Source organism: Physeter macrocephalus, chromosome 6, assembly GCF_002837175.3.
Source record: "Physeter macrocephalus isolate SW-GA chromosome 6, ASM283717v5, whole genome shotgun sequence".
Classification (NCBI taxonomy): Eukaryota; Metazoa; Chordata; class Mammalia; order Artiodactyla; family Physeteridae; genus Physeter; species Physeter macrocephalus.
This window is the reverse complement of record NC_041219.1, coordinates 78,247,126-78,319,214: the sequence shown is the minus strand read 5'-3', so window position 1 is coordinate 78,319,214 and position 72,089 is coordinate 78,247,126. Positions and strand designations below refer to the sequence as shown.

General features: G+C 40.4%; 1 protein-coding gene across 8 annotated transcripts; it reads right to left on the bottom strand.

Annotated features, from left to right (window-relative positions):
* Nucleotides 1-35,398: 35,398 nt before the first annotated feature.
* On the bottom strand, nucleotides 35,399-68,272 carry RESF1 (retroelement silencing factor 1). 8 transcript variants are annotated; one of them, XM_007116735.4, is made up of 6 exons: nucleotides 68,185-68,272; nucleotides 66,760-66,854; nucleotides 62,251-62,383; nucleotides 40,448-45,437; nucleotides 39,096-39,179; nucleotides 35,399-36,113 (listed from the first exon to the last, which is right to left on the bottom strand). In XM_007116735.4, the coding sequence occupies exons 3-6, from the start codon at nucleotides 62,251-62,253 to the stop codon at nucleotides 35,947-35,949; spliced, it is 5,244 nt and encodes a 1,747-aa protein (XP_007116797.2). In that variant the 5' UTR covers nucleotides 62,254-62,383; nucleotides 66,760-66,854; nucleotides 68,185-68,272; the 3' UTR covers nucleotides 35,399-35,946. The 8 variants fall into 8 exon arrangements, 7 of the variants coding, with proteins under 7 accessions (XP_007116797.2, XP_028346972.1, XP_028346975.1 ...); XM_028491171.2 differs by lacking the exon at nucleotides 62,251-62,383 and adding an exon at nucleotides 49,999-50,082; XM_028491174.2 differs by lacking the exon at nucleotides 62,251-62,383 and adding an exon at nucleotides 49,999-50,082 and having other exon boundaries at nucleotides 41,417-45,437.
* Between the last annotated feature and the right edge of the window lie 3,817 nt (nucleotides 68,273-72,089).

Below are 72,089 nucleotides of genomic sequence, written 5' to 3'. Positions count from 1 at the left end.
CCAACCCCCCAAAAATGGTACATCCAGACAATGGGATATTATTCAATGCTTTAAAGAAAAAAAAAAAAAGATCAACCAAGTCATAAAAAGACATGCGGGAACCTTAAAAGTATATCATTAAGTGAAAGAAGCCAACCTGAAAAGCCTACATCCCTACTGTATGATTCCAACTATGACATTCTGGAAAAGGCAATGAAAATTCTACGTATGATACTGTAACGATGGATACGTGTCATTATACCTTTGTCCAAATCCACAGAATGTACAACACCAAGAGTGAACCCTAAGGTAAACTGTGGACTTTGGGTTATTATGATATATCACTGCAGGTTCATCAGTTGTAACAAATGTACCACTCTGGTGGGGATGTTGGCAACGGGAGAGCCTATGCATGTGTGGGCAGAGGGCACATGGGAACTCTCCGTACCTTCCTATCAATTTTGCTGTGAACTTAAATCTACTAAAAAATAAAGTCTTGGAGTGACATCAGCATCATGGTGGCATGACACCCTCCTTTTTCTCTCCCCTTCAATCTACAATCAGTACAACATTCATAACTCAACAAAGGTTCCTCTGACCAACACACCAGGACACTGGAGAGTTCCACACATCCGCACATCAAAAGGTGGGTGGACTGGAACACACAGTGAAGGCAGAACCAGGGGAAGAGTGGAGGCAGTGCCTGCGATCCTAGCCCCCCAACCACAGTGACTGACCCTGCAGACTCAGAGAACCTGGTAGCAGCAGGGAAGGGGGAGCACAAGACACCAGCCCCCTGGCCATGACAGCACCTGTCGCCACAGGAAACTCAGTGGCAGCAGCAGGGCCTGGGTCCCTCTCCCTCCAGATGCAAAGGTGCCTGCAACTCTGGCCCCCTTGCCTGCAACAGCAGTGACTGTGAACCTGACAACCCCCATGTGGCAGAGATGCCTATGACCCAGCTCCCCCCACTTCTCCTTCTCCGCATTGGCAGAACCTGTGACCCAGGTGACCCTACGTGTGGCAGAGGCACCCAGTATCCCAGTGCCGCATGTGGTGACGCTAGCAACAGCAGCAGCACTGACAGCAGTAAGGCACCAGTGATGCTTGGGGCACAAGTAGTGAAGACAAGGTGCCTGCGATACCTCTAGCAGAGGCAGTGGAGGGTGGAAAATGCTGATTCTCAAATATAGCCAGAAGCAGCTCAGGTTAAGAAAAACCAAAAACTTATGCTATAGCACCGCTTACTGAAAAACAAAAGAAAGGCCTCTAATTATTAACCTATGTATTGTTAGTGTTATGTAAAAAAAGCTTTACCTAAAGAAGAAAGGTATTCACTACTTCAAAGGTGCCAGCAGAGAAACAAGTCATCAAGCACCATGAAAAACCACAGTAACAGAGTATCACACAAAAAAGAGACAATTTGCCAGAAACAAACTTAAACTCTATCAGTTAGATCCCAATAGAATACTGGGATCTAACTGATAGAGAGTTCAATATAGCTATCATGAAGAAACTTGATGAGCTACAGAAAATTCAAAAAGGCAGTTCAATGAGCTTAGGAATAAAATTAATAAACAGAAACAACACTTTATAAAAAAAAGTTGAAACTCTACAAAGAGCTGAACAGAAATGCTAGAGCTGGGATGAAGAATGCATTAGAAAGCACTGGAAATATAGCAGACCATATGGCAGAGAGAATTAGTGAGCTTGAAGACAGAAATTGAGAAATGATACAGGTAGAAGAGGAGAGAGAACTAAGGTCTAAAAAATAATGAAGGGGACTTCCCTCGTGGCGCAGTGGTTAAGAATCAGCCTGCCAATTCAGGGTACACGGGTTTGAGCCCTGTTCCGGGAAGATTCCACATGCCATGGAGCAACTAAGCCCATATGCCACAACTATGGAATCTGCACGCTGGAGCCCGCAAGCCACAACTACTTACCCCTCGTGCCACAACTACTGAAGCCTGTGCACCTGGAGCTGGTGCTCCGCAGCAAGAGAAACCACCGCAACAAGAAGCCCACACACCACAACAGAGTAGCCCTCGCTCGCTGCAACTAGAGAAAGCCCACGTGCAGCAATGAAGACCCAATACAGCCAAAAATAAATAAATAAAATAAATAAATTTATTTTAAAAAATAATGAAGAAATGTTATGAGAAATATCCAACTCTATTAGGAAAGGCAACATAAGGATAATGGGTATTCCGGAAGGAAAAGAGAGGGAGAAGGTTGCAGAGTTTATTTAAAGAAATAATTGCTGAGAACTTCCCAAACCTGCTGAAGGAACCAGATATACAAGTCCACTAAGCTAAGAGAACACCTAATTACCCCAATGCAAAAAGACCTCCTCAAAGAAACATTCTAGTAAAACTATCAAAAGTCAACGATAAAGAAAGAATTTTAAAGGAAACCAAGGGAAAAAAGATGGTAACCTACAAAAAAAGCCAAAAAGCAAACTAACAAACAAAACATTAGGCTGTCAGCAGATTTCTCAGCAGAAACTACATGCCAGGAGTAGAATAACACACTCAAAGCACTGAAAGATAGGGACTTCCCTGGTGGTCCAGTGGTTGGGACTCTGTGCTCCCAATGCTGGGGGCCCGGATTCGATCCCTGGTCAGGGAACTAGATCCTGCTAGCCTCAACTAAGAGCCTGAATGCCACAACTAAAGATCCCGCGTGCCACAACCAAGACCTGGTGAAGCTAAATAAATAAATGAATAAATAAACTTTTTTTTTTTTGCGGTACACGGGCCTCTCACCACTGTGGCCTCTCCCACTGTGGAGCACAGGCTCTGGATGTGCAGGCCCAGCAGCCATGGCTCAAAGGCTCAGCCGCTCCGTGGCATGTGGGATCTTCCCGGACCGGGGCAGGAACCCACGTCCCCTGCATCGGCAGGCGGACTCTCAACCACTGCGCCACCAGGGAAGCCCTAAATAAACATTTTTTTTTTAAAAATTGAAAGGTAAAAACTGTCAGCAAAGAATACTCTATCCAGGGTTTCCCTGGTGGTGCAGTGGTTAAGAATCCACCTGCCAATGCAAGGGACATGGGTTCAAGCCCTGGTCCGGGAAGATCCTACATGCTGTGGAGTAACTAAGCCTGTGCGCCACAACTACTGAGCCTGTGCTCTAGAGCCCATGAGCCAAAACTATTGAGCCCATGAGGCACAACTACTGAAGCCTGTGTACCTAGAGTCCATGCTCCGCAACAAGAGAAGCCACCGCAATGAGAAGCCCACACACCGCACGAAGAGTAGTCCCTGCTCGCTGCAACTAGAGAAAGCCCACACGCAGCAACAAAGACCCAACACAGCCAAAATAAATAAATAAAATAAATTTATTAAAAAAAAATACTCTATCCAGCAAAGTTATCCTTCAGATAAGGAGAAATAAAGGCTTTCTCAGACAAACAAAAGCTGAGGGAGTTCATCAACACTAGTTGTGCCTTACAAGAAATGTTGAAAAGAGCTCTTCCACCTGAAAGAAAAAGGCAAAAGTACACAAAACTTTGAGTAAGGTGATAAAGGGAGTCAGAATCAGAAAATTGGAACTCCATATCAGTATAGGTTGTTAAATAATTATAGCATAAAGTTTAAAGGGGAAAAAAAGCAGTAAAAATAACTATAGCTACTTCAATTTGTTAACAAACTCACAACATAAAACGGGATAATTTGAGACAACAATAACATAAAAGGGGAAGAGAAAAAGGACAGAACTCATATAGGCAAATGAAGATAACATGCTATCAACAGAAAAAGGACTATTTTACCTATGAGATATTTGATACAAACCTCATGGTAACTACAAAACTTAAGTCTAGGGCAGAGACACAAAATATAAAAAGAGGAAACTGAGAAAAACATCATAGAAAACCATGAAAATAAAATGGCAGACAGAAATACACACAAAAAAAGAAACAACAGAGATACAGAGCAACCAGAAAATAAAAGATAAAATGGCAGTACTAAGTTTTCATTTATCAATAACCACCTTAAATGTAAACTGATTGAATTCATGAATCAAAAGACACAAAGTGGCTGATGAATTAAAAAAAACAAGACCCAATTCTACGCTGCCTCCAGAAGACTCATCTCAGCTCTAAGGACAAAAATAGGCTCAAAAGTGAAGGGATAAAAGATGATACTCCAAGCAAATAGCAGCCAAATAAAGCAGATGTAGCCATACTCATATCAGACAAAATAGATTTCAAGCCAAAAAAGGCAACAAGAGACCAAGATGGATGTCATATAACGATAAAAGGGACAACTCATCAAGAAGACATAACGATTATTCATATATATGTGCACCTAACATAGGAGCACAAAAAGATATAAAGCAATTATTAACAGATCTAAAGGAAGAAACTGACAGCAACACAATAATAGAGGAGGTCTTTGATACTCTACTTACATCAAAGGATAGATCATTCAGACAGAAAGTCAACAAGGAAACAGTGGCCTTAGATAAAACATGAGATTAGATGGACTTAATAGAATTATAGAGAACATTCCAACCAAAAGCATCAGAATACAAGTTCTTCTCAAGTGCATATGGAAAATTCCCAAGGATAGACCATAAGTTGGAAAACAAAACAAGTCTCAATAAATTTAAGAAGATTGAAATCATATCAAGCATCTTTTCCTACCACAGTGGTTTGAAACTAGAAATCAGCTACAAGAAGAAAGCTGGAAAAATCACAAATATGTGGACACTAAACAACATGTTACTGAACAACTATTTTTTTTTTTTTTTTTTTGCGGTATGGGGGCCTCTCACTGTTGTGGCCTCTCCCGCTGTGGAGCACAGGCTCCGGATACGCAGGCTCAGCGGCCATGGCTCACGGGCCCAGCCGCTCTGCGGCATGTGTGATCCTCCCGGACCGGGGCACGAACCCGTGTCCCCTGCATCGGCAGGTGGACTCCCAACCACTGCGCCACCAGGGAAGCCCCTGAACAACTACTGAGTCAACATAGAACCCAAAGGAGAAATAAAAAATATCTGAAGACAAATGAAAATGAAAACATGACATACCAAAATCTAAGGAATGCAACAAAAGTGGTACTACAAGGAGAGTTTATAGCAATACAGGCCTATCTCAAGAAATAAGAAAAAATTCAAATAAACACTCTAACCTTACACCTAAAAGAACTAGAAAAAGAAGAGCAAACAAGGCCCAGAGTTAGTAGACAGAAGAAAATACAAAGATCAGAGCAGAAATAAATAAAACAGAAACTAAAAAGACAATTAAAAAAAATCAATGAAACTAAGAGCTGGTTCTTTGAAAAGATAAATAAGATTGACAAACTTTTAGTTAGACTCACTAACAAAAAAAAAGAGAGAGAATGTTCCAATAAATAAAGTGAGAAATAAAAGAGGAGGAATTGCAACTGATATCACAGAAATAAAAAGAATTACAAGAGAATACCATGAACATCTATATGACAACAAATTGGACAAGCTAGAAAAATGGATAAATTCTTAGACTCATACAACCTTCCAAGACTGAATCATGAAGAAATAGAAAATCTGAACAGGCCAATCACTAGTAAAGAGATTGAAACAATAATCAAAAATCTTCCAAAAAACAAAGCCCAGGACCAGACAGCTTCACAGGTGAATTCTCCCCCAAATTCAAAAAAGATATAAACCTATCCTTCTCAAACTCTTCTAAAAAATTGAAGAAGAGGGAACACTTCCAAACTCATTTTACAAGGCCAACATTACCCTGATACCAAAAGCAAGCAAGGACAACAAGAAAATTACAGGCCAATATCCCTGATGAACATGGATTCAAAAATCCTCAACAAATTATTAGCAAACTGAGTATAACAATACACCAGAAGGTTTATATACTATGATCAAGTGGTATTTATTCCAGGGATGCAAGAATGGTTCAATATTCGCAAATCAATGTGATACACCACATTAACAAAATGAAGGATAAAAATTATATTATTATCTCAATAGATGCAGAAAAAGCATTTGACAAATTAAACCTGTTTTTCAAAGATTTCAATCTGATTCATGCACTATAAAGCCACTCGCCCTCACAATGGCCTGTAAGCCCAACTTCAGGAGGAGTTAAAGAATCTAGGATTTAGAGTCAGGGAGTAGTGATTTCATCCTGCCCTTCTAATCAGCTGAGAGTCAGGTTGTGCCTGTTAAGACACTGAGATACAGAATTCAAAGATGTAGTTTCTGCCTTGAAATCAAACACTAGCTGGAACCGGGCAAAGAAAGATTACAGAAAAACACTTTACATCCAACAAGCATTCAATGAGCACCTACAATGTGCCAGGCATTATTCTTCACAGCATGGAATCATGGTCTAAAGTACAGACTCTGGAATCAGCCTCCCTGAGTTCAAATCCCAGCTCTGCCATTTACTAGCTGTGTGACCTTGGACAATGTATTTTACCTCTTGGTGCTTCACTTTCCTAATCTATAAAAGGGCGATAACAGGAATTCCCTGGCAGTCCTGTGGTTAGGACTCTGCACTTTCACTGTCGAGGGCGCAGGTTCCAGCCCTGGACAGGGAACTAAGAACCTGCAAGCTGAGTGGTGCAAATATAAAAAAAAATTTTTTAATAAAATAAAAATAATAAACGGGCGATGATAATAGTACCTAACTCAGAGCATTATTATTACAACAAAATGAATGCCTAATTGTAAAGCACTTAAGGCAATGCCTTGCACATTGGAAATTATATATAAGTTTTTGTTAAATAAATAAAAATAGGCACTGGGAAGCAAAGCTGTAGCTATAATTAATTTGTCTTAAAATTTGTCAGGACCTTGGCATGGAAAAAAAAAATAAGTTATTTTATTTTATCATTATTTTTTTAATAAACAACTCTTTTTAAAATTAATTAATTTATTTTGGCTATGCTGGGTCTTAGCTGCAGCATGCAGGATCTTCAGTTGCGGCATGAGGACTTCTTAGGTGTGGCATGCAGACTCTTGGTTGTGGCATGCAAACTCGTAGTTGCAGCACGCATGGGGGATCTAGTTCCCCGACCAGGGATCGAACCCAGGCCCCCTGCATTGGGAGCGTGATGTCTTACCCACTGGACCACCAGGGAAGTCCCATGTTATTTTATTTAACACTTTCCTATGTTGAGAGGGTGATTATGAAGAAAAACAGTAGTTTAAAAGTCAGTTTTATAAATTCATTCATCTGCTCCACAAATATCCATGGAGTCCTGCTCTGAGACAGGCACTGTCCTGTACAGTAAACAAAGTGCTTCAAAGAACTTAGAGCCCAGTGGGAAAGACAACATGGAACAAACATGCAAATAGCCATAAACTTACAACTGAAATTTGTGCCAGGAGGGACAAGGCAGAGTCCAAAGAAAATTATAAAAGAAAGACTTAACCTAGAATAGGAAGCCTGGGGATGAGTCCTAGCAAGCGCTATTTAAGCTGAAATCTAAAAGATGAGGCTTAGAGGAGAAAAAAGGAATGTAGAAGGGAAAGGGGGAAATGTTCCAGGAAAGGGCACTGCAAATGTGAAGGCCTTGAATGTTAGAGGAATTTGGGGGTGCTCAAAGAAAGGAGGGAAGCTTGGGCGTTGGGAAACAGTGAGAGAAGAGCACGCTGAGACATGAAAACTGACACTTAGGCAGGAGCCACAGGATGCAGCGCCTTTTACCTGTAGTAAGGATGTTTGGAGCAATAGAAAGGCATTAGAAATGATGCACAGAGCGCTGACATGATCATATTTGCACTCCAAAACATTGCTCTGAAGATATGAAGATTCAAAGTGTAACAAACCTACCATATTCTATTTTCTATAAATTTTCACATTAAGTTAAAGTAACTAGGAATATTGTAGATGTAACAGCAGAGGTAAAAGTAATTGTTCAGCTTCTCCATCCAAAGATGCAAGTCCTAATCTTTTTTAAAATTAATTAATTTTTAGCTGCATTGGGTCTTCATTGCTGCGCACGGGCTTTCTCTCTAATTGCAGCGAAAGGGGATACTCTTCCTTGTGGTGTGCGGGCTTCTCATTGCAGTGGCTTTTCTTTGTTGCAGAGCATGAGCTCTAGGCACATGGACTTCAGTAGTTGTGGCACACAGGCTCAGTAGTTGTGGCGCACGGGCTTAGCTGCCCTGTGGCATGTGGGATCTTCCCAGACCAGGGCTCGAACCCATGTCCCCTGCACTGGCAAGCGGATTCCTCACCACTGTGCCACAAGGGAAGCCCTGCAAGTCCTAATCTTGATTAAATATATTTACTTGTTATATTGAGAGCATACTAATAATTATATGGCAAAATAAGAATTTGACCTTCAGAATGTTAACAAATTTGTATTATTTTGGTTGGCTCAAAATGCCAAGCAAGTGTTATCATTTTATTTTTTTGTATAAATTTATATATTTTATTTTATTTATTTTATTTTTGGCTGCGTTGGATCTTGGTTGCCGCAGGCGGGCTTTTCTTCAGTTGCGGCGAGCAGGGGCTACTCTTCATTGCAGTGCGCAGGCTTCTCATTGTGGTGGCTTCTCTTGCTGTGGAGCACAGGCTCTTAGGTGCATGGCTTCAGTAGTTGTGGCACACGGGCTCAGTAGTTGTGGTTCATGGGTTCTAGAGTGCAGGCTCAGCAGTTGTGGCGCATGGGCTTAGTTGCTCTGCAGCATGTGGGATCTTCCAGGACCAGGGCTTGAACCCGTGTCTCCTGCATTGGCAGGAGGATTCTTAACCACTGCGCCTCCAGGGAAGCCCCTCGTTTTATTTTCTTATTTCTTATTTTTTTGGCCTCAACACTTGCGGGATCTTAGTTACCCAACCGGGGATTGAACCCTGGCCCTCAGCAGTGAAAGTGTGGAGTTCTAACCACTGGACTGCCAGGGAATTCCCCAAGTGTTGTCATTTTAATCTGATTTAGATAAGTGAGCAGTAGGAAGAAATGAAAGTAGGATATAAAAGTAGGAATAATTATAGATTCTATATTTGACAGAGAATTTTATTTACCTAAAAATTGTGAAAAAAATGCCAAGTCATTTTACTTTCAAAATTTTCTCAACTTCCGATAAGACCACCAAAGAAATCTACTCAGTCAAGCTGAGTTTACTAATTTTACTGCAGCAGAGGAGAGGCCACCTTGACTTAACTGTGACTCAGGAGTGAGGGTGCAGATTAGGGTAGGACTACTGAGGATCAAGAGCTTGAAGGCCTAGAGTTGTGGTTTAAAGATGGTTCTTCAAGGCAGAGACTTGTTTGGAACTGGGCAAAGTTTATGACAGCAAAGTGAAGATGTCTGAGTAGTTTTTGATAAACAAACTGGTGTCAGAGAAGCAAGCTCTTTGTCCAGAGTGAGCAAGCTGTTATTTTAATAGGATAGCTATTTCTGTGGATGATCTGCCCAGATACACTGCTTGGTCGACATGTCCTAAGGTAAGCAGTGAAGTTATTAATTCTTTGCAGTCATACCTTCCTAGATAAGAATTTCATGGAACAAAGAATTAAGGCAAGTAGTCTCTATTTTCACTTTCCTTTCAAAAATTCTCCTTTTAAAATCCAGGGACTTCCTGGCGGTCCAGTGGTTAAGACTCTGTGCTTCCAATGCAGGGGGCGCAGGTTCAATCCCTAGGCAGGGAGCTAAGATCCCACATGCTGTGTGGCACAGTCAATAAATAAATAAAATCCACTAATACAAGAGATCAACGGGATGCGGTTCAGAAAAATAACTGCAGCAAGTATAATAAAGGATTAATATCTTAATATATAAAGAATATTAATATTAAATATATATGCTGCTACATGTTGTTCACATAATCTTTAAATGTGAAGACTCAAATAGGTTAAAATTAAAAGCATGAAAAAAGTTATACCATGCAAATACTAGTCATAAGAAAGCTGGATTGGCTGTGTATATCAGACAGGCAGACTTCACAACAAGGAATATTAGCAGAGAGACAGATATATTTCATATGGTAAAAGGATGAATTCATCAAGAAGACATAACAGTCCTAATACATATGCACTTAATAATAGAGTTTCAGGACTTCCCTGGTGGCGCAGTGGTTAAGAATCCCCCTGCCAATGCAGGGGACACGGGTTTGAGCCCTGGTCTGGGAAGATCCCACATGCTGCGGAGCAACTAAGCCCGTGCACCACAACTACTGAGCCTGCGCTCTAGAGCCTGTGACCCACAACTACTGAGCCCGCGTGCCGCAACTACTGAAGCCCACGCGCCTAGAGCCCGCGCTCTGCAACAAGAGAAGCCACTGCAATGAGAAGCCTGTGCACTGCAACGAAGAGTAGCCCCTGCTCGCCGCAACTGGAGAAAGCCCACGCGCAGCAACGAAGACCAAACGCAGCCAATAAATAAATAAATAGGGCTTCCCTGGTGATGCAGTGGTTGAGAATCCTCCTGCCGATGCAGGGGACACGAGTTCGTGCCCCGGTCCGGGAATATCCCACATGCCGTGGAGTGGCTGGGCCCGTGAGCCATGGCCGCTGAGCCTGCGCGTCCGGGGCCTGTGCTCCGCAACAGGAGAGGCCACAACAGTGAGAGGCCTGCGTACCACACACAAAATAAATAAATAAATAAATAAAAAATAATAGAGTTTCAAAACAGACTGTTACATGGGAACAAAAGTGACAAAACTGAGAGAATTTGGCTATTTCTCAATTATTGTTGGCTATTGTTTTCAATTATTTTTTCACCCCCTCCCAGTAACTAATAGAAAAATAGATAGGGAATTCCCTGATGGTGCAGTGGTGAGGACTCTGCACTCTCACTGCCAAGGGCCTGGGTTCAATCTCCGGTCGCGGAACTTAGATCTCACAAGCCCTGTGGCAGCCAAAAAAAAAAAAAAAAAAAAAAAAAAAGAAAGAAAAATAGAAAGCAAGCAAACAGAACAAGATATAGAAAACAAAGAAAGAATGACAATGAGTCCTTCCTTGTCCTCAATCCCTACAGCTCATCAATCACAAAGTCTTGGTGATACAACCTCCTCTACATTTCTTAAATCTGTTCCCTCATCCCCATTTCCATGAGTTGGAGACATGAACTGACCTCTTTGCCCCATTAATTAGCAGCATCCTAGTTTCCCCTTGGTAATCAGGATCAATTTCCCAGCCATTTGTGTGGCCCCTGTTTCTCTGCTTGTTGTTTAAGTAGCATGAGAAACCCAAAATTGTAGGAGGGAGTATCTGCTCCTAAATGAACAGAACTATGTCAGTGCTCACTAGTGGAACATTCTTTTCACTGGACACTGGGACCTCCAAACCCTCTGAGACCAATGATTATAGAATGGAAAGAAAACTTTCCTTAAGTGGATTATTACTTTTAAAAGTAGAAGGCCATACAATGGAATATTATTCAGCCATAAAAAGGAATGAAGTATTGGTACATGCTATAACATGGACGAACCTTGAAAGCATCATGCTAAGTGAAAGGAACCAGATGCAAAATGCCACATATTACATGATTTCATTCATACGAAATAACCAGAATAGGCAAATAAATCCATGGAGGCAGAAAGTAGATTAGTGGTTACCTAGGGCTCAGGGGAGGGGAAAGGAGGGGACTGCTAAGGGTATGGGGTTGCTTTTGGAGGTGATGAGCGTGTTCTGGAATTAGATAGTGGTTATGGTTGCACAACTTTGTGAAAACACTGAATCACCGAACTGCACACATTATATGTGTATGTGAGTTATACCTCAATTTTTAAAAAGCAAGGGGAAGAAGTGAATAGGACCTTTCTGAACCTCCTCCACTTGGTTCCTGGGCTCTTTACTTAGCTGCGAGGGAGATGTCGCCGTGTATTTCTACTGGTTTAAGTCACATATTCATCCTGTACAACAGCACCCCAATACTGTAAGGTAATTTTCTTTTAGCTGATGTAGTCACTGAGCCATTCTACCACTTTGTCAAGCCAGACGCTTCTGGGTTTTTGGGCCTTGTGATAGATAATGCTAGTGAATTCTGTGAGTGTAATTCCATTTCATTATGTCCTTCCCTGTATACAAATTCCTCGGTCTGAGGTGATTTGTGTAGAATATGAATGAATGGAATATGAACTGCAATGAATGAGGCCTTCTGTTTAGTGCCAGTAGAAGCATTTTAGGCAGGAAAGGCGAATCCATATCTGGAATATGTTTCTATTCCCGAGAGGACAAGTAGCTGCTCCTTCCACGATGCAAAGTGTCCAATGTATCAATTTGCCTCCCCAAATGGCTCACTGGTTCCCTGGGAAACGGTGTGTTCAATCAGGGGCTCAGCATGGCCTTGACTCTTAACACGTGAGGACCCGGCAGAGGCAGAAGCCAGATAAGCCTCAGTGAAGAAAAGTCCATGCACAGCCTCCTTTCCTGTTGCCATGTCACTTTATAAATGGGCCTGTTAAGCAAGTACCAGGCAGCTGGGGAAATAGGTTGCCTGTTACCATAGGACAGAATGTACTGTCCATCTGATTACTGAGAGGCTATTCTGCAGTAGATGCCCTCTGATGAGCACTGATATGGGTTACAGATTTGTCATACATGCCCATTCTGAGAGGTCCTCCACATAACTTTTCCCCCAGACTTCACCAACCTTCCAATCTTGCTCTTCCTAAGGTTCCATTCAGCAGGTCAACCCATTAGCCACTGTCCATGAATCATCACTGCTTCATACATAGGATACTTATGCATCCATTTCCAAAATTAATAACCAGATACACTGGCTCTTCAGCCACTCTGGCACTTGCTTAATAGGTTTATCAAACCAGATATGGCATTTTCTACATACGTTCTGGTAGTTAACGTTGGTTTTGGTCTGTCTGGACTAGTTTATAGCTGCTACAGAGGTAAATGAAGCAGTACTTTCTGTGTCTGCTTCACATTTAATTACAACCAAGAATTTGCTCTTGTAAAGGCTGTGAAGTGTTAAGAGTATAAGGAACTAAAAACGATTTAGAGGATTGATTCTCCTCTGTTCCTGGTGGCAGGCTATAATGACTTGGGCTTCACCACTGTCATTTCGTATCATCTCTTGAGCAGGGCTATAAAATACTTCTGGTTGGAGTCAGCATACTGTACAAACCAATTGGTAAACTAGGACCCTACTTGCCTTCCTTCTGTTCACTCCTCATAAGGCCGTATGTGTGGACTGAGGGAAAGCCAGCACAGAAGGAGCAGGTATGAGAGAATGCTGGGCTACTTGCTTATATGTTTTAATTATGCCTTCAAGACCTGCGTGGACGAGTAATGTACATGCTATTTTCACTTAACTGTGAAATGCTGATGCACCAGTCCAATTATGGAGCTTTGTGAATCAGATAACACTGTATTCCCGGGCAGTTCAGGTTGCAGAGTCAATTCGTGTCCTCAGAACAGGGCCCAGTAGCAACCTAGGAGCTTCTTCTCTAACAAGAACACTTGTTAGCAAAGGAGGACATGGTGCTAGGGGCTTTGCTAGCATTCTCCTAAAAGATGTTGGTGAGAGGCTACAGACAGCACTGAAACTCCCTGTATCACTGGGCTTGCAGGGCCGCTAGGCCTGAGGGGCGGGGCAGCTTGCACCGCAGACTGGGCCTGCTGGGGAACTTTCTCTTGCCTGGGGCCTCACAGAGATCTGGAGTCCTGCGAGTTACGATATAAACTGCTTAGGACAGCACATCCAGAGATCTATCAAATATCATGCCTCTTTGCGGTGGTGTCCAAGCTCATACTGCTTGCTGCACGACAGGCCAATAAATTGAGAGATGAGGTGTTGGGGCAAGGAATAGCAACTTTATTTAGAAAGCCAGTAGACCTAGAAGATGGTGAACTACAGTCCCAAAGAAACATCTTACCTGAGTTAGAATTCAGACTTCTTTTATATTAAAAGGGGAGGGAGTGTGGCTGGTTGTTGCAGACTTCTTGGTGCAGACCAGACCCTGGAAGGGACGTGATAATCCTTTGTTTTTGCAGCTATCCACATAGGTCTGGTCACCATGTTCCTGTAAACCTCCAACAAGACAAATGTTATTCTGTTCTGCAACTTTTTACCTCCATATGAATGAAAAGTATTATACCTTTAAAGGTCAAGCCTGGGAGGCAGAGTCTTGAGAATGGGCTATCATGTACATTTCAGGCTCTAGGCAACATTCTTTTAGACAAAGGTGCAGAGCCAGCATGACTAAGCACAGGCAACAGAGCACAAAAGTCAGAGGTAAAGGAACAGATCCAGTATGGAGTCAGGTTTGTTCTTCTCTGTAACTTGTGTAACTTGCACCAGACTACTACCAGGCCCTCAAAACTAACTAATGTGGCCGGCCCTTGAATTTTTTAAAAGGTTTATTTCACATCTTCTGGTGTGCATGTGCTTTATTAAGTCTTAGAGAATGCTTATTATTTTCTACTTGTCAGGTACAATTAACATATCATCAAGGAAATGGACCAGTGTTCTCTAGGATGTCAATATGACAAATTTCACTCTATAACAGAAAGCAAAACACTTGAAAGCAGATGTCTAAGCTACAACCAAGTATACACATTGTTACTGGTCGATGTCGTAGAAGTTGAAAGAATTAAGATCAGGAGGCTAGAGGGCAGCCAGGTGCTCAGTCAGGCCAGAAGGGAACCTAGATAAGGCCTCAGACATGCTATACTAGGTCCTATACCTGTCTGGCAAAAGCCTGTGGGGATCCTAATGACTGAGAGATACATTTGGAATTTTCCACCCATCCTATAACACTATACTATCCAGTAAGGAACATCCGGCCAAATAGCCACATGAACTATTTAAGTTTAAATTAATTAAAATTAAAGAGTTAAAAATTCAGTTTCTCAATAGATACACGTGGCTAGCAGCTACACTGTCAGTCAGATACAGAACTACTGAACAGTACTGCTATAAAGTCAGAGCTGGAGTAGCCCTAATATCCCCCTAATTAGCTAACCGACAAGGTTCCTATAGGCCTATCAAAACAACCCATGCACCTATGGTCAATTAATCTATGACAAAAGAGGTAAGAATGTACAATGGAGAAAAGACAGTCTCTTCAATAAGTGGTACTGGGAAAACTGGACAGTGACATGTAAAAGAATAAAATTAGAACATTCTCTAATACCATATACAAAAATAAACTCAAAATGGATCAAAGGCCTGGATATAAGGCCGGACATAGAACACTCTGATGTAAATCACAGCAATATCTTCTTTGATCCACTTCCTAGAGTAATAAAAATAAAAACAAAAATAAACAAATGAGACCTAATTAAACTTAAAAGCCTCTGCACAGCAAAGGAAACCATAAACAAAATGAAAAGACAACCCACAGAATGGGAGAAAATATTTTCAAATGAAGTGACCAACAAGGGATTAATCTCCAAAATATACAGACAGCTCATGCAGCGTTTTGTCAAAAAAAAAAAAAAAAAAAGCAAAAAACAGGCAGAAGATCTAAATAGACATTTCGCCAAGGAAGACATACAGATTGCCAAAAAGCACATGAAAAGATGCTCAATATCACTAATTATTAGAGAAATGCAAATCAAAAACTACAGTGAGGTATCACCTCACACCAGTCAGAATTGCCATCATCAAAAAGTCTACAAACAATAAATGCTGGAGAGGGTGTGAAGAAAAGGGAACATTCCTACACTGTTGGTGGGAACATAAACTGGTACAACCACTATGGAGATAAGTAAGGCGAGTCCTTGAAAAACTAAAAATAGAACTACCATATGACTCAGCAATCCCACTCCTGGGCATACATCCAGAGAAAACCATAATTCAAGAAGATACACGCACCCCTGGGACTTCCCTGGTGGTCCAGTGAATAAGACTCCGCGCTCCCAATGCAGGGGCACAGGTTTGATCTGTGGTTGGGGAACCAGATCCCACACGCGTGCCGCAACTAAAGATCCTGCATGCCACAACTAAGACCCAGTTCAGCCTGCCTAAATAAATAAATAAATAATACACAAAAAGATAAACGCACCCCAATGTTCACTGCAGCATTATTTACAATAGCCAAGACATGGAAGCAACCTAAATGTCCACTGACAGAGGAACAGACAAAGAAAATGTGGTACATATACACAATAGAATATTACTCAGGCATAAAAAAGAACTCTTCCAAAATATTGCAGAGGAAGGAACACTCCCAAACTTGTTCTATGAGGCCACCATCACCCTGGTACCAAAACCAAACAAAGACATTACAAAAATAGAAAATTACAGACCAATATCACTGATGAACATAGATGCAAAAATCCTCAACAAAATACTACCAAACAGAATCCAACAACACATTAAAAGGATCATACACCATGATCAAGTAGGATTTATCCCAAGGATACAAGGATTCTTCAATATATGCAAATCAATCAATGTGATACACCATATTAACAAATTGAAGAATAAAAACCATACGAACATCTCAATAGATGCAGAAAAAGCTTTTGACAAAATTCAACACCTGTTTACAATAAAAACTCTCCAGAAAGTGGGCATAGGGCTTCCCTGGTGGCGCAGTGGTTGAGAATCCTCCTGCCGATGCAGGGGACACGGGTTCTGTGCCCCGGTCCGGGAAGATCCCACATGCCGCGGAGCGGCTGGGCCCGTGAGCCATGGCCGCTGAGCCTGCGCGTTCGGAGCCTGTGCTCCGCGGCGGGAGAGGCCACAACAGCGAGAGGCCCGCACACCGCAAAAAAAAAAAAAAAAAATTAAAAAAAAAGAAAGTGGGCATAGAGGGAATATACCTCAACATAATAAAGGCCATATACGACAAACAGAAAGAGAAATTAAGGAAACAATCCCATTCACCACTGCAATAAAAAAAAGAAACCTACTTAAGGAGGTAAAAGACCTGTACTCAGAAAACTATAAGACACTGATGAAAGATATCAAAGATGACACCAACAGATGAAAAGATATATCATGTTGCTGGATTGGAAGAATCAATGATGTGAAAATGACTATACTACACAAGGCAATCTACAGATTCAATGCAATCCCTATCAAATTACCAATGGCATTTTTCACTGAACTAGAACAAAAAATCTTAAAATTTGTATGGAGACACAAAAGACCCTGCCTGAATAGCCAAAGCAATCCTGAGAAAAAAAAACAAAACAAAACTGGAGCTGGAGGAATCAGACTCCCTGACTTCAGACTATACTACAAAGCTACAGTAATCAAGATAATATGGTACTGGCACAAAAACAGAAATATAGATCAATGGAACAGGATAGAAAGCCCAGAGATAAACCTATGCACCTATGGTCAACTAATCTATGACAAAGGAGTCAAGAATATACAGTGGAGAAAAGACAGTCTCTTCAATAAGCAGTGCTGAGAAAACTGGACAGCTACACGTAAAAGAGTGAAATTAGAACACTTCCTAACACCATACACAGAACTCCAAATGGATTAAAGACCTAAATGTAAGACTGGACACTATAAAACTCTTAGAGGAAAACAGGAAGAACACTCTTTGACATAAATCACAGCAAGATATTTACTGACCCACCTCCTAGAGTAAATAAAATAAAAACAAAAATAAACAAATGGGACCTAATGAAACTTAAAAGCTTTTGCACAGCAAAGGAAAGCATAAACAAGACAAAAAGACAACCCTCAGAAAGGGAGAAAATATTTGCAAAAGAATCAATGGACAAAGGATTAATCTCCAGAATACACAAACAGTGCATGCAGCTCAATATCAAGAAAACAAACAACCCAATCCAAAAATGGGCAGAAGACCTAGACATTTAGCCAAAGAAGACATACAGATGGCTAAGAGGCACATGAAAAGATGCTCAACATCACTAATTATTAGAGAAATGCAAATCAAACCCACAATGAGGTATCACCTCACACCAGTTAGAACGGGCATCATCAGAAAATCTACAAACAATAAACGCTTGACAGGGTGTGGAGAAAAGGGAACCCTCTTGCACTGTTGGTGGGAATGTAAATTCCCCCAAGCGACTATGGAGAACAGTATGGAGGTTCCTTAAAAAACTAAAAATAGAATTACCATATGACCCAGCAATCCCTCTACTGGGCATATACCCAGGGAAAACCATAACACCCCAATGTTCACTGCAGCACTATTTACAATAGCTAGGTCATGGAACCAACCTAAATGACCATTGACAGACGAATGGATAAAGAAGATGTGGTACATATACACAAAGGAATATTACTCAGGTATAAAAAGGAACAAAACTGGGTCATTTACAGAGACATGGGTGGACCTAGAGACTGTCGTAGAGTGAAGTAAGTCAGGAGAAAAACAAATATCATATATTAACGCATATATATGGAATCTAGAAAAATGGTACAGATGAGCTGGTTTGCAAGGCAGAAATAGAGACAAAGATGTAGAGAACAAACGTATGGACACCAAAGCGAAAGGGGTGGGGTGGGATGAATTGGGAGATTGGGATTGACGTATATACACTAATATGTATAAAATAGATAACTAATGAGAAACTGCTGTATAGCACAGGGAACTCCACTTCGCTGTACAGTGGAAACGAACACAACATTGTAAAACAACTATACCCCAATTAAAAAAAAAAAAGAATGAAATAATGCCATTTGCAGCCACATGGATGGAACTAGAGATTATCACACTGAGGGAAGTAAGTCAGACAAAGAAAGACAAATATCATATGATATCACTCATACGTGGAATCTAATTTAAAAAAAAAGTAACAATGAACTTATTTATAAAACAGAAACACAGTCAGATTTTGAAAACAAACTTATGGTTACCAAAGGGGAAACGTGGGGGGGAGGGATAAAGTAGGAGTTTGGGATTAACATACACATATACACACTACTATATATAAAATGGATAATCAAAAAGGACCTACTGTACAGCACAGGGAACTCTACTCTACATTCTGAAATAATCTGTATGGGAAAAGAAACTGAAAAAGAATGGATATATGTATATGTATAACTGAATCTCTTTGCTGTATACCTGAAACTAACACAACATTGTAAATCAACTACACGCCAATAAAATTATTTTTTGAGAAAGTTAAAGTAAAAAAAGGCATATCAAAGCAGATAGGCAATCCCTACACAGGTTCTGCTGGTCACTTAGTCTTGGTTTTGGCTGTCCAGATTATGCCTGTTTGTAGCTGCTACACAGGTGAATGAACCAGTCCTCTCTCTCTCTGCTTCATATTTAATTACACTCAAGAATTTATTTTGCTCATAAAAGCACTGTGGGGTTTTGCACTATTAGTAACTCAAAGGCTATTTAAAAGAGTTATTCTCTTTCTAGTGGTAGGATATAATGAGGTTGGTTGCAATAAGAATTCAGTTTTTACTAGTCACATGCCATACCACAAGTGCCTCTTAATATTTATTTTTGAATAACCTCTTTTAAACACGTTCTGACGCTTAAACATTTTCTGATTCAACAAGCGCTTCACACAAGTGCTACATGATGGATTCTTATATTTGTGGTTGTATTTCATGTCCTTATTAATGTGCTAGTTATTAATTAACATTAATAATTAATATTAATTAACATTAACTAACTGGATCAGTTCTTTCATCTGTCTGTAGAGGACAGTGAAGAGCTCTGGAGTCAAGTCAGAGCTGGGTTTGAATCTTGGTTCTGTTACTCACTTAACACAAGTTATCTAACCTTCTTAAGCCCAAATGTTCACGCCTCGATAGTCATTTACTTAGTCATAAAATAAATAATTATTAAGAAAATAGGGATTTCCCTGGTGAAGCAGTAGTTAAGAATCTGCCTGCCAATGCAGGGGACACAGGTTCAAGCCCTGGTCCAGGAAGATCCCACATGCCGCAGAGCAAGTAAGCCTGTGTGTCACAACTACTGAGCCTGTGCTCTAGAATCCGCGAGCCACAACTACTCAACCACTGAACCTGCATGCCACAACTACTGAAGCCTGCACACCTAGAGCCCATGATCTGCAACAAGACACGCCAATAAAATTATTTTTTGAGAAAGTTAAAGTAAAAAAAGGCATATCAAAGCAGATAGGCAATCCCTACACAGGTTCTGCTGGTCACTTAGTCTTGGTTTTGGCTGTCCAGATTATGCCTGTTTGTAGCTGCTACACAGGTGAATGAACCAGTCCTCTCTCTCTCTGCTTCATATTTAATTACACTCAAGAATTTATTTTGCTCATAAAAGCACTGTGGGGTTTTGCACTATTAGTAACTCAAAGGCTATTTAAAAGAGTTATTCTCTTTCTAGTGGTAGGATATAATGAGGTTGGTTGCAATAAGAATTCAGTTTTTACTAGTCACATGCCATACCACAAGTGCCTCTTAATATTTATTTTTGAATAACCTCTTTTAAACACGTTCTGACGCTTAAACATTTTCTGATTCAACAAGCGCTTCACACAAGTGCTACATGATGGATTCTTATATTTGTGGTTGTATTTCATGTCCTTATTAATGTGCTAGTTATTAATTAACATTAATAATTAATATTAATTAACATTAACTAACTGGATCAGTTCTTTCATCTGTCTGTAGAGGACAGTGAAGAGCTCTGGAGTCAAGTCAGAGCTGGGTTTGAATCCTGGTTCTGTTACTCACTTAACACAAGTTATCTAACCTTCTTAAGCCCAAATGTTCACGCCTCGATAGTCATTTACTTAGTCATAAAATAAATAATTATTAAGAAAATAGGGATTTCCCTGGTGAAGCAGTAGTTAAGAATCTGCCTGCCAATGCAGGGGACACAGGTTCAAGCCCTGGTCCAGGAAGATCCCACATGCCGCAGAGCAAGTAAGCCTGTGTGTCACAACTACTGAGCCTGTGCTCTAGAATCCGCGAGCCACAACTACTGAACCTGCATGCCACAACTACTGAAGCCTGCACACCTAGAGCCCATGATCTGCAACAAGAGAAGCCTCCGCAATGAGAAGCCCGCGCACTGCAACAAAGAGTAGCCCCTGCTCGCTGCAACTACAGAAAGCCCGTGTGCAGCAACGAAGACCCAAGGCAGCCAAAAATAAAAATAAATTAAAAAAGAAAATAAGCTAGGAATTGGGTACACAATGATGAAGAAAACAAGTGTTTTCCTGTTTCACACTGGGGATAATGATACCTGCATCTCAAGATGGTGTGTGTGTTAAATAAGATAATATGAGCGATAGATCGGCAGAGCACTTGACAAATCCTCAAAAAGTGAGGACCTCTTCTGTACCTACAGATACTTGAGCACCTTTTATGTGCTGGCCTGTGCTGTCCAATTAGTGTCCACAAGTGGCTATTAAGAATCTGAAATGCGGCTTCCCTGGTGGTACAGTGGTTAAGAATCCGCCTGCCAATGCAGGGGACATGGGTTCTAGCCCTGGCCTGGGAAGACCCCACATGCTGCGAAGCAACTAAGCCTGTGCGCCACAACTACTGAGCCTGTGCTCTAGAGCTTGCGTGCCACAACTACGGGGCCCATGTGCCACAACTACTGAACCCCGCATGCCTAGAGCCTACGCTCCACAACAAGAGAAGCCACTGCAATGAGAAGCCTATGCACCACAATGAAGAGTAGCCCCCGCTCTCCACAACCAGAGAAAGCCCATGCACAGCAACAAACACCCAACACAGCCAAAAAAAAAAAAGAATCTGAAATGCTAATCTAAAATAGGATGCGCTGCACATGTAAAATACACACCAGAATTCAAAATCTCAGTACCAAGAAAAAAAAGATGTAAAATATCTCATTAATAATTTTTATATCAATACATGATGACAATACCTTTTTTTTTTTGGCTACGCCATGCAGCATGTGGGACCTTAGTTCCCTGACCAGGGATCAAACCCATGCCCTCTGCATTGGAAGTATGGAGTCTTAACCACTGGACCACCAGGGAAGTACCCTGACAATATATTTTAAATATATTGACTTAGATAAAATATATTATTAAAATTAATTTCACCAGTTTCTTTTTACTCTTTTTAATGTGACAACTAGAAAAAATTCTTTTAAATTTATTATTTATGTATTTATTTTTATTTTTATTTTTGGCTGCGTTGGATCTTCGTTGCTGTGTGCAGCCTTTCTCTAGTTGTGGAGAGTGGGGGCTACTCTTCATTGCGGTTTGTGGGCTTCTCATTGCGGTGGCTTGTCTTACTGCGGAGCACGGGCTCTCAGGGCAGGGGCTTCAGTCGTTGTGGCATGCAGGCTCAGCAGTGGTGGCTCGTGGGCTCTAGAGTGCAGGCTGAGTAGTTGTGGCGCATGGGCTTTGTTGCTCCATGGCATGTGGGATATTCCCAGACCATGGATCAAACCCATGTCCCCAGCACTGGCAGGCGGATTCTTAACCACTGCACCACCAGGGAAGTCCCAACAACTAGAAAATTTAACATTACATATGTGGCTCACATTTCATTTCTATTGGAAAGCACTGTGCTAGACAATAGGCACTATAATACAAATATAATTAATTCAGGGTCCCTGCACTCAAGGAGCTCCTAATTTCTCCAGGAATTGAGAGTAGTTGTAATATAATACAATAAGCACTCCTACAGCAGTAGAAAACTCAGCGAGCTGGTATTGTACAAAGAAAGAAGCAATGGGAGAGAATGGCATGGAAAGCAGTGCAGAAAGAGGTCTAACCCTAAAAGAAAACTTACTTTAGGGAAAGGAATTTAATGAGGTTCTTTGCAGCCCTATGGATGATTTGACTGATGCTAGCAGTTTCCAAAGCCCCTTCAATACCAGTGGAATTTAGACACAGTGGCTATATCTGAAGTGCACACAGTGTGGTAATAGTACTGCCCAACTGCAGCAATTCCATGCGACTGGATCATTGAAAGGGTTCCTGTGACTTCGCAGGATATACTTAAGTAATTTAAAAATAAAAGTATGTAGTACAGCATAAGAAAAAAAGCACAGACAGCCATAGAGAAATCTGAGGCTTCTGGACACAGTTCCCAGGGCCCTTTCTTAGTCTTTGGACTATGAACCACCAAGACAGGAGTGAGATATTGCAATATCAGGGATGCCGAGGCACAAGTCTACCCAGGGGTCTTTTATACTCTGCACCAGGTAGCTAAAACCCATCTAGGCAACTGGTTAACCAGGTGTATCACTGCCTATCCTTAACTTGGCCAAGGAGCCTGACTTCCAAGGCTGCCCTAGAATAAGCATAGAGCTACTCGAATCAAACAGAAAGCTCACATGTCCATTCAGGCCTTCCATTCCCATATGAAGAAGGAACAACTTAGAGTTTAATTTAGGAAAAGACTGTTAGGCAGCTTCTAGGATGGTCCCTAGTGATCCCTACCCTTTCATATTTATACCCTCGGGTTACCCCCTCACCTTGAGTGCAGGCTGGACCTTTGTGACTCACTGCTAACAAACAGAATATAGCACAAATGATAGGATGTCACTTCTGAGATCGTTACTAAAAGATTGTGACTTTCACCCTGCCTCTTTCTCACCCTCATGTTCTATTGCTTTGAGGAAAGTCAGCTGCCTTATGAAGAGACCTGCACAGCAAAGAATTGAAAGAGGCTCCAGGCCAATGCCTGTAAGGAACTGAAGCCCTCAGTCTAACAGTTTGAGAAGCCTGAGTCCTGCCAAGAATCACACAAGTGAACTTGGAAGTGGATCCTTCCAAGTCAAGCCTTCAGATGAGAACACGATCCCAGCCATCACCTTGACTGCAGCCTTATGACAGACCTTGAGGAGGAGCACCCAGTTAAGTCACATCAGACTTCTGACCCACAGGAACTGTGACATAGTAAATGCTTGTGGTTTCAAGCCCTAAACAATGACAATAACGGATACAGGGATCTAACAATGAGCTTCATTCTGCAAAAGGAGAAGCACATGATGATAGTATATTCCAAATATACGACGTTGGTAGGTGGTACTAAGTCAGAAGTGAAGAAAAGGGAGGCAGTAAGCAAAGTTAAGGTCACACTGACACAGGAAGAAGTTATGACAGAAAAAGCACAAGGCCACTAGAAATTTTAAGTGCAAAGCCAAATACAGGTGGAAGCTGAAGGACAGTCTGTGTGAGTCCTATGCTGGGATTACTCAGAACACATATTCTGGCCAATTATTCCAGTACTTCTGTTCATGGAGGAAGGGCAGGTGTTGATATGCATCATGTAATGGAAATGCTCCTTGGTAACTGTACTGTAATTGTTGATTTTAGTATTTGGGGTCAAATTATAAGTTGTTTGATGATTATATTAATTCTTAGGTAAGCTTAAAAGCTGTTTGACCCTAAGTTAATTTTCTGTAGCTCAATGTTCTCCTATGTATAAAACAAGGACAATGTAACTTCCTGGTTTACTGTGAATATTAACTTATCATTAATGAGAGGAAATGAATAAGGGTTAATTAATAAAGGGTGTACTTGAATCTGAAGAGAAAAATTAACTATCCACACATTTTGTTTCCTACAAGATCCTTTGAAGCATCTAAAAGAAAATGAGTTAAGATAATTCTCACCAAGCCTAACTTGATATTTTGCTCAGGCCACGCAACCATGAGCAAGTACAGGATTTACATTTGATATTTTGATGTCTTAGAGTTTGGACCCCAGGAAATTATAGTATTACAAGGTAGGAGCCACATTTTGGATATGTAGTTCAAAGCAATCAGAGCATGCAAATTCCCAGTGACCAATGGAATGTAACATACCTAAAATGCAGCTGTGATGGCAGCAGTTCACTGATCACTGGGTCCCCACAATTTCAACAGCCTGGAATCTCAAGCAAATCATCAACTTGGAGTTGATCAACAGAGAGATCAGAGAATAAAAGACAGGAGGAAGCAACTAAAAGGACTTAGAAAAGGAAAGGCTAAATTTCCTTTCCTTCCCTTCTAACTCTTTCCATTCAGGTCAATAGTCCAGGTTTCTGGCTATTTTTTTAAAAAAATTCTATTATCTCACAGACAAATCAATTCTAATTAGGCAAAGCAAAAGTTAGGATAAATTATAAAAATCTCATATTAAACCACAGACATTCCTTCCATTAAAATTTATCCTGAAATACCATCTATGAAAATAATGCTGCTGGGAAGATGGTGCCCTGGGTACAAGTTCATGACTCCATTCCTTTCTAAAATCTATACTGGGTGACTCAACCACTAAGAGGTTAGGGTTAACTCATTTAAGATTGTTGCCTTCCATCATGGCCTGCAAGAAAAGGAGATGGCCATTGCAAAAGCTCCATTGAAACGGGCCACATGCTTGATGCAATCAATCCTCAGTCCCAAGACACCTGTTCCCACACAGGCAAGGCAGAACTCTCCACCCACTCAGTGGTACCCACACCGTGGCACAATCCAGAAACAAGATTCCTCCCTCCTCTTCTCCCTTATCCAATCCACCATCCAGTCCTATTGGCTCTCCCTCCAGAACAACGTCACCGTTCAGATGGACATTTTCACTCTATATTTCTCCTCTAAAATTAGTCTTATTATCACTTTCTTTCTGTGTCAGTTCTGCACATGGATGTCTACTGATTTGTTTGATCTTTCACTCTTGCATCTCACTTTCTATTTTTTATTCCCTTCTTCCTGATTGAGGGTTTGTTTGTCTTTTTCACATTATGTATAAAGGAATATTCTACACACAATTGCCCAGAGCCTCAAACACTTAAAAGATCGAATTTCTTTTCACTAATTTTAAGTCAAAGCTCTCTTCTTTCATTCTCTGCTGAAATAAACCACTGAAATGAGATGTTATAAAATCTTCATTGGTACCTGTATGGTGCAAGCCTCAACATGTAAATACCATGCCTAAAGTGAAAACATTAACTATTAAAAAATTAAAGAATGATAGCAGCCAATTCAACATTGTTAAATACACATGTGCAACTCTAAATGTCTTATCTGATTTAAGTATTTGAAATTTAATGTGGACTTTTTGGTAATGAGGCAAGACTGAACATATCCACCAAATTGTGCTTCTGCCTCAGTGGTTAAAGTGCTTGAATCACCACTTTAACCACTGAGATTTTTTTTTTTTACAATCTTAAAAACTGAGGAAACTCAAAAGATACTTATCAAAATTTATTCCATGAGAAATTGAAATACATTTTTAAAGCATTTTTCATTTAAAATTAAACCCATTATGGGACTTTCCTGGCGGTCCAGTGGTTAAGACTCCATGCTTCTAGTGCAGGGGGAGGGGGTTCCATCCCTAGTCAGGGAATTAAGATCCCACATGCCATGTGGTGCGGCCAAAAAAAAAAAATCTTTTTTTTAATGAAAAATAATTATCAAAACATTTGACAAAAGTCTACCATTGTTTTACACTTTTGCAAATTTCTAATATCTAAGTTTATGGTGGACTGAATTCTTTTCTTTTTTACATCTTTATTGGAGTATAATTGCTTTACAATGCTGTGTTAGTTTATGCTGTACAACAATGTGAATCAGCTATATGTATACATATATCCCCATATCCCCTCCCTCTTGAGCCTACCCTCCCTATCCTACCCCTCTATGTCATCACAAAGCACTGAGCTGAATTCTTACTTGTGCCTTCTGTTGTTGAGCTATGTTGTCTTGAAGTATGTAAAAAAAAATCCGACAGACATAGCTTTTTATGTGAATAAAGAGTGTGTTCATAGCCTTTTCAGATAATCATGCATTATTCTTCTTTGATACTGTGCCAAAAGTTGACAAGCAATTGCTTCCTGAAGATTTAGTTGCAATGTAGAAGCTGTCACCACAAAGAAATTTTCAGTTTTATTAAAATCCATTGGTCTAGGGCTTCCCTGGTGGCACAGTGGTTGGGAGTCCGCCTGCCGATGCAGGGGACATGGGCTTGTGCCCCGGTCGAGGAGGATCCCACATGTTGCGGAGCGGATGGGCCCGTGGGCCACGGCTGCTGGGCCTGCGTGTCCGGAGCCTGTGCTCTGCAACGGGAGAGGCCACAGCGGTGAGAGGCCTGCGTACCGCCAAAAAAATAAAATAAATAAAATAATAAATAAAAATCCATTGGTCTACATGGCATTTTGAAAGGATCTCTTATCTCTTCGCACTGGTCATCAGAAATATTGGTTCACTAAGGTATACAGATCTTCCAAATATTGACACTTCTTACCACACAATCAAAAATAATTGTGTTCATTAATATTCTCATTGAGTTGACTAGAGATCCAGGTAATGGGATGCTATCAAGCTCAGCGTCTTGGATACAAAATTTCCAAAATCCTAATTTCTCTTCAAAAGCTCAAATTATCATTGTCAACAAGTATTTTATTCCCCTTGAAATATCCAGATGACATAGTTAGAGACAAACGTGTCCATGATTCCTTCAAGTAAATATGATGTTCCATGGGACTACTTCTTCTCAATGACCATCACACCACCATTGCTTCTGTATCTCTCTTGGTTCAAATCATTTGGGAATGCATACATTTCTTTATGTGTACTTGCTAGTTCATCACTTAGGATATTTAAAAGATGTATATTCAGGGGTTGAGATTTAACAATATAAACAACTTTCACCACTTTATCAAAGACATTCTTAAGGGAGACTTTTTTTTTTTAATTGAAAGATTCCAGCACTAAAGAACACAATGACCATTTTTCTAAGATGGTGGAGTAGAAGGATGTGTCCTCACCCCTTCTTACAAGAATCACAACTAACTGCTGAACAACCATCAACAAAAAAACGCTGGAACCTACCCAAAAAAAGATACCCGACATCCAAAGACAATGGAGAAGCCACAAGAGGGTAGGAGGGGTGCAATCACGATTAAATCAAATCCCATACGCACCAGGTGGGCGACCCACAAACTGGAAAACAATTATACCACAGAAGATCTCCCACTAGAGTGAAAGTTTTGAGCCCCAAGTCAGGCTTCCCAGCCTCAGGGTCCTGCAACAGGAGGAGGGGTACCCAGATAATCTGGCTTTGAAGGCCACTGGAATTTGACTGCAGGACTTCCACGGGACTAGGGGAAACAGAAACTCCACTCTTAAAGGGCACACACAAAGTCTTGCAAACATAGGATCCAGGGGAGAAAAAGCAGTGCCAGACCTATCTGCTAGTATTGGAAGGTCTCCTGCAGAGGTGGAGGGCGGCTGTGGCTCACTGAGGGAACAAAGACACTGGCAGCACCAGTTCTGGGAAGTACTAACTGTGTGAGCCCTCCCAGAGGCCACCATTAGTCCCACCAAATAGCCTGTAGGCTCCAATGCTGGGTTGCTCAGACCTAACAACCAAATGGGAGGGAACACAGCCCCACCCATCAGCAGACAAGCAGCTTTAAGTTTTACTGAGCACTGCCCGGTCCAGAGGGACAAGACCCAGCTCTATCCACCACCAGTCCCTCCCATCAGGAATCTTGCACAAGTCCCTTAGATAGACTCATTCACCAGAGGGCAGACAGCAGAAGCAAGAACTTCAGTCCTACAGCCTGTGGAACAAAAACCACAATCACAGAAAGTTTGACAAAATGAAATGGTAGATGTTTACATCCCAAATGAAGGAACAAGATAAAAATCCCAGAAAAACAACTAAGTGAACCGGAGATAGGCAATCTTCTAGAAAAAGAATTCAAAATAATGATAGTGAAGATGATCCAGGACCACAGAAAAGAATGGAGGCAAAGATCGAGAAGATGCAAGAAATGTTTAACAAAGACCTAGAAGAACTAAAGAACAAACAAACAGAGAGGAACAATACAATAACTGAAGTGAAAAATACACTAGAAGGAACCAAAAGCAGAATAACTGAGACAGAAGAGTGGATAAGTGACCTGGAAGACAGAATGGGGGAAATCACTGCCATGGAACAGAATAAAGAAAAAAGAATGAAAAGAACTGAAAACAGTCTAATAGCACTATGGGACAACATTAAATGCACCAACAAGGACTTCCCTGGTGGTCCAGTGGGTAAGACTCTGCGCTCACAATGCAGGGGCCCTGGGTTTGATCCATGGTCAGGGAACTAGATCCCGCATGCACACCACGCAACTAAGATTTTGCATGCCACAACTAAGAAGTCTGCATGCCATAAATATGAAGTCTACATGCCACAACTAAGAAGTCTACATTGCCACAACTAAAGATCCCACGTGCTGCAACTAAGACCCGGTGCAACCAAAATAAATGAATAAATATTTTTTAAAAATACACCAACATTCTCATTATAGGGGTCCCAGAAGGGGAAGAGAGAAAGAACATGAGAAAATATTTGAAGAGATAATAGCTGAAAATTTCCCTAACATGGGAAAGGAAAACAGTCACCCAAATCCAGGAAGCGCAGAGAGTCCCAGGCAGGATAAACCCAAGGAGGAACACGCTGAGACACATACTAATCAAATTTACAAAAATTAAAGAAAATGAAGAAGTATTAAAAGCAACAAGGAAAAAACAACAAATAACATACAAGGGAACTCCCATAAGGTTATCAGCTGATTTCTCAGCACAGGCTGCAGGCCAGAAAGAAGGGAGTGGCACGACATATTTTAAGTGATGAAAGGGAAAAAACTACAACCAAGAATACTTTACCCAGCAAGGCTCTCATTCAGATATGATGGAGAAATAAAAAGCTTTACAGACAAGCAAAAGCTAAAGAGAATTCAGCACCACAAGACCAGCTTTGCAACAAATGCTAAAGGAACTCCTCTAGGTGAGAAAGAAAGAGACCAGCAACTTAAAACAACCTGAACATATAGACTGCTATATCAAAACCACATGGGAACAGCAAACCCAAGAACTACAATAGATACACACACACACACACACACACACACACACAGACACACACACACACACAAAGACACACACAAGCAACCCAAAGACAACACTAAAGATGGTCATCAGGGCTTCCCTGGTGGCGAAAAAAAAAAAAAAAAGATGGTCATCAAACCGCAGAAGAGAACAAAACACAACGGGAAGAAAAAAGACCTACAAAAACAAACCCAAAACAATTAAGAAAATGACAATAGGAACATACATATCAATCATTACCTTAAATGTAAATGGATTAAATGCGCCAACCAAAAGACACAGACTGGCTGAATGGATACAAAAACAAGACCCATATATATATGCTGTCTACAAGAGGCCCACTTCAGACTTACTGACACATACAGACTGAAAGAGAGAGGATGAGAAGGTATTCCATGCAAATGGAAATCAAAAGAAAGCGGGAGCAGCAATACTCACATCAGACAAAATAGATGTTAAGATAAAGACTGTTATACGAGACAAACAAGGACACTACAAAATGATAAAGGGATCAATCCAAGAAGATGATACAATGATTGTAAATACGTATGTACCCAATAGGAGCACTTCAATACATAAGGCAAATACTAACAGCCATAAAGGGAGAAATCGACAGGAACACAATAATATTAGCGGACTTTAACATCCCACTTACACCACTGGACAGACAATCCGGACAGAAAATCAATAAGGAAACACAGGCCTTAAATGACACATTAGATCAGATGGACTTAATTGATATTTATAGAGCATTCCATCCAAAAGCAGCAGAATACACATTCTTCTCAAGTGCACATGGAACATTCTCCAGGATTGACCACATGCTGGGCCACAAAGCAAGCCTTGGTAAATTTAAGAAAACTGAAATCATATCAAGCATCTTTTCTGACCACAATGCTATGAGATTAGAAGTAAACTACAGGAAAAAAACTATAAGAAACACAAAGACGTGTAGGCTAAAAAATAAGCTACTAAACAACCCATGGATCACTGAAAAAAAATCAAAAGGAAAATCAAAAAATACCTAAAGACAAATGAAAATGAAAGCACAATGATCCAAAACCTATTGGATGCAGCAAAAGCAGTTCTAAGAGGAAAGTTTATAGCAGTACAACCTTACCTCAGGAAACAAGAAAAATCTCAAATAAACAACCTAACCTTACATCTAAAGCAACAAGAGAAAGAAAAACAAACAAAATCTAGTTACTAGAAGGAAAGAAATCATAAGGATCAGAGGAGAAATAAATGAAATAGAGACAAAGAAAACAACAGCAAATTTCAATGAAACTAAAAAGCTGGTTCTGGGACTTCCCTGATGGTCCAATGGCTAAGACTCCATGCTCACAATGCAGGGGGCCTGGGTTCGATCCCTGGTCAGGCAACTAGATCCCACATGCCGCAACTAAGAGTTAGCATGCCACAACTAATGAGCCTGCATGTGGCAACAAAAATCCTGCACGCGCCAAGATCCTGCATGACCCAAGTATGACCCGATGCAGCCAAATCAATTTTTTGAACTAACTAACTAACTAACTAAAAGCTGGTTCTTTGAAAAGATAAACAAATTGATAAACCTTTAGCCAGACAAGAAAAAAAAGGGAGAGGACTCAAATCAAGAAAAAGGAAAAATTACAAGTGATACCATGGAAATACAAAGAATCATAAGAGACTAATGCAAGCAACTGTATGCCAATAAAATGGACAACCTGGAAGAAATGGCCAAATTCTTTGAAAGGTACAATCTCCCAAGACTGAACCAGGAAGAAATAGAAAATATGAACAGACTAATCACAAGCACTGAAATTGAGACTGTGATTAAAAAGCGCCCAATAAACAAGTCAAGGACCTGATGGCTTCACAGGTGAATTCTATCAAACATTTAGAGAAGAGCTAACACCTATCCTTCCAAAACTGTTCCAAAAAATTGCAGAGGAAGGAACACTCCCAAACTCATTCTATGAGGTCACCATCACCCTGATACCAAAACCAGACAAAGATAACACAAAAACAGAAAATTACCTATCCTTCTCAAACTCTTCCAAAATATAACAGAGGAAGGAACACTCCCAAACTCATTCTATGAGGTCACCATCACCCTGATACCAAAACCAGACAAAGATAACACAAAAACAGAAAATTACAGTACAATTATCACTAATGAACATAGATGCAAAAATCCTCAACAAAATACTAGCAATCCAAATCCAACAATACATTAAAAAGATCATACACCATGATCAAGTGGGATTTATCCCAGGGATGCAAGGATTTTTCAATATCCACAAATCAATCAGTGTGATACACCACACCAACAAATTGAAGAATAAAATCCATACGATCATCTTGATAGATGCAGAAAAAGGTTTTGAGAAAATTCAACACCCATTTATGATAAAAACTCTCCAGAAAGTGAGAGAGAGGAACCTACCTCAACATAATAAAGTCCATATAAGACAAACCTACAGCTAACACCATACTCAACAGTGAAAAGCTGAAAGCATTTCCTCTAAGATCAAGAACAAGGATGTCCGCTCATCAGTGAATTTGGTGAAGTTGCTGGTTTCAAAATTAATACACAGAAATCTGTTGCATTTCTATACACTAACAACACCCCATTTACCACTGCATCAAACAGAATAAAATATTGATACCTAGGAACAACCCTACCTAAAGAGACAAAAGACTTGTACTCTGAAAACTATTAGACACTGATGAAAGAAATCAAAGATGACACAGATGGAAAGATATGTCATGTTGGATTGGAAAAATCAATAATGTGAAAATGACTATACTACACAAGTCAATCTACAGATTCAATGCAATCCCTATCAAATTACCAATGGCATTTTTCACCAAACTAGAAAAATCTTTTTTTAAAAAATTTATTTATTTATTTATTTTTGGCTGAGCTGGCTCTTCCTTGCTGCACGCGGGCTTTCTCTAGTTGTGGTGAGCGGGGGCTACTCTTCTTTGCAGTGGGCGGGCTTCTCTTGTTGCGGAGTATGGGTTCTAGGCGCGCGAGCTTCAGTAGTTGTGGCACGCAGGCTCAGCAGTTGTGGCTCATGGGCTCTAGAACGCACGCTCAGTAGTTGTGGTGTGCACGGGCTTAGTTGCTCCGTGGCATGTGGGATCTTCCCGGACCAGGGATCGAACCCATGTCCCCTGCATTGGCAGGTGGATTCTTAACCACTGCACCACCAGGGAAGCCTAGAACAAAAAAATCTTAAAATCTGTATGGAGACACAAAAGACCCCAAATAGCCAAAGCGATTTTGAGATAGAAAAACGGAGCTGGAGGAACCAGATTCCCTGACTTCACGCTGTACTACAAAGCTATAGTCATCAAGACAGTACGGTACTGGCACAAAAACAGAAATATAGATCAATGGATCCACTGATAGAAAGAGGTTAGAAAGTTCAGAAATAAATCCAGGCACCTATGGTCCATTTATGACAAAGGAAGCAAGATTATACAATGGTGGAAAGGCAGTCTCTTCAACAAATGGTGCTGGGAAAACAGGACAACTACATGTAAAAAAATGAAATTAGAACATTCTTTAACACCATATACAAAAATAAACTCAAAATGGATCAACGACCTAAATGTAAGACCGGACACTATAAAACTCTTAGAGGAAAACATAGGCAGAACAATCTCTGACATAAATCACAACAATATCTTCTTTGATCCACCTCCTAGAGTAATGAAAATAAAAATAAACAAATGGGTCCTAATTAAACTTAAAAGCTTCTGCAGAGCAAAGGAAACCATAAACAAAATGAAAAGACAACCTACAGAATGGACATAAATATTTGCAAATGAAGTGACCAACAAGGGATTAGTCTCCAAAATTTACAAGCAGCTCATGCGGCTTAATATCATCAAAACAAACAACCCAATCAAAAAATGGGCAGAAGACCTAAATAGACATTTCTCCAAAGACATACAGATGGCCAAGAGGCACATGAAAAGATGTTCAGCATTGCTAATTATTAGAGAAATGCAAATCAAAACTACAATGAGACATCACCTCACACCAGTCAAAATGGCTATCATCAAAAAATCTACAAATAATAAATGTGGGAGAGGGTGTGGAGAGAAGGGAACCCTCTTGCACTGTTGGTGGGAATGTGAATTGGTGAAGCCATTTTGGAGAACAGTATGGAGGTTCCTTAAAAATCTAAAAATAGAGCTACCATATGATCCTGCAATCCCACTCTGGGGCATATATCTGGAGAAACACATGGTCAGAAAGGATACATGCACACAAATGTTCATTGCAGCATTGTTTACCATAGCCAAGATATGGAAGCAACCTGAAGGTCCATCGACAGAGGAATGGATGAAGGAAAATGTGGTACATATATACAATGGAATATTAGTCATTAAAAACAATGAAATAATGCCATTTGCAGCAACATGGATGGACTTAGAGATTGTTATGCTGAGTGAAATTAAGTCAGACTGAGTGAAGTAAGAGAAATATCATATGTTATCGCTTATAGGTGGAATCTAAAAAGAACTGATACAAGTGAACTTATTTACAAAACAGAAACAGACTAACAGACTTAGGGAATGAACTTATGGTTACCAGGGGGAAGGAATAGTTAGGGAGTTTGGGACTGGCATGTACACACTGCTATATTTAAAATGGATAACCAAACACAACATTGTAAAGCAACTATACCCCAATAAAAATATGGATAACCAAGGACCTACTGTATAGCATGGGGAACTCTGCTCATTATCATTTAAAAACCTAAATGGAAAAGAATTGAAGAAGTATAGATACATGTATAACTGAATCAGTTCGTTGTACACCTGAAACTATCACAACACTGTTAATCAACTATGCTCCAATGTAAAATAAACAGTTAAAAAAAAAGAACACAATGACCAATATAATGACCACTAATATTCATAGTTTGGAACCATTGCATTGCCTTGACTGGTGCTATGGTGCCAGTTCTACCAACCATTGCTTTTCTAACTGATTCTTCTACTGACATTGCTCAGGATGAGCACAACGGCTTTTCCTATGGAAGCATGCTATTTAATATTTTGAGAAGCCCAGTCTTCTGAAGTCTTCAGAATGTATTTTTAAAACTTGTGATAAAATGTACATAAGAGTTTACCATCTCATGCACTTTTAAGTGCACAGTTCAATAGTGCTAAGAATATTTGCACTAGCAAAACAAACTATACATCCAACTGAAAAACTCTCCATTTCTCTCTACTCTCAGAAATGTAGTTTTAATGTGTGAACTACGTAGCATTAAGATTTTATGAAAACAACACATTTCTACTTCTAGTAATCATAAAGTAAAGCCCAGAAACATTTGAAGAGTTAGTTTGCCTTCCTTGCAATTTCCTGAACCTAAATTTTTGCTCTTCTAATGAATGAACCTGAAAATATTTACTTGGGACAGCCTAATTAACATTTCTCCTTTTTTTTTATTTTTTGCAGTACACGGGCCCCTCACTGTTGTGGCCTCTCCCGTTGCGGAGCACATGCTCCGGACACGCAGGCTCAGCGGCCATGGCTTATGGGCCCAGCCACTCTGCAGCATGTGGGATCTTCCCGGACCGGGGCATGAACCCGTGTCCCCTGCATCGGCAGGTGGACTCTCAACCACTGCGCCACCAGGGAAGCCCAACATTTCTCCTTTTAAAAACACCTTTCTAAAATGTGCTCTGTTTTGAGGGCGGGAAATCAAACACAAATCAAACTGTTTCGGATATACTTTTTAAAAAATAAATGTTTATTTCAAGTATGAAAAGTAATGTTTAAACATTATCCAAAAATTATGTTCAGTTTAACAAGTATAAAACAAGACTCCGACAAAAAGTTTACAATTCAGTATAAAATACTTAAGAATATACTTTGACATTCACAGTGAGGATTTCTGAAAAATAAATTTTGCTAATAAGTTTTAGAAACAAAAATACAGTCCCAGAGGAAATAAACAAGTCCTTAAGTAATGAACAGGTCTCCCTTAGGATGGATAGTTAGCATTTCAAAACAAGATTTGTATAATAATTCCTTTTAAAATAATGGTAAACTTGGTTCAATAATGTCAGAATTCAATACCTTACGGTTTCCCTGACAAATACCATCTATTTCTTATGTCTGCTACCCACAAATAAGGTTCTCAAGCCAATTTAATTAAGTTAACGTCGATATACATAACCTAAAATGGTAACCAAACTCTGAGAAATTTTATCACAGCAATCTATTTCCAGAAAAATAATTTGAAAGGAAAGTGACAAATTTTCTTGTGGCAATTAGAGAACCATCAGAAGAATTAAAGTCTCAAATTATTCTAAAGTACTGCTACCCAGACTTCTGCTTCTCTTCTCCATGTACATCTTTTTGTAGGTTTGAAACATTGCTTTTGAATCTTTTACTGGGTTTTGTAGTGTCTCAAATCCATCTGCACTGAAACTTCTCTTGGAGAGTCTTGAATTAGCCAAAACATTATCATCTAAGGAAACAAAAATTTTATTTACTTTATTACTCTTAATGTTAGTGACTAGTATACAATCAATATAAATTGAGATGGAAAACGTGTTGTTCTCTGGGATAAAAAATTAGGGAAAGAGTTACGTGTGACAAACTGGCTCTTTACCTACAAAATTATAAAGTAGATACACAGGACGTCTTGCCTCTCCTTTGGGGGCTGTTTTCTAACGTCATCCCCATCCTCATTGCCCAGGGCTATTCTGCTCTACCTGTACCCTTGCCCAATAAAAACTCTTATTATTTGCACACTATTATGAACGTGACTTTCTTAACAGCCATCTAACCTAGCAATATAAAAAGCACAAACGCAAGCCAGTTCCAAAGAGTAAATGGAAAGTACAGCTTGTATATTCTGGCCTTGCTATGCACTAGGTATTCTAAGAAATATCTGTATTTTTCTGTTTCTTTAGACTATTTCAGTGCTGTCATTAGCCTCACTATCCCTTTTTTGATGGGCCCAGCCAGGTTTTCCTCTGTGTATTTCTAGATGTGCCTCTATATTTCAGAAGCTGTTCCAATTCTGAATTCCCAAATTTTACATTCCTGCTCTAGCCACTCCTTTCTGAAAAAGTTTTCTTTTACCTTTTTCTGCCTGGGTGGGTCAAGCACTCTGTCCTCTTCTTTCTTTCTTTATTTTTTTTTGGTAACAGAGGACGGCTACTCTTCTTTTTTTTTTTTTTTTTTTTTTGCGGTACGCGGGCCTCTAACTGCCGTGGCCTCTCCCGTTGCGGAGCACAGGCTCCAGACACGCAGGCTCAGCGGCCATGGCTCACGGGCCCAGCCGCTCCGCGGCACGTGGGATCTTCCCGGACCAGGGCACGAACCCGCGTCCCCTGCATCGGCAGGCGGGCTCTCAACCACTGCGCCACCAGGGAAGCCCTTAATTCTTTATCTGTTTCAAATTCCTCTCCGTGCACATCAGCTTTCTGTTATGAATGCTGATACCTGAGGTGCAGCTGTAAGCTGCTTTCCGCTGGATTCTGTCACCTCCTCTTCTACCTCACCCTGACAGTTTCACGACTTGCTCCATCTACACTCCAACCTTTGCCACCAAATTTAGGTGTTGCTTATCTAAAGTGTGTTTTTTATAGCTCTCTGGGAGTTCCAGTTCTCCAGTCTCTTCCTCTTGGTATGCTCTGTCTTTCATGATTTCCCTGAGTCTCGTAAGTTTTTAAATTATAAATTTATTTTTTTATTTATTTTTGGCTACATTGGGTCTTTGTTGCTGCACGCAGGCTCTCTCCAGTTGCAGCAAGCGGGCTCTAGGCTCGTGGGCTTCAGTAGTTACGGCTCACAGGCTCTAGAGTGCAGGCTCAGTAGTCGCAGCACACGGGCTTAGTTGCTCCACAGCATGTGCGATCTTCCCGGACTGGGGCACGAACCCATGTCCCCTGCGTTGGCAGGCAGATTCTGAACCTCTGCGCTACCAGGGAAGCCCTTGTAATACTTTTGACAGAGCTCTGGACTTGTTTCTTAGCTTTTCTCTCACCCTGCTGCATCTCTCATTGCGCCTGGGCCCTGCTTTGTGTCATTTTCATAGTGATCCTGAGTACTGATGTCCCACCTTCAGTGTTTATTGCTCATCCTGTCTGCAGGTATCTTCATGTCTGTCGTTTAGCTCATGCTGCTCCGAGTCTTTGGTCAACCTGTGCATATATCTGTCTTCTGAGTATTTTCAGATTCAGATTCCAGTTATGCCTCTCAACTCTCTCTGAGGCAAAGCTTATGGCCCTCCCTTTTTCCAAGGAACTTTCTTGCTGCAATCTCCACACCCATTTCCATCTTTCTCATATTTCACTTCCTGTGTTCCAACTTTAGGGGTGTGTTTTCTACTCTCTCACTAATTCATTTTCTCCTCTTTCAGCTGTCTTCCTGTTCTAATTAAGAGTGCACATTTCTTCTTCCTTTGATTCTTTCATTCAGGTTTCTTTTTCCCTTTATGTATCTTCAATGTGTAAGACTCCATTTCTACATGCCTGCTTACATATATTCTTTATAAGCTCTTCTCAACCTTTGTCACACTTCTTCTCTTGCTTCTCTTTACTGTTGCTCATGGCAAAATTCTGCTTCTCCCAATTTTCAAAAGACTCTTATGAACTTTTCGTATTTAATTAACCAAAACTAAAATAAAATTCCTGAACCCTAGGTTCCAGTTCTCAATGCAAAACCCTAAAACACAAAATACATTCATTCCACTAATTAAAAATCAGATACTAAAAACTCTGGTTTTCTGGTTGGCCCTCAGCCCAAAACCCTTCCCAGCAAAAAACAAAAACAAAACAAAACCCCAAACCAAACCAAAACAAAAAACTAGGAGCATCAGTCTTTGGTCATCAAAATAACTCAAATTCCACACTTAATAAACTTTGAAGACAGGGATGTAGTTCAAGTCCCTATTGAGTTACTGGCTATGTAACTTTAGCCAAATCATCTAACCTCTCATTGATAAATGGGAACATCTTTGTCTCCCTGGTTTAGAGAATTTAATTACCTAACTTGCAAATAATCTAATCTAGGGGTTGGCTAACAGGGTATGCCTGTGGGCCAAGCCCAGCCTCTAGCAAGTTTTGGTAAAGTTTAATTGGAACATAGCCCATGCTCATTCATTATTCTACAGCCATTTCTCACTGCAATGTTAGAGTATTTAGGAGAGACATTATGATTTGCAAAACCTATCTACACAGAAGAAGTATGCCAACCCCTTGTCTTAAGTCACTGTGATGAGAATTCTCTTGTTAAAAGGAAGGAGATCACTACTTCTCTGTCCACAGCATGAGAGAAAAAATAGGAGAATGTCTTCCTACCACTCATACAGACACTGAACTATTTTTTAAAAGAATATGGATTAAAAACCAAACTTCACAATAGTTTCATAACTGTAATCCAGCTTATATATGACAAAGTGCCAGGTAAGTAAAATAAAAACTTAAATAGACGGTTTTACCTATTTCTTGGTTGGCTTCCGGCATCCTTTTCTCCTCAGTCACACATTTTAACCAGTCTTCTTTTGTACTTTTTATTCCTGAAACTATTTAAATATTCATTTTCAGATCTCTAAATATTGCTATTCATCTCTTTTAGTACTATAATGAAGGAAAACCATGTAAGCCTAAATTAGATTTTAGAAGGCCTCAGATATATTCACACATAACGAAAAAGGGCATGGAAAAATGCGTTCTCCCATATGACGTGCCTGAATCTCACAATTTAAAAGTTTACCTTCATTATGTAATTATGTTTCTCCTACTTGGGCTGAACACCAACACATCTCAAGATACGTAAGGGCACATGAGACAGAATGTACCTCACACTGCTGCTGCACCCACTTCCAACCAGCCCCTTAGATTCTAAGGATCTAGTTTTAAGAACCAAGTGTAATCACCAGTACTTTACAAAATGAATTTTATACTCTACTCATATATCCCTACCACCTTACAAGAAAAAGTACCTTATTTACATTGTAATTTTATGCACCCAAACAGATACTGTCTGAACACAGTACAGGAGAAACTACGATTTCCATTCAAATCCTTTAGTTTTCCAATCTGGGTTTCTCAACACAATGTTTTACATATACTATCCACGGCCCATAAATGTTTCCTTCTACCACAAGTTATGAGTCCTCTATTTTCTGCTTCCATCTTGCACTACATTGAGAATTCTATCCTTCGGCTAACCAACAGTCATGATTTCCATTCAGGTTTGGTAACTCAACAATGGACAACACTGCTTCCAAGATCCTCCCATTGTGTATTTCATGAGTAGACTAGAAGGTACCACTCTAACTTTAGTGATAACACAATCACCAACTGCTTCAAAGATGACAGTAAGTCAAACCACTTCCGTATGTACAAAAAGATTTCATTAACATTACATATCTCCTAACATTTAGACCAAAATTTCAAATTCACAGGGCTTTGAAACTGCAAGCCCCAAAAAAGAATGAACAAAGGCCAAGACCTGAAATAATGTACACTTGATGCTTTTCTGACTTAGCACAAAGAGTGTTTTTCACTGCTTGGCACAAAAGGAAATCTTTGTATTTGGCAAACCTTACAATTTTATGTACCTCTTGTCTTTAATGTGAATGTAGTATAATTTAAAATAAGTGGGACACAAACTTAAAATAAATATTGCCCAATGAACCATCAACTTACTCAGAAAACTAAATACTAAGTAAAGGCAAAATGCATTTAAGTCTCTCCTAGCTACAGGGAAGTCAGGAGAGATGCTCTGTCACTTGCTGAACTACAGTATTACAATGCTGCAGACACCATCAAAAAAATCATACTGGACCTTGCACAGGAGCTTGCTCCTTCCTAGGAGATGGCAGATCCTTCTGGTCTTTAACAGGGTTTGTATTCTTAAATAGTCCATCTGGACATAATTTAAACTCCAGCATGCTTAGTTTCTCTGTGGTATCTTTCACAGGTAAAAGGGTCTTAGGTTTATTTTCTGGTCTCTTTTCTTTATTAACCTTCCTGGGTGAACCGTCTAATTTTGTGAGACAAATGCGCTCACGTTCAGTGCATTTAAATGCAACTCTGTTCAGATACAGTTTCCTCTGATCCTTTGCTTGGGAAGCCATTTGGCTGAATTCAACGTCATTATTTACATTACTTAAATTTTTGTCTAATTTGGTTTTATCACTCCACATTTTATCAGGTGGCTTTCCACCAACTGTTCCTTTAATATTCCTTGAAATGTATGTTTTAGACTCCTTGGAATGATGGGCTTTGAGGTTTTTACCATGGCTTGCACCAATATTTAATGATTCCTTCGAGGTCTGTACACTGCCATTGTGTCTCTCATTTGATCTCCCACAACTTCCCACTCGCGTAGAAAGTTTATTGGACCTCATATACTGAGAATCACATGGTACATTTTTCAGGTAGTTTTTCTTTAATGCTTCTTTATGCTTCTGCCTTGATAAATACTCCTTTGGTGATAGAACTCTATTAATTTTAGATGAGCTATCCATAGAGCCTGAGGACTTAACATTTGACACTGTCTTTTCTTTAATCCTGGCTCTTTCACCTGTGGTTGAGAAAAGGTTACAGAATTTAAATGCACCACCTCCCACATTCTTATTCTGCTCTTGTTTATCATATTTCTTCCTCTTTATCTCTGAATCAAGTATGCTCCCTTCATCTAACTTCTTTTCCAAAACTTTTTGTTTAGAACCACCTGCTTTCAATTTTCTCTTTTCCGGTGATACTGACTGTACCAAAGAACCATTCTTCACATGCAAATCTTTATTTTTACCTGTCAAAAAACCCATCTTTGGTTTTAGTGGTCGTAAGTTTTGTGCCATGAGCTTCCTCTGCAGGCTCTCTTGAGAAAACTTTGCAATTTTGTTAGTGGAGTGAAAAGTTATCTCATGAAATTGCAGTTTTCTTTTTCTTTTGTGACTCTGCAAAGAATCTGGTTTTTTATCACCTTTAGATAAAAAGTGACCAGATAATTCTTGTTCTGTCCCTAATGAGCTATTATGTTCTGATTTGGATTTATCTTTTATATTCCTGCCTTGCTCTGTTTCAGGAAAAGATTTTTTCTCAATTGGACAAGTCAGAAGAATCTTCGGCTGATTATTTGGAGGACTGTTAAATGCAATAGGAACATCTCTGTCAGAGGTTCTCTCTCCTTGTTTATAACCGTTAGTCTCCAAAGGAGAACGTGGATCTTTCCCTTTTTCTTCCTTTGAAGTTGAGTTCTTAGTGGAATTACACTGGCATTGAGGTACTCCTTCATAAACCATAGAGAGCCACCCCAACGCACAGCAACGGACATCATCTTTTTCTGAATCCAGTATTACAGAATCACAGGTTTCTTCAACTGTATGTGCTTGTGGGTCACACTGGTTCCCTTCTTTTGTGACAGGCTTTTCTTTCTGAGGCTCTGTCAGTTTGTCTACCTCATTGGGTTGATCGTCCTGTTCAGGAAATAATTCTTTCATTTGCTCTGAATTTAATATTGTAATTTGTATCTGGTCTGTTGAGTCTTTGGAGTCACAACCGGTTGTACCACAGGTTTGAGCTTTTGAGATTTGGTGTGCCATTTGTTGGACCACAAAACCTTCATGCATGTTCACAGGTTCAATACCATAGGGAAACTCTTTTAAAAGTTCTGACAGCTGATCATGTAGGTATAAGATTGATGTCTTATCTTTGAGATTCTCATTTGTTGTAGGATCCTGGGCCGCTTCCTGAGGGTAATTATCCTGCTGAATAGCAGCTGGTGAACACATATCATTAGCCATGCTTTCATTTTTAGTGATATGCTCCAAACTGCTTTCCTCTAGAATTCCACACTTTGCGCCAATGTACTTCAAAGTCGATGGTTCTGGAGGTTGCAGTGACTCTGACTGATCAGTTATTTTATGTGAAACATCTGTGCACTGTACAAAATTATCTTTTTGAAAGTCAAAGTCTTTATTCCCAGTGATATTGTCAAATTGTTCATTTTGTCTACTATTCATTACTTGGTGATTGGGTAGAGGTTTCTGTGGCTCAACCTTTTGCAAAGAGGGCAAGTTGAATATCTTTGCTATTTGGGAATTATAAGAGGTATCACCTTCAACAAGAGAACAAATACTGCCAATCTGTAATACATCTCTGCCCACAATATCACTGTCCTTTGATATACATGAGGTTTGCTGATCACTCACAGGATACTGGATATCTGGTTCTGATTTGTCATGCTTTCCTTGATTGGTATTAGGTGTGACTTCTGAATTAGTATTAGTTGACTCACTTTGCTTATCCTTCTGAATTAGTGGGAAAATCTTGGTGCTTGTGGCACTTGTCACTGGTTCATTAACATTCAAAGCAGCAGTATTTTCCGAGGATTTGCTTTGTAAACTACAAACACTGCCTTCTTTAATAACTGGATATATTGTTTCAGGTAAAGCTTCAGGTGTTATACCTTTGACAGACAATGTTTTGACATCTGAAAGAATTAAGGGTGATACTACAGCAATCCCCTTTGTAGTAGTTGCTCCTGAAGACTCATAATTCTGTGCTACCATTGATAAAACTGTGTCTTGTGAGCTGTTTACAATTTTATTCTGAGAATTTCCCACAGCTGAAAATGGACTCTTCTCATAGATGTCCGCAGGCTTTGAAATTCCAACCGCTGTTTTGTTTGTTTTTGACTCATTACACTGTTTTTCTTCCGTAGGTTCTGAAGGTTGCTTTTTCCACAAAGAAAGACATGTTGCTAGCAATTCCATGGAAAAGTGAGAGTCACTTTTAGAAGACATTCCATTGAAGGATTTATGCTCAAAGCAAGAAGAGCTGTTTGAAATCTTGGCATTTATATTACAAGTACTTGGAGTACCTGGAGTTTCCATGGTTTTCAAATTCACTTGGTTACCAGTGTTCTGGACATTTGGATTCATTTCAAAACTATGCAGTTTAGAATCATGAATACGTTCATTAGTATCTTTTAATAATTTCTTCTGAGTTTTATTTCCAGATGCAAGTAAACTGAGAATTAGCCTATTTTTATTTGGATATTTTGAAACATATTCCTCAAAGGATGTAGACTGAGGAAGAGAAGTTGCTTCAGAATTTGTTGGCACATTTTGTGCAACATTGTCTAAATTTCCTGATGAAAACTGGGTGTTATTTAATATTGCCTGGGTAATCTCAACAGCTGATGTCTTTAAAGAACTCACAACTTGCGAACAGCCAGAAGTTAGTAAAACAGAACTGACTTGGTTAAAATTTCTGTCCTGAAGGTTGGAATTCAATGTATTGTGTGTTCTATTTGTTTCTTCTGTAGATTCCATTACCGTTGGTGGTTTATCCTCCACGGTATCTGGAGGGCCTAGGGTTACCTGTGGTCCAGACTGGATTTTGGCAGTTTGTTTCAGAGACAACCCACAATTTTGAGCTGATTCACTATAAGAGGTATTAGTTGTTTTAATACAACCTGCTGCCATCAAAAGATTTTTATTAATTTTAATTTTCCTTGCAAGGTCTGAAAACTTCTTTTTTATTTCTACTAATGTTTTAATATCCCTCACTAACTTTTCTTTTGTGGCACTTGTGTCCAGTACTTGATTTGAAGTTAGATTTCGAGAATCCACTCTTTTCTCTTGATTATTTTGAGTAAGAGCCTGAACACCACCCACAGAAGATCTAACAGGTTCACTGAAAGGCTGATTGACATTGGTATTTACTCTCAAGTTACAGGAATTTCCCATTGTGCTGAAATTTTCATTAAGGTTTTGCCACTGCTGCTGAAAGCCTCTACAAAAGTCTTTCCTCATTTCAGATAAGTTCATTTCTTGACTCTGAGGAACTTCCATAGAAGTGTGTTTAACAACATGCGGAGTACTTTGCAGAGGCTGGCTTGCATACCTACAGTCATAAGGAGGAGGAGGAGGTCTTTTGTCAGTTTGAGTAACCGCATACTGATATGACGGTACAGTTGCAATCTGCTTTGACTGTAAAGTCAGGGCAGGATTTGGAGATTGACTATTTTTAACTTGTAATGATACAGATGACATAGGGGTTTGTTTCTGAAGAGTAGGATCCTGCAAAAAGCTTCGTGATGAATAACTATATTGCTTTGGAAGTGGTCTGTAATCTGGGTAAGTCAATCCACTGGATGCACACTGCTGTGCCCAATCAACCTGCTGCTCTGATAAAGGTAGGTTAAGTCTCGGGTTTCCTTGATAAGTTATAGGAACTCTTCCGGAATTAGAAGGGATCATTTGTAGTTGCATAGAATAGGTATCTGATGTTAGAAATTGATTCTGTAGTGCACGTACATTGGGCGTATTCGTTCCAAAACCAGTCTGATGAGATACAGTTGCCCCTGTATGAGAAAGCATAGAATTCCTCATTGGTGAGTTCAACCATACATCCTGTGTAACTCCTGAAGACATTTGCAAATCGTGATTTGGTTGTTTGGGTCCTTTAACATTTGCATATGTTATTCTTTCTACTGAAGTTTGTGAGGTCACAATGGTCCCACTATGCATATCAGAAATAGGGATTTGTTGAGGAGTTTTATAATTTCTGATGTTGAGCAGCGGCTGTGAAACTGGATTTAAATTACTGAGAAATAGGCATGGTTCTTGGTTACTTCCAGGATGGTTTAAAGAACTTTGAGATGCTGTGGTAAGTGTGTTTACTAAAGCTTGCTCCAAAAAAGATGCCTGTTTTTTAGGATACTGTGGTGGTAAGGTGACACTCTCTGATTTTGCATTCCAGTTCATTGTCGATTTGATGCAGTAGCAGTGTATTAAAAGCCAGCTGTTTTGAATGTCAGGAATCTGTAGGAAATAAAGATCTTTTATTAAAAAGCTGTTTTGCCAGGTCAGAATTTCTAAGATAATTTTCTTAGTTTACCTTATCACCAATGCTGACTATGTCTAGCAAAATTCCTGAAACAGACTAGAGAAAGCTTCTTCCTTAATTTGGATAAGAGGAACAGCAAAGGAAGATGTAATAATAAATATGGCAAATGTCAATAAAATTTTCTGGCATGTTCAACAGAAATTCATTCTACCCAATATAGTATTTTGTTTGTTACACTTAAGAGACAATTACTTTCTGTATTTATTTATTTTAACTAGCTCTTTATTCTAAGTAACTCATGATCACTGTAAAAACAATTTTTTTTTTTGTGAAAAAAAATTTTTTAAAAATCAAGCATATACTAAGAAGCCCTTACTACTGTCCATCTCCAATGTCTAACTACAATTTTTTTTGTGTGAAAAAAATTTTTTAAAAATCAAGCATATACTAAGAAGCCCTTACTACTGTCCATCTCCAATGTCTAACTCCCTAGGGGTATCTACTGTTACCTTTCTTTCAGAAAATTTCTATATATAAAAAAACACCAATACATAGATAAAATCTCATCTTTTAAGACAAATGGAGTCCTACCAAACATGCTGTCTACAGTTAGCCTCATTTTCATTACTATACCTAGGATATCTTATCATTTCAACTACATGTATATCTATCTCACTGTCTGCATAACATTCCACTTTCTGTGTATATCACCATTTAACCATTTCTCTATTGATGGACGTCTGGTTTTCTTAAGTTTTTGCACTTATAAACTATCCTATACTAAGAATTCTTGTATTTATGCTTTTATATTTGTGCTGTTTCTGGAAATTCCTACAAGTGAAATCAATATGTCAAAAGACACTAAAATTATTTTCATAAGCAGTGACAAATTGCCTTCCAAAAAGACTGAAATAATTTATACTCTCACCAACAGTACAGGGACATATCTAAAAACGGACAAATCCGTAACAATAAATGATAGGACAAAGTTGACTTAAACGTATTAATAGTATACCAAACAACTGCAGAATACACATTCTTTCCAATGCACATGGAATTTTTACTGGTACTGACCATATGGCTAGGCCATAAGCAAATCTCATTTTTGAAGGATTACAATAATTCAGATTAATTCACAGTGGAATTAATCTAGAAATTGTAGAAAAAAGGACCTAGGAAACTGCCAAATAATTAAGAAATAAAGAATGCAGTGAGCTCTGGTGTCTCTTCCTCTAATTATCCAATAGGATACCAGACCTACTGAATCAGACCCCACCCTTATGACCTCATTTACCTTAATTATCTCCCTAAAGGCCCCGTCTCTAAAAATAGTCACACTGGAGGTCAGAGCTTCAACATATGCATCTGGTCGGGGGGTGGGGGACAAGACACGCAGTTTAGTCCATAATGGGCTCCCAACCCCATGTTAACATATGACTTGAGGATAATTTATAACATTAAATAGACTTATTTAAAGAAGACTGGGATACAATCTCCGTATTTATCATACAAAGTTAAAAATAACAAGTTAATCCAAGGAAAAGACAGTGAAATAAACAAAATGAGAACAGAGATTCAATAAGTCACAAGTTGGTAACAAATAAAAATCAGTAAGCCTCTGACAACACTGATCATCATAAAAAAGACCCCGCTGTATTGGGAAAAGAGGCTATCACTAGATCTTACAGACATTAAAACGGTAATGTATATATCTTGAGTATTTCCAAACATTTAAAATTTAGGTGGAATGGAGAAATTCCTTGAAAAAACATACCCAAACATCTATAATTAAGTATCTTCACAAAGAAAACAGCAGGGCCGTGTGGCTGTACTGGAGTGTTCTACAATTTATGGAAGAGATAAATCCAATATAACCTCTTTAAAAGGATAAAAGAGGGAACACTTCACAGCTTATTTACTGAGCCTATCATACCAAAGCTGAAAAGAAAGACAATCAAGAAGCCAATCTCTCAGAAACAAACACAAAAGTCCACAACAAAATGTTAGCAAACCAAATGGGGTGATACATGAAAAGGATAACATCATGATCAAACTGAGTTTATTTCAGGAATACAAAGTTTGTCATTGAAAATTAATCAAAGTAATTACATTATAATTATTTTAAAAATCATATGATCATTTCAACAGATGCAAGGACTTTTGATAAAATTCAATTAAAATTCATTAAAAGAACAATTGTATAAAACCAAGAATAGAAAGAAGTTTCCTTAATTTTGATAAATGGTAATTTCAAAAATTCAGACCAACAAAAGTAATATTATTAATAATAATAGATAACTTAAATAAAGATGCCACTATCACCCACTTCTATTCATTGTTGCACTGGACATCCTAGAAAGTGTAAGAATTGTGAAGGAAAACATAAAGCTATTAAGAGACGTTATGCAGAAAATCCAAAACAATCTGCAGATCTTTTAGATCTATTACATGATGGATCAGTGTACTCAAACTAGATTGAAGAAGGCACGTTACCATGTGTTTGATTTGTTGATGTGATTCTTGTGAATTTTATATATATGTTTATTTATGTATTTGCTCATAAATAATACAGTAGAAGGGAGCCTTTTGAGGCCTGGTGTCAAGCATGAAATAAAGCCGTGACTAGAAACTGACTCTATGACTTCAGAGGTTTCATTTTTTGTCATTGCTGTACCTGAGCCAAGATTGATCTGTGCATGCTGGTAGGAAGAGGCAGAAATATTGGGGATCTCCTGCCAATGTGACCCAAGGTGACACAGGTGACATTAGAAACTCTCCCCCTCCCAAAATGAACATCTGATCTTGGAGATAACGTGCTCCTGGGACTATAAACTTAGGTGAGCTGGGACTGTTCGCATTTGAGATGAGTGTTGCTGTAACCTCATCTCTTGTCGAGGATCCATTCTTCAAGGCATCGGCCACCAGAGGCTTTGCCCGAATGGACAGTCTTCACCTCATCACTTGTGACCCAGCAGTAATCCAGACCTGCTTGAGTGCCTCGTTGCGGAGACTATAGTGTCTTGGACCAACTGGACTTTTCTATTATGGATGCATGCATGGACTTGGTTCGTTACAAGCACTTCGTGCTCAAGTGGTTTTCACTTTCATTCTGCATTTTTACATACATTTTTGCTTTCTATTTCTCTGCTTGCTTCTTCTCACTTATGTGAAAGTCAAAGCCATTGGTGAATTCTATGTTTGTCCTCACCCGTCATTTGATTAAGGTAGTAAAGAAACCTCCCTCTCTTTGAGAGTTTAATTTGTCGGGGAGCCAGATCACCCTTGTCCAGCATGACAGCATGCACATTTTGGTTTAAAAACAGGTCCCAAGGAGAAAGATCTGTATATTCCTCACATGCTTTCTCCCAGGAAAGATCCTTAATAAGACAACTGATCAGGGAGAAGTATAATACAAAGTAAAAAGCAGTACTACCAAGTAGCAGTACCACAAAAGAGCTAATGATAAATTCCCAATAATTTGCCCTATTTCTTATGTGAGCTTGGGGGTGGGAGGCTGTTACAGACTGAATTCTGTTCCCTCAAAATTTATATGTTTAATTAAGTCCAGTTCACTATATTTGGAGATAGGGCCTTGAGTGAGGCAATTAAGGTTAAATGAGGTCATAAGGGTGGGGCCTTGATCCAACAGGATTAGTGTCCTTATAAGAGAGACAACCAGGTGTATACACACACAGGAAAGACCATCTGAGGAAACAGAGAGGGAAGCTGTGTGCAAGCCAATGAGAGAGACCTCAGGAGAAACCAAACACATTGATCTCAGACTTCCAGACTGTAGTAGACCTGCAGAAATTTATTGTTTAAGCTACCCAAGCTGTGGTTATTTTGTTAGGGCAGCCCTGCAGACTAACACAGAGCCTATGGGTAGGAAGAGAAATGCTCCTTACAAATAATCTTGGGTTGTTGGGTTTTTACCCCCTCTCTCTCCTTTGCTGGCATAGAAAAAAACTGAAGCCTGGAAAACCAACCTTGAACTACGAAATTAAAAGGAGAGAGTTAAGGGACCTCCGTGGCAGTCCAGTGGTTAAGACTCTGCACTTCCACTGCAGGGGGCGCTGGTTTCATCCCTGGTCGGGGGACTAAGATCCCACATGCCACTTGCTGCAGCCAAAAACAAAAACAGAACAAAACAAAAAAGACCTTTTTCCTGACTGCAGCCTCTACTTTTGGATACAATGTATTCTTAGACCTTCTGAAGACCTTTTTTTGCCGTATGCGGGCCTCTCACTGTTGTGGCCTCTCCCACTGCGGAGCACAGACTCCGGACGCAAAGGCTCAGGGCTCAGGGGCCTAGCCACTCCGCTGCACGTGGGTTCTTCCAGGACCGGGGCACGAACCCGTGTCCCCTGCATCGGCAGGTGGACTCTCAACCACTGTGCCACCAGGGAAGCCCTTGAAGATATATTTTAATGGAGATAACTAGAGACAGGATTTCCATGGTCTATCATTTAAACTTTTCTTGGAAAAATAAACTCTTGTGCCCCCAAATTTGCACCCCGTCCTCTTATCTCCCCTCACCTGTGACAGCCATGGCATTTACCTAACAAATTCCAGCTATGGCTGAACTTAAGAACCTCTCTGCACAGGAATAGCCAAAGTTTTCTGGGGAAAAAACACACAAGCCAACAAAATGAGTTTACACATTGCACATATCAACAGTACCTGACAATTCTACTTCATTTTCTTGAAATTTTATTTATATTAAAGTAATTTAATTTTTCCATTCTTCTCTCCTCCCTGGTCCCCCGCCACCCCAACCCATACACATGCTCCCCCTACTCAGCTGCTTATATTTCAGAGGGAAAAAATAGCACTATCCATCATCCTCCTGTCACCAAATCTATAAGACACAGCCTTGTAAATGCAGTCTGTACTTATAGTATCAAATCTCTACATTTAAAATCCTGCTCCCAAGAATTCCCTGGTGGTCCAGTGGTTAGGACTGAGTGCTTTGACTGCTATGGGCCCGGGTTCAATGCCTGGTCAGGGAACTAAGATCCTGCAAGCCACGCAGCACAGCCAGAAAACAAAAAAAGAAAAGAGAGAGAGAAAATCCTACTCCCTTTCCCTGTATTCCCAATATCAACCTGTCTCTACTGGATTAAAAGTCAGTTACACATACACAGGCGCACACACACACATGCACATACGCCAGGATTACTGGTACCCAAAAAACACAGCAAATAACCTCATTGGGCCCTACATTATTCAGCTCTTTACTCCCCACCCCCCACATACCAGTGACAGTCTTTTAACTTGGTTAAAAATCACAAATATAACAAATCAGATTTTAAATGCTTAAGACCTTTAAAGGTAGAAACAAATATGATTTTTTAAAAAGTAATTTGTGGGACTTCCCTGGTGGTCCAGTGGGTAAGACTCCAACATGCTCCCAATGCAGGGGGCGGGGGTTCAATCCCTGATTGGGGAACTAGATCCTACATGCATCCACAGCTAAGAAGTCCACATGCCACAACTAAAGATCCTGCATGCCACAACTAAGACCTGGCACAGCCAAAACTAAATAAATATTAAAAATAAATAAATAAAGGTGGGACTTCCCTGGTGGCGCAGTGGTTAAGAATCCGCCTGCCAATGCAGGGGACAAGGGTTCAATCCCTGGTCCGGGAAGATCCCACATGCTGTGGAGCAACTAAGCCCATGCACCACAACTACCGAGCCTGTGCTCTAGAGCCCATGAGCCACCACTACTGAAGCCCGCGCGCCTAGAGCCGTGCTCCGCAACAAGAGAAGCCACCGCAATGAGAAGCCCGTGCACCGCAACAAAGAGTAGCCCCCACTCACCACAACTAGAGAAAGCCCACATGCAGCAACAAAGACCCAAGGCAGCCAAAAATAAATAAAATAAAAAATAAAAGTAATTTGTGATTCCATAAAATAAAAAAAATACTGAATAAATTATTAAAGAAGCTAAAATGCTACATTACAAAATATTCACTTAATGCAAAAGAAAACAGTGAGGGACAAAAAGATATGAGACAAAATAAAAAGTAAAAACAGGAGATGTAAATCCAACTATATCATAATAACATTAAAAGTGAGTGGATTAAACAATCCAAATGACAATGTCAGATTATATTTTTAAAAAATGGCTAGCTAACTATATGCTGTCTCCAATAGGCATACCTTTGAGTCAAAGATAAAAACAGATTGGAAATAAAAGGATAAAAAAAGAGGGACTTCCCTGGTGGTCCAGCAGTTAAAAGACTGCACTCCTAATGCAGGGGACCCAGATCTGGTCAGAGAACTATATCTCATATGCCACAACTAAAAGATCCCACGTGTTGCAACTAAACATCCCACATGCCACAACAAAGATCCCTTGTGCTGCAACTAACACCCGGCACAGCCAAATAAATAAATAATTTTTTTAAAAAAAGGATTAAAAAAAGATATTAGGCATACAACAGCCACAATAAAGGGAGAATGACTGTACTAATTATCAGAAAAAATACACTAACAAAAAATGTTACTGAAGAGGGACTTTTTATAACCATAAAAGGTCAGTCCACCAAGCAAGATATAACAACTATAAATACATACACACTTAAGAGAGCATTAAGGGCTTCCCTGGTGGCACAGTGGTTAAGAACACAATGCAAGGGACACGGGTTCGAGCCCTGGTCCGGGAAGATCCCACATGCCTCAGAATGACTGGGCCCGTGCACCACAACTACTGAGTCGCGCTCTAGAGCCTGTGACCCACAACTACTGAGCCCGTGTGCTACAACTACTGAAGCCCACGCACCTAGAGCCGGTGCTCCACAACAGGAGAGACCACCACAATGAGAAGCCCGTGCACCGCAACAAAGAGTAGCCCCTGCTCGCCACAACTAAAGAAAGCCTGCACGCAGCCGCGAAGACCCAATGCAGCCAAAAATAAAAGAAAGAAATAAATAAAATTACATTTAAAAAAAGAGAGAGCGCATTAAAATACAAGAAGTAGGGACTTCCCTGGTGGTGCAGTAGTTAAGAATCCACCTGCCAATGCAGGGAACACGGGTTTGAGCCCTGATCTGGGAAGATCCCAAATGCTGCGGAGCAACTAAGCCCATGTGCCACAACTACTAAGCCTGTGCTCCATAGCTCGCAAGCCACAACTACTGAAGCCCACACACCTAGAACCCATGCTCTGCAACAAGAGAAGCCACCACAATGAGAAGGCGGCACACCATAACAAAGAGTAGCCCCCACTCTCTGCAACTAGAGAAAGCCCGTGCAGCAACGAAGACCCAATGCAGCCAAAAATAAATAAATTTTTTAAAAAATGAATAAATTTATATTTTAAAAATACAAGAAGCAAAACACAAAGTGAAAAATAGGCAATTCACCAACAGTCAAAGACTTCAATTCCCCACTTTCAATAGTGAACAAAATTGGCAGGGAGGAAAAAAAATCAACAAGGAAATAGGAGTTTTCAACATATTATATACACCCACATTTCTAGTTTCCAGTGCAGATTAAAAAAAAAAAATCAAAAAACTAGAGTACTTTAGGTTGCAGGTTACTGCACAATTGTCCATTGGCTGCTTTGCAGTTTTAAGGTTCTCTCCTCTCTGGCAGTTTCTATGGATTAGAGCCAATAGTTCATGTACTCTTGTCAAGTGGCAAAAGGGTCAGCAAGCAGCCCAGTGACAGGTGAATGTGCCAGCAAGCTATGAAAGCACTGGATTCTTATATTCTGTTGTGGGGAATCTTCCTAACTATGAATATGTATAGGTAAATTAGCAAACTGTAAATAATGATCCTTGATATAGCCACACAAAGTTTGGCTCTACTAACCCACCCATCTGGCTGTAGGTTTTACGGTTTGCAGAACAAGCAATACTAATATGTTGATGCTGATAAACTGTGGTGGCCCTCAATGGGAAGGGAGGCAAGCAGCCCGGGTGTGTTGACATTGATAAAGTGCTATGGTCTACACTGGGGGGGATTTAGAGTCATAATTAGTATACTCCTATTCCAAAGAGAGAATCCATGGAGGCTTCCTGTGTGTCATCACAAAAACAGTCTTTTAAAATTTTTAATTTAAAAAAACCCTGAAGTCTATCTTTATGTCTGACAGTCTCTGGATTGAAACCTTATATATATTATTACTATTACTTCCTTGAGAAAAGTGGGAAGAAAGCAAGTCACTAAAATCCATGGCACAGGAAGTTGTAAACAGCAAGTTGTAAACTGCGAAATTAAGATGAATTAGTGAAGCTGGAAAAAAAGGGAAGTGAATGGCTGCAGTAGACTATAAATGTAACAAATGCATGTGGATTTTCACATAAAATCTTCATAAAGACCTTACTAACGTTAAGAAAAGGCTTGTGATTTTTTTTATTTTTAAATATTCTATATCCATACAATGCAAATATGGTTTAACTGGAAAGCCTCCTTTATTTGAAGTCAGCCTTATTACAGAAAATTACAAACCAAAAAATAACCTAAAAATCATACCTTTGAAGAATAATCATACTAATATCTATCTTCAACACAAATGCACAAGTACTTACAACCACCAACAGAAAAGACTCTACTGAAATGGACCTATTATATTATGGTTTGCCATGGCCAGGCTTACTTTAGGCCAGACAAAGTAGTAAGAAACAGAACATGAAAGGGCAAATTAAGCCACATCAAGAATTTTTTTATATGCAAGGGTAACAATTTATCAAAGAAACTGGAATGTTATTATAGTGAAAGACAATGCTATTAAAAGCCAAGAGTGATAGGCTTTTAAAAAGACTGCCTCAGGGCAAAGCAAAAGATGCGTATCTAGGGACTTCCCTGGCAGAACAGTGGTTAAGACTCTGTGTGTCCACTGCAGGGGGCACGGGTTCCATCCCTGGTCAGGGAACTAGTATGCCAGGTGGCGTGGCCCAGAAATTTAAAAAAAAAAAAAAAAAAAAAAGATGCATATCTAGACAGTTCTCTAGCAGGCTTCGATAAATGTTTGTCAAATGAATAAACGTTACCTATAATTGTTGAACACCAAGTTAAAGAGAAGTCCCTATTTAAACCTGCAAATGGGAAAAAGTCTCCACCCCTCCCTTCACATCTGTGTCAACCATAAACATTAAATGATTTCATCTGTAAGCATTTCAGTACCTCAAAACTACAGGATTTCTTAAAAAGTACAGTACTCTTCTCATACCTGAAAAAAACATATCTCTTCTGGTATTTTAAATTGGAACCTTCCCTTATGTCTTTAGTTCCACTTCTAAAGTGTTTATTTGGAGAGTCCACTGATGTGATTAAATTGAAGAAAACCCAGTATTTTTCATTGCAAAACTCATCTCCAATGGAAAAAGCTATAGATTCTTCTTTAAAATCAACAAAACCACAAATACCAACACGTAAGTGGTAAAACCCACTTCTGAGGAATTCCAAAAGTATCAAGATTTACTCAACCTATTCCAGCTCTTTTTGTGTCCTTAGTCCTAAGAGAAATAAGGCTTTTATCAGGCCTTGAATTAGGCTTTCAAGAATACACTACCCTAGATTTTACCTTTATAACACAACTTATAAATAGTAACAGCTAACACTTGAAAATTTATGTCAAGAACTGTATTGAATACTAAATACACTTAATGGTCACAACAAATGCTGGAAGCCAAGCAGTCCTAAGCAGGAGCGCAGCGGCTGGCAGGGCCACTGTCCCAGATGTTAGGTCGGCTCTGCTGCAGATAGAAAGGAGACAAGACTGAATGGATTCCTATGTAGTTTTTTACCCACTCAAACAGCAAAACCAACTTCAGTGTCCCTAGACCCACAAGGTAATACCAAGGCGGATGAGAACTGTAAACCGCAGTCATTTCATAGCCTGCAGTTATACCCCAAGGGAAGGGAGGCTGTCAAGTCTTGAGTGCAAGTGGAACTAGGGAGGAAGAGAAACCACATTGTGGCATGTCTCAGGAGGCTGCCAGGAGGACCTGTGGGGTGTCCTGCCAAGGTGTGGGTCAGACTGAGATTAAGCAAGGCTTTGCCTGTGAGGCTTTTAAAGGAAAAGAAAGGTCATCAGAGCCCCATGGTGAAGCTGTTCACCTACGTGTCTACTCTCCAATCTTTCAGATACCTAGCTCCAAATTCAATTCAGAAGCACAGGCCAACACAATCAGATGCCCTACTTAATTATACTTCCTCTTAGGTAACACTGGGTAAGAGTGACTCGACAGTGACTCTCAGCAGGATGACCAGGCCACAACCAGGCTCCCCATATGTCCCAGATGCCATCAAGGTTCACCAGTCAGAGCCACGTGGCTTTCTCCTGGGAGAATGGAGAAGCGGGAATAAATTGCTCTCCTTTCCCTGATTGATTAATCTCAGTACAGCATGAGGCGCTGGCACTCATCATGATGGGCACTGGGGCTAGAAAGTGTACACTAGTTTGTTGTCTCTTTATAGTAGAGGTCAGACAAATTTCAGACCACCTTTTCTAGGCCTATTATTCCCTACAGTGGGAACGAAAGATCACAGAGCACATAGGAAGAAGTCAGTTATCCTTCCTTGGAGTTCTGCCTAGCAACTCATTTGGGCCCTCTAGGTTCCCACCTCAAGGAAACATGACCCATTAGAGGGGTAGTGGTCTCAAGTATCTGGAAATCCCTGACACCTGCCTCAAGTATAGATAATTAATATTTGGTAGGCAAGTATAAGCTACTTAACAATATTCTATTGGGGTACAAAGTGCATTAGGAGATAAGCATCACTTATTACAATAGCAATGAGGCAATTCTGTGCCTCTTGAGGTAGACAAACTCCCTGAGTAGAAGTGAACAGTTTCCATAAAGTATGCTGAAATGCCTCTGAAGAGAAATCTGACAAAAATCTCCTCCTCCCTGTTAGTTACCACTGTCATAATAGGCGCATTATAGTGTTTGCTCTGGTAGTCCCAGGTTGTTGACAGGATTCCAAGAACTACAACAGAGGCATTTTGTTGTCATGGGGTTAAGATTCAGATTCTATAAAACTGGAGGTTAAGATTAATGATGCAAAGAGACCTCAAGTACCAGAAAAAACATATAGGACAAAATCTACCTTCTTGTCAGCAGGGTCAGGTAAAGGATGACAGATCCAGCAAGCAGTTAAATTCAGAGCCATAACTACAGTCTAAAAAATGTACACAAGAGGGTTCTAATCAGGAAACCATGAGAAATCATGACTAATACGATGAGGTATTCAGGCCTGTGCCCAAGGACACAGCTCCAAGGACATCCACTCCCAAAGTCAGCAGCTGCTGAGTTTCTAAGTGTCCTTAGATTAAGATCTTCCATTGGCCTGTAGTTATACTGAAGATGGTGGCAACAGTCTGGAGTAAATTAGATTAATGGCTTCTGAGCGCCCCCTACCCCCATGATCAGTACTGTCTTCCTTCCCCACCAGCATAGGGGAGCCATTCAAGCTTTGCTGGATGAGAAGGAATGGCAATCACTCAGTTGTAAAGTGAATAATCCCATGCTCTAAGCCACCCTGGCCACGACACTTTGCCCAATGACATGATCATAAAGAAGGAAAATGTAAAAACGGATAGAAATTGTGACAGTGAATCTTTAGGGGCATGAAACAGTGACCTACTGGAGATGAATTTCTGTCATCCAATAAACATCCTTCAACTACTTCAACTAAAGTAACATGTAGCAAGAAAGTGAATGCAGAAGCAGTTATAAGAATCCAACTATTGGGCTTCCCTGGTGGTGCAGTGGTTGAGAGTCCACCTGCCGATGCAGGGGACATGGGTTCGTGCCTCGGTCCGGGAAGATCCCACATGCCATGGAGTGGCTGGGCCCGTGAGCCATGGCCGCTGAGCCTGCGCGTCCAGAGCCTCTGCTCCGCAACAGGAGAGGCCACAACAGTGAGAGGCCCGCATACCACGAAAAAAAAAAAAAAAAAAAAAAAGAATCCAACTGTTAACCAGACATTAAAGAGATTTGCAAAAATACAAAACAATGCCACCCTTTTCACTAGTGTTTTGTGTTGTTTTGGAAAACATTTATATTAACATGTAAGGATTTACTGTGGTTTTTAAAATTATTATTCATTTATTTATTTTTGGCTGCGTTGGGTCTTTGTTGTTGAGTGCGGGCTTTCTCTAGTTACGGCGAGTGGGGGGTACTCTTCGTTGCAGTGCTCAGGCTTCTCACTGTGGTGGCTTCTCCTGTTGCGGAACACAGGCTCTAGACGTGCGGGCTTCAGTAGTTGTGGCACATGGGCTCAGTAGTTGTGGCTCACGGGCTCTAGAGCTCCCGGCTCAGTAGTTGTGGCACATGGGCTTAGTTGCTCCGCAGCATGTGGGATCTTCCCGGACCAGGGCTCGAACCTGTGGTCCCTCCATTGGCAGGCAGATTCTTAACCACTGCGCCACCAGGGAAGTCCTACTGTTATTTTAAAATAAAATAGTTTTTAAAAATTCCTGTTTCAGTTTTTAATGCAGTAAATATTGATGTAACCTACATAAACAAATGTTCTTTAGGGTCTTTAAGAATTTTTACTGCATATAATTGCTTCCTGAGACCATGTGTTCCTGCAGTCTCCAGCTGCAGAGAAAGCATGTCCATGCAGCTCTCAATGGAGGGAGAATCTGGAAGCACACACCTGACTTCTATGGACTTTGCCTATGCACATCTTTTTCCCGTTGGTCCTATATTGTATCCTTTGCCGTCATAAACTTTAGCCACAAGGATACAAAAAGAGAGAAAAGGAACAAAACCACAAGCTGGGTCTTTGAAAAGATCAACAAAATTGATAAACCTTTAGCTAGACTGAGCAAGAAAAAAGACTCGGATTACTAAACTCAGGAATAAGGACATAACTACCAACCTTATATTTAAAAAGAGATACTATGAACAACTGCATGCCAATATATTCAGATCATTTGGATGAAAAGGACAAACCCCTGTGATATTGTAATTTATAATAAGAAATACATTATTAGGTCTTCATCCCCATTTCTGGCACAAAGCTCCTAAAACCCTCGGATTTCCTTAGTGAGAGAGATAAAGGTGTCTTTTGTTATGTCACTGAGGTGACTTTCTGACTGCACCTAAGGATGGAGGCTGGTTGCCAGGAGAACCAACCAGATGATTTTGTAACACAGCAGGACCCTATGGGGCCTTCCTGCAACAGGCCTTCCCCCATATCCTCTGCTTTAACTCCTCTCTGAAGTACCTAGATAATAGTATTTGATGCAAATTTCCTGAGTTGTTGGACAAACTACATGATGATCATGAGCACATTATCCCCAGGCCTCCTGGAGCCTAAGGACTGATAAGGTTAACCCCTGTGACACCACCCTGCTGCCTCACCATCAGCCAATCAGAGAATCGTGTGCAAGCTGATCACATACCCTGAGAGCCCCGCCCCAATTACCTGGCCTTTAAAAATGCTTTGCTGAAACCCTTCAGGGAGCTCAAGGCTTTTCAGGGCATGAGCCACCTCATCTCCTTGCATGGTCTTGCAATAAACCTTTCTCTGCTGCAAACTCTTGACATTTCCGTTTGTTTGGTCTCACTGTGTTTGCGTTAACAATTAAGAGGGTTGGAACGTTCAGTCCCACCCCTCACCCCCAGCCCTGCACCTCCCTCCCCTACCCCACAGCTCCAGGAGGGGAGAGGAGCTGGAGGTTGAATCAATCACCAATGGCCAGTGATTTAATCAATCACGACTGTGTAAAGAGGTCTCCATAAAAACCCCAAAGGACAGGGTTGGGGAGCTTTCAGCGTTGATGAACACATGATCTGGGGAGAAGTGGCATGGAAGCTCCACATCCCTTCCTCCCATGTACTTTACCCTACACATCTCTTCCACCTGGTTGATGATTCCTATTGTTAAAAAATTTAAAAAAACCCAACAGGTCCTAGGTTGGAGCCACTTGCCCCCAGGACAGCAAACTAAGATTTAATTGCAGTTTCAAAATCTCCCAGGTCTTAAATTTCTGGAATTTCCTGGTCAGCACTAGTGAGGTAACCTTGCCTGAAACAATACTTTCTTTTCTTTTGCTAATAACCTCCTTCTCTCGCCCCGGTTTCTATAAAAGGCTTCCATTCTGTACAGCTCCTCGGAGCTCCAATTTACTCTCAATTCATGAATTGTTGAAAAGAGCCAATTTAGATCCTCAAATTTACTCAGTTGAGTATTGTGTAACAATATCCTTTAATATCCTTTGCAATAAACCAGTAATCTAGTAAGTAAAATGTTTCTGAGTTCTGTAAGCCTCTCTAGCAAATTAATTGAACAGAGGAGGGGGGGTCTTAGAAACCTCTTACCAATCAATCAGAAATACAGGTATCAACCTGGACTTGAGACTGGTGTCTGAAGTTCAAGGAGAGGGTTGGTCCTGGGAACCTCCAATCTATACCCAGTCAGAAGCACAGGTGACAATGTGGGCTTGTGCATCTGAAGTGGGGGGTGAGGCAACTTGTGGGACCGAGGCTTCGACCTGTGGAATCTGATGGCATTTCTGGGTAGATAGTGTCAGAACTGAGTTTGTAACAGGGAAGAGCCAAATCTAACTACATGTTGGATCTGGTTCTTTTACTTTAAACTTTGCTTTCCACTGCTTTAGTTCACTAAAAGGATACTGTCTATACATAATGGCCTGCCTCAGGGAACCCTGCCCCTGAATATTCAACCAAAGTGCCTTTGTTCAGGGAAGTGTCCAGACCCTGTCCACCTGTGGACGGCTGCAAGAAAGAAGAAATTAACACATCCCCTCCCTGAGGCTGGCCATTCCAAGGGATTGTTGCAAAACTTATGGCCTTTTTACTTCACTCCCTCATCTCTTCCCCGTCTCTGTTCTATAAAAGAAACTGGCATCCAAACCCCGATAAGATGGTTCTTTTGAGACACTAGTCTGCCATCTTTTCCGTCTGCCGGCTTTCGGAATAAAGTCATACTCCTTGCCTCAACATCTCATCTCCCGATTTACTGGCCTGTCGTGCAGCAAGTAGAGGGAGCTTGGACTTGGTAACAAGTTGAACTGTAGGACACCCAACTGATGTCCCCAGAGAATTGCTTGTTGGTAGTACGGTGGGGAACCACCCCCCCTCCCACACACACACATTGGAATTGGGTGCAGAATCCCAAAAGACACACTGACCAAAACTGACTCAAGAAGATACAGGAAATCGGAACAGACCCATGAAGAAATTGAATTAGTAACCAAAAAACAACCCAAAAAGAAATGGTTAGGCCCAGATGGCTTTCTGGTGATTCATGCCCAAAATTTAAACATTTAAAACCCACTCTACAAACTCTTCTCAAACATAAAAGAGGGAATACTTCCCAAATCAATTTTGAGGCCAATACTAAAATCAGAAAATAAATAAATACATAAAAGCACAATAAAACTACAGACCGGGCTTCCCTGGTGGCGCCGCGGTTGCGAGTCCGCCTGCCAATGCAGGGGACACAGGTTCATGCCCCGGTCCAGGAAGATCCCACATGCCGCGGAGCGGCTGGGACCGTGGGCCATGGCCGCTGAGCCTGCGCATCCGGAGCCTGCGCTCCACAACGGGAGAGGCCACAACAGTGAGAGGCCCGCATACCGCAAAAAAAAAAAAAAAAAAAACAAAACAAACAAAAAAAAAACACTACAGACCAATCTGTTATGTATAGATGCAAAAATCTTCAACAAAATACTAGCAAACCGAATATAACAGCATATAAAAATAAGTATACGCCATGACCAACTGGTACTTTCCCAGAAATGCAAGATTGATTTTTTTATTTTTTATGTTGAACCAATGTCATATAACACATCAATAGAATAAAGGACACAAACCACATGATCATCTCAAGCACATGTAGAAAAAGCATCTACTATGACTGAAATTACATGCATCCTAAAATCCAACACCCTTTCAGATAAAAACACTAAAACTAGAAACAAAGGGGAACTTCCTCAACTGGATAAAAGGCATCTACAAAAAAGTCACAGCTTTAAAGCCTGAATGTTTTTCCGTTTACAAGATCAGGAACAAGACAAGGATATCTGCTCTTGCCACTTCTATTCAACATTGTAGGAGGGGTTCTAGCCATGGCACTTGGCAAAAAGAAAAAAATAAAAGACATCCAGATTGGAAATTAAGAAATAAAACTACCTCTACTTACAGATGGCATCATCTTGTATATAGGAAGTTGTAAGGAATCCAACTAATAAAAAACTAATAGAACTAGTTTGACTAGGTCGCCTAGTACAAGCTCAATACACAAAAACCAAATTTATTTCTATACAACAATCTAGAAAACAATTCCATTTACAGTAACAGCAAAAAGAATGAAATACTTCGGAATAAATTTAACGAAAAGTGAAAATTGTACACTCTGAATATTACAAAACATTGCCAAAAGAAATTAAAGACCTAAATAAGTGGAAACACATCCCACATTCATGGACTGGAAGATTTGATACTCTCAAGGTGGCACTACTCCTCAAATTGGTCTACAGATTATTACAAACCCTTACCAAAGTCCCAGATGTCTTCTTTGCAGAAATTGAGAACCTGACCCTAAAATTCATTTTGAAAAAGAGTATAAAGTTGAAGGACTCACACTTCCCAATTTCAAAACTTTAAACTACAAAACTAGAGTAAACTGCTACAGGCTCTCTGGTGGGGCCTTACACCAATGGGTATTTCCCAGAACTGCTACTGCCAATGTCCTTGTCCCGGTGAGGCACAGCACGCCCCCCCACCACCTCTGCAGGAGACCCTCCACTACCAGCAGATCTTAAAATAGTAATTGCAAATTAATAAGAAGAGCTACCATTGAGCAAGGGCACACATCACACTGGGAGCCTTTTCAGCACTCTCTCTAATGGTACTGATGATCTTGCAAGCCTTCCTTGTACCTTGAACCTCTGTGGTTTCCGATAATGCTGCTGCCCATCTGAAAGGACCTGATGAGAAGGGGAAGAGCCAGCAGTCACACCATCAGGATACTCAGGCAAAATATGGAGATACTCATATGGCAAAAAACTACAGCCTCTTTCCAACAGCTATGTGAGTGAGCCATCTTGGAAGCAAATCCCTGAGCCTCAGTCAAGCCTTCAAAAACTGTGTGCAGCTCCTGCAAGCCCTGAGCCACAACCACTCAGCTAAGCCATTCCCTGATTCCTGACCCACAGTAACTATATGAGATAATAACTATTTGCTGTTTTAAGCCACTAACATTTGGGGTAATTATGTAACAACTAATTATAATAACTAATACCAATGGCTAAAAAAAAAAAGAAAAAAAAAAACTAGAGTAAACAAAGTCATGTGGGACTGCACTAGGATAGACAATGATCAATGGAATAGAATCCAAAAACAAACCCTCATATATATGACCACTAGAAAGAAACTGGAATCCAGGATATATAAAGAACTTTTACACCTCGATAATATAAAAACAACTTGAATTTAAAGTTAACAGGTTTTGGGACTTCCCTGGTGGTGCCGTGGTTAAGACTCTACACTTCCACTGCAGGGGCATAAGTTCGATCCCTGGTTGGGGAACTAAGATCCCGCATGCCGCATGGCGTGGCCTAAAGTTAACAGGTTTTGGGCTTTCCTGGTGGCGCACTGGTTGAGAATCCGCCTGCCGATGCAGGGGACACGGGTTCGTGCCCCGGTCCGGGAAGATCCCACATGCCGAGGAGCGGCTGGGCCCGTGAGCCATGGCCACTGAGCCTGCGCTTCCGGAGCCTGCGCTCCACAACGGGAGAGGCCACAACAGTGAGAGGCCCACATCAAAGAAAAAAATAAATAAATAAATAAATAAATAAAGTTAACAGGTTTTGAATAGACAGTTTTTCCAAAGATATTCAAATAGGCAATATGCACAAAAAGATGCTCAACATCATTAATAAAATCACAGGATGCCACTTAATGCTCACTATGATAGCTACAATCAAAAAGACAAGTGTTGGTAAGAATGTGGACAAACTGGAACTCCTATGCATTGCTGTTACTACTGAAAATGTATATGGCTCATCAAAAAGTCTGGCAATTTCTCAAAAGGTCAAATATAGTTACCATATGATATGGCAGAGCAATTCCACTCCTAGATATATATATATACACGAATTGAAAATGTATGTCCATACAAACACTTGTACATGAATGCTCACAGCAACATTATTCAGAGTAGCCAAAAAGTGGAAACAATCCAAATGTGTGTTAACTGATGAAAGGAAAACAAAATGTGGCATAGCCATACAATGGAATTATTACTTGCTAATAAAAAGGAATGAAATACATACATGCTTATCATGAATCAATCTTGAAAACATCAAGCCAGGTGAGAAAAGAGTTGTAAAAGATCACATATGACATCATCTATAAGAAGTGTTCAGAATACACAAATCTAGAGACAAACTAGATTAATGGTTGCCTGGAGATGCGTGGGCTGGGGGAGAATGGAGAGTACAGAGAATATATGGAGAGCATAATGAGTAGAGATTCTTTTTGGAGGCAAGAATATGTTCTAAAAGTGATTGTGGTAATGGTTGCACACTATGTGAATATATGCAAAACCACTGTACACTGTAAGTGAATAAACTGAACTATATGAATATGATATATGAATTATATCTCTAAACTACAGGTAAAAAAAACATTTCCCAGTTGCTAGCACAGACATGGGCACATGACACGATGAGCACCAATGTAATTATAGACCTGGCAGAGCAACCAGACAAAAGACATGCTCTGTGCGACTGGCTATATACCTGGAGATGTTAGGGCTACCCAATGAAGGGGGAGCTGTGCCTGAGAATGAAGCCAATGCCAAAGAAGACAGCAGAACTCAAAGACAGTGTCTCAAGTCTTTAAAACTTTCTTTCACATTCAAATGTTGGATCCAGCCAAACCTGAAAGTCAAGCCACAAGAACTCTTTTTTTTTTTTAAACACCTTTATTGGAGTATAATTGCTTTACAATGGTGTATTAGTTTCTGCTTTATAACAAAGTGAATCAGTTATACATATACATATGTTCCCATATCTCTTCCCTCTTGGCATCTCCCTCCCACCCTCCCTATCCCACCCCTCTAGGTGGTCACAAAGCACTTCGCTCATCTCCCTGTGCTATGCGGCTGCTTCCCACTAGCTATTTTACATTTGGCAGTGTATATATGTCAGTGCCACTCTCTCACTTCGTCCCAGCTTACGCTTATCCTTCCCCCTCCCTGTGTCATCAAGTCCATTCTCTACATCTGCGTCTTTATTCCTGTCCTGCCCTTAGGTTCTTCAGAACCATTTTTTTTTTTAGATTCCATATATATGTGTTAGCATACTCTTTGACTTATTTCACTCTGTATGACAGACCCTAGGTCCATCCACCTCACTACAAATAACTCAATTTTCTTTCTTTTTATGGCTGAGTAATATTCCATTGTATATACGTGCCACATCTTCTTTATCCATTCAACTGTCGATGGACACTTAGGTTGCTTCCATGTCCTGACTATTGTAAATAGTGCTGCAATGAACATTGTGGTACATGACTCTTTTTGAATTATGGTTTTCTCAGGGTAAATGCCCAGTAATGGGACTGCTGGGTGGGATGGTAGTTCTATTTTTAGTTTTTTAAGGAACCTCCACTGTTCTCCATAGTGGCTGTATCAATTTACATTCCCACCAACAGTGCAAGAGGGTTCCCTTTTCTCCACACCCTCTCCAGCATTTATTGTTTGTAGACTTTTTGATGGCCATTCTGACTGGTGTGAGGTGATACCTCATTGTAGGTATCACCTACATTTACATTTCTCTAATGATTAGTGATGTTGAGCATCCTTTCATGTGTTTGTTGGCAATCTGTATATCTTCTCACATGAACTCTTAAGTTATGTGATCCAATAAATTCTCTTTGGGGGCTTAAAAAAATTTGCTTATGATTTTTTGTTTCTTGAAACCTAAGTGGACAATATAATTTCTTTAACCACAATTTTAACCACAAGATTTTATTTACAAATAAAGTCTTCTAATTTAACACATCTCAAGAGAATCTTAGTGACTGTCATTAAATCTCTGCAATCACTTGAGACATTTACCTCAACAGGCTAGCCTCTAACACTGCCCTTCAATTTACAAGCACACTTAAGATATCAAGCATAGACACACTACATAGCTGTCTGTCAACAAAGCACTTAGAATTCTTCAAAGGTCCACAGATAACATTTCTTTCTTTAAGATTACTCCTTTAGGGCTTCCCTGGTGGCGCAGTGGTTAAGAATCTGCCAGCCAATGCGGGGGACACGGCTTCGAGCGCCCAGATCCAAGAAGATCCCACATGTCGCGGAGCAAGTAAGCCCATGCGCCACAACTACTGAGCATGCGCTCTAGAGCCCGCGAGCCACAACTACTGAGCCGCGTGCTATAACTACTGAAGTCCACGAGCCTAGAGCCTGTGCTCCACAACAAGAGAAAGCCTGCGTGCAGCAAAGAAGACCAAACACAGCCAAAAATAAAAAAAATAATTAATTAAAAAAAAATATGGCTGCAGGTAAAAACCAGAGTTGTGTCTGGTACTTCCTTACAAAAACAGAACCTCCAACATGATCTACAGTGAAGGGTTTAATCAACACAAACTTGATAAATTGATTTAGAGCTTAAATGAGCAAACTGAAGCTCCTGTAAGACAGTGTTAATTTTCTTAGGCCATAAAATATATTTCTTCTCATGACAACAGCTAAGATTTATTAAGCATTTACCAGGAGCTCTTCCCAGTGTGTTCTATCTACCAAACTCATTAACTTATCACAACAATCCTGCGAGCTAGGTACTACTGTTACCCCCATTTCACAGAAGATGCGAAAACTGAGGCAGAGAAGTTAAATAATTCTCCCAAGGTTGCAGTGATGGCAAATGGTAGAGCCAAAATTTGACGCTCAGCAGTCTGACTGCAGGGACCATGGTCTTAATCACTACAGAAGATTTCCTAACACTACTTGGAGTTTACAGGATGGAAGCCCTGAAATGACCTCTTTGGCTTTATAGGTTGATATTTCAGGGAATGGTTCTCCCAGAAACACAGACCATGTAGAGAATAATGTTAAGTAGACCTCTTCCTCAGTAACTTAGACCACAGTCACCTCACCATCATCTCCTATTCCTTTTCTTGCAAAGGTGAACAGCTGAATTCTCCATGCTATGCCAACCATATTTCTCAAGCTTTGACGTCAAATCCACAGCATCCTATAGTTTAATATTTAACCAATGCTGATTCAACCTAATAATTTTGTTTCACAACAGATAAATTAGAGTAGACTACTTGGATAAGACACGCTTACCTTTAAATATGATATTACTCATTCATTACTGTATATGTTCCCTTTTCCTTCCAAACGTGTCAGTACCACTCCACACAGTGTTTACTTCTTTGGTCCTAGGAACAGCAAGAAACATTTTATAACTGATAATAATTTAATATAAAACTTAAATATATATCATTTAATACAAAATTTATAGTTGAATTTTATTTATATAAAGTTCACATTAAATTTATAATAAAAATACACACTATTTACTTGATACGACATTGCTGTGCTAACTGTTCCTTAAGGGTGCACCAAAAGCAAACTAAATTTACTGAATTCTTATTAAAAAGACAAAGTAACAGAAACAGAAACTGGGTCTGCCTTAAAATACCATTTTTTTAAGTGATAATTCACGTGCGCTCCTCCTTGGCCACTATTATTTTTATCACGCTAAACAACACTTTAATTCTTTATTGGATTAGTAAACGAGAAGCCAACTGTACAGTAAAAAAAAAATAAGTAAAACCTTAACTCATGCATAATAACACTAAATAAAACTTAAATGTGGTTTACAGCTAACGCATTAATCAGAGAAATCCCCAAACAAGCTCTGCGACCCGCCTATTTAAATGCACCCAAGCTCATCCCCATCACTTGCTGTTCTCTTTATTTTGATTACAGGCACTAGAAGTATTACAAATTGTTTTCAGTGAAACGATTCTCCGTAAGCTTGGTGAACTCAGGATCCTAAGGTCATCTGCTTAGAGAATTCGCGTCCCTCGAGAACATCTAAAATCGGTACGCATTTGTGCATTTAAAAATGCCTCGAGGAACTAGTTACTGCAAAGGAACAAGCGTCTCCGGCACAAGCGCGTTCGCGGGCCACTTGGAGATGCAAGCGAAGCAATTCTGTTTCGGGAGGTTCTGCATAATGGGGGTAGGGAGGAAGAAAACACTAGAAAAATAAATGCAAAACAAAGATCTTTTTTTCAAGCCAGCGACAGGAAATCAATAACAACATAAGCCACTCTCACATCCAGCCTAACTAATCGCCTTGGAGTTTAACAAAATGCGTACTCGCAGTCGGCACCCGCGACCTCTACCGTGAAGAGTAAGGCGATCCACAGAAAACACCCGGCGCGGCGCCGCCCTCTGGGTCAGGCTCTGAGTCCGCGGTTCCTCCGGGCCGGCCCCGCGCCGTGGGAGGGCAGCTAGCCGAACCCGGCGGGCCCGCCCAGCTCTGGGCGGCGGCCAGCGGGGCGCGCTCACCGAGGGCCCGAGGCCCGAGCCCCCGGAGCCCCCGGAGCCGCCACTCTGTCCCCGCCGCAGAACAAAAGCGCTCGCCGCCACACGCCCAGCCCCCGCCCGCAGACACCTGGACTCCCGGTGCCCCCAGCCCCGCCAAGACCAGATAAGACGTGCGAGTGTTGGCCGGGAACCAGGCCCCCCCCAACTTACCAAGGGCACGCAACGCAGCCAAGGAGAGCGGAGGAAAACGCAGCGCCTCGCGGCCCCAGAGTTTAAGTCAACTCGGGTCCGCCTCCAGGGGCGGGTCGTGTTGGAGGCCCCGCTCCCGGAACAGCACAACCCCGCCCCGGGCGCAACGGCAGCTCCGAGACCCGGTCCCCGGCGCCGGGGTCCTAGTGCCGATCGGATGAAGTAGCGTCCGGGGCCAGCCCCGCCCCCCAGTCATCTCCCAAACTTGCAAAGCTAGTTCACGTATCTGAGGAAGAAGACTCCAGCAGTGGCTCTCCGCCTTTAATTTGCATCAGATTCTTTCGAAGGATTTGTTAAAAAGGGACTGAAGAGCACCACCTGCAAAATTGCCAATTCAGTAAGTCTAACTCCGGGCTGAAAATTTCTAACAAGGGGGAACATCCATTAACGCAGAGAAACCTTCTCAAAGAAAAGGAAATAGACTCTTTTTGCTGGGGGATTTCTACAGGAGAAAGTTGTGAAAATTAATAAAGGGAAACCTCACCAAAATAGAGTTGGGAGGCCAGAAGGGGGAGCTCTCATGCAGTACAGTACCACTCCCAGTCAATTACAGAAAAAATTGTCAATTACAGGCCCCAAAGAGCAAAGATGTACATTGCAGTTCATACAAGAAATAGCCTACCCCAGCAACTCAGCCAATGAGAAACTGTCATCACCCTCACTTTTCACCATGCACTTTGCTTCAAAAGAACCCCTCCCAAATTCTTCCTTTTTCTCTATAAAGTAACTTTCCTTTGTTTGTTGGACTCGACTATGGCTTTTGCTATAGCTTGCTTGACCCAAATTGCAATTTGGTCACCAAGTGCAAACTGATACCGCTTGCCCCATGACAGGCCAATAAATCGAGAGACCAGGTGTTGGGGCAAGGAATAGCGACTTTATTCAGAAAGGCAGCAGTCGGAGAAGATGGCAGACTAGTGTCCCAAAGAAACATCTTGCGGGAGCTAGAATTCAGGCTTCTTTTAATACTAAAGGGGGAGGGGGTGTGGTTGGTTGCAGACTTCTTGGTGCTGGCCAGACCCTGGAGGGGATGTGAGAATCCTTTCATCTTGTAGCTGTCCACAAAGGTCTGGTCACCATGTTCCTGTAAACCTCCAATAAGACAAATGTTATTCTTTGTTCTGCAACTGTTTATCTCTATGTAAATGAAAAGTCTTATACCTTTAAAGGTCAAGCCTGGAAGGCAGAGTCTTGAGAATGCGCCCTCAAGTACATTTCAGGCTCTAGGCAACATTTTTTTGGACAAAGGTGCAGAACCAGCATGACTAAGCACAGGCAACGAGGCAACAGAGCACAAAGGTTAAAGCTAAAGGTATCAGGTTTGTTCTTCTCTGTTACAATTCCTCTGCTATTCCCGAATAAACCCATTTTTGCTGATAAAATAACTTTTATTTTTAAAGTCAACAAAGTAAACAAGGGAATCCAATCTGAGTGAATAAGAATGAGAAAGGGCAGAGTTGGTTAGTTCTTGTAATATGTAGGGCGGGGTAGTCCTTTGCCCTCTTGAGGTGTAGATCATGGCTCTGCACTCACTAGACGTACAACTTTGGGGAAATCACTTAACCTGTCTCTGCTCAGTTTTCTCATCTGTAAATTGAAAATAACACTAACACTTACCTCATAGGATCGTTGAGATAGTTACATGAACTAATACATAACTAAAAGCAGCTCCCAGAACGTGGGGTGGTGTCCTTGGCTCAGATATGGGGTTTTCCAGAGCCTATACCACACGGGTCAGCAAACAGAAGTGAACGCAAGAAACAGGGAGTTTTGTTGCAAGAAAGTCTGACATGGACCCCACTCCTATATAGCCTAAGGAAGGCTTAATGCCCAGCAAGATTTAATGCCCAGGAAGCTACAACTCATTCTGAAATGAAGCGGTTGATCTCCCTGCTGTGTATCCTTGCCCCTGTTTGTGCTTTCTCCTGTCTCCTTTAGATGAATAAAGCTTGTCTGATTTTCCAAAAGTGTGGTCTTTCCACCACTCCTAAAATACAACTGACATTTGTCAATATAGCAGGCCTGAAGGGTCACCAGCAAGGAGACTTGCAATGGGAGGACACAATCTCTAGAACCTGAAAGTTGTTTAATCAGGGGCTGGACTTTAAGTTGCCTTCTCTTTAAGGTATTTATAATTCAGTATGCTAAACAAAGAAACTTGTTATCCGACTGGTCAGGCTGGGGAAAGATTCCCCAAGAGATTAGATAGTTCTATGCTATGTCCCCTATCATAAATTACAGATCCTCTCTCTGTGTTTCACAATATTCAAAAGAAAGTCTCTCTTTAGTCAAATTACTTTGACTATAGATGCTATCTCAATCTTTCAAGAGCATAATACTCAGCCTCAAGGCTTGTTAACTCCTAAACTTATAAAACATGTTTTAGAAAATTGCATGACATCATTAGCATGTCTATAGTAAGAAATTTGTACAAAAGATGCCTATTATTCATTTAAGAGGTAAATGAGGTCATTGGTTTTCTTTCTCTTTTTTTGGTTGTCGCCGATATTGTTTCTCCTTCCTGCTAGGTACAAGGTCACTTAACTGGAGAATACATTCCCCAAGCCTCCCTTGCAGCTAAGTATTGCCACATTTCAGTTCTTACAATGACATAGGAGCAAAAATGTTGTATGCAACTTCTGCCTGAAGGAATGTCTTACCCTGAAATTCCTCTTTCTCTATTTGTTTATATTGGAATATAGAAATGGCAGTAACCTAATTTCAACCTTAGAAAGGAAAACTATTCCTGAAGGCAGGAATTCTTTTTTTTTTCTGGTGCTTTAAATCTCTTTGGCAGGCTTTCCTGGTGGCGCAGTGGTTGCGCGTCTGCCTGCCGATGCAGGGGAGCCGGGTTCGTGCCGCGGAGCGGCTGGGCCCGTGAGCCATGGCCGCTGAGCCTGCGCGTCCGGAGCCTGTGCTCCGCAACGGGAGAGGCCACAGCGGGGGGAGGCCCGCATACCACACAAAAAAAAATAAATAAAAAATAAAAAAAATAAAAAAATAAATCTCTTTGGCAATTTGGTGGAGCCCATAGACCCCTTCTTAGAATAATGTTTTGGAATGCTTAAAATAAAATGTATAAGATTACAAAGGAAATTAATTCAGTATGAAAGTTATAAAAATATTTAAAAAACAAATGTATGATATGATAATATGTGTTTCTTTATTAACAAAATAAATCAGATCTAGTAGCAGATCTAATAACAACTGTGATTTTGGAAGTGATGGACATAAATGACATTTCAAGATTATCTGCATAATATAAGAATACCTTACCTGTGATTTTTATGCTGAAAAATTTATTGTTAATACTGCTATATTTCTGTGTCTTTGTTGCCAACATTTATAATTGAAGAAAATGGTACATTTCAAAAAATGTTAGTGAAAATAGAGTTAATTGTTTTGCCATCCAAATTCATGGTATTCCTGAATTCTATCCATGGATATGGTAGGCCTGGCCCTTGTGACCTTCACCTCTGGGTGTTACTCCATGATTATGTTACTTACATACAAAAGGGACTTTGCAGATATAACTAAGATCACTAATCAGCTGACCTTAAATAGGCAATTTAGCCTGAATTATCTGGGTCTTGGTGGGCCCAGCATAATCATATGAACCTTAAAACCCAGATGAAGATAGGAGAGGAAGCCAGAGAGATGTGGCACAGGGGATAGTCTGAGAACGAAAGCATGAGAAGGGCTCAACTGTCACTGGCTTAAATATAGAGAGGGCCACATGGAAAGCATGAGAAGGAAATAAATTATGCCAACAACCTGAATGAGCTTGAAAATGAAATTCTGTGAGATAATAAGGAGGTGTTGTTCAAGCAGCTCAGTTTGTAATAATTTGTTGTGTCAGCAACAGA

Excerpts from the sequence above, each read along its gene's own strand:
- RESF1 (XM_028491171.2), bottom strand. Across the intron at positions 39,180-40,447 it reads GGAGCAAGCTCCTGTGCAAG|TTTCAGGAATAAAAAGTACA; the intron begins GTCCAGTATGAT and ends ATATTTAAATAG. Across the intron at positions 36,114-39,095 it reads GGAAGCCAACCAAGAAATAG|ATGATAATGTTTTGGCTAAT; the intron begins GTAAAACCGTCT and ends TTGTTTCCTTAG.